At 41.8% G+C, this 68422-nt stretch overlaps 1 protein-coding gene across 1 annotated transcript; it reads right to left on the bottom strand.

Annotated features, from left to right (window-relative positions):
* Positions 1-16235: 16235 nt before the first annotated feature.
* Positions 16236-56915, bottom strand: CMYA5 (cardiomyopathy associated 5). The gene is made up of 12 exons (XM_045021440.1): positions 53658-56915; positions 49419-49514; positions 48500-48733; positions 46243-46265; positions 42357-42478; positions 36400-36549; positions 34281-34427; positions 29110-29257; positions 23391-23524; positions 21829-21928; positions 17858-18034; positions 16236-16488 (listed from the first exon to the last, which is right to left on the bottom strand). Exons 1-12 carry the CDS (start codon positions 56913-56915, stop codon positions 16236-16238), a joined length of 4842 nt encoding a protein of 1613 aa, XP_044877375.1.
* Positions 56916-68422: the final 11507 nt, after the last annotated feature.

Below are 68422 nucleotides of genomic sequence, written 5' to 3' on the forward strand. Positions count from 1 at the left end.
CCTTTGATCAAATTTTTGGTAGCCATGCCCATTTGGCCTATGCATCCTAATGCTCCACACCAAAGCTATATGGGGCTGCACAGGTGAACTGTGCTCAGTTCCTTGTCCATCGCAAAGATCTACAAGGGAGACTCCAAAGCAGAGGAGCAGAACAACAGGTAGTGGCGCATGCATTGGGACACACATCTTGAAGAACTCCAGTTACTGCACAAGGTCAGTAACCTCTCCTTCTTTGAGTAGTATCTATGTGAGTGCTCCACTTCAGGTGACTCCCAAGCAATACCCCAGTGACCAGAAGCCCAGGGGGAGCCAGCTGAGGTCACTTAATTAGGGTTATCTGCAAATAATGGGTCAGACAATCCCCAAAGATGGTGGATATTTCAATACTTAGATTTACCAAGCCAGCACTAAACAGCTTCTGTTATACCTTACTAGTTACTCAGAAGTCCAAAACACAGTTCCCTTTAAGTAAGCCAGCCTCAGGCCTCCACCCAGATACCGAAGTCAAGAATGATGAAGATAAGTGAAAATCTTCTTCATCATATAAAAGAAAAGGTTCTACAAATCCCAAAGGATCAGACACATTACCTCCAAGGTTAATATTCCAGATCTTAACCAAATACACTTTTACAGCCAATTCTTATTAACTAAACTAAAATTTATTAAAAAAGATAAGAGAGAGAGAGTATGGTTAAAAGATCAATATACATACTGACATAAGTTCAATTCTTGAGGTTTAGATTCATAGCAGAGATGGTGAGCTTTGTAGTTGCAAAGAGTTCTTTTAGAATTTAGTCCATAGGTTATAGTCCAATGTCCAATATCATATTCAGGGTGTACCAGCTTAACTGAGATCTTATCTTAAGCTTTGATACCTGATCGGAATCTCCCACCTACTTAATGGGGCTTAAACATCCTGAAGGATAAATGACTCAAATTCAACCCTTAAAGACATATAGAGAGATATTGTCAAATTCCCCTGATGAAGCTTAAGCAGATCTGAAATGACAGGATCAGGAGCCAAGAATCTTTTATAGAATTTCAAGCCTTCTTTGACAAGTCGGAGTCCCTTGGCTTACAATAGTTAATCAGGGCGACTTTGAAGTAGGTCCATCACTGGTACTTAGCTACACAAATTAACATAAGGCAATTGTCTATTTTTTGCCATTTGCAGATAATCAGCTATGCATTTCAAAGAGAGATGAATACAGCAATATCCTGTGTTTACAGTTCATTTAAATGCTAGGATGTTCTTTTGATCTTTGAATTAACAGAATACAGCATAGACAGGGACCATTGATTACATTGTTGACCACTACCCATATATATGAAAATACACAAAAACAAACATTATCTCCCTATATGTCTTTAAGGGTTGAATTTGAGTCATTTATCCTTCAGGATGTTTAAGCCCCATTAAGTAGGTGGGAGATTCCGATCAGGTATCAAAGCATAATGATTAGAAAAAGAACCAGATGACCAATATGGCTGTCTGCAATTGGTATATCCTTAAGTAAGGCTATAGACATAGTTAATGTTCTTGTGCAATGTACTATCGCTCTCAAAGAGGGTTGAACATGAGGTCGGTCATAACAAATCTTTATATAACCAGAGATCCATTTTGATAACCTCTGTTTTGAAATTACTGAACCCTATTTCTATCTGCAATGGATACAAATAGCCCAGGAGATCTTCTAAACAGTTTGGTCCTACCTAGGTAGTAGGTTATTGCCTTTTGTACATCTAGAGTATGGAATACAGCTTGAGTGACTTTGATTAATATGAAATCCTGAGGATACCTTAGGTAAAAATCTTGGATGTTCCCATTGTGACACTGTCTCTCCGATGAATACTGTAAATGGGGGGCAGGGTCTGCCATTAAGTCCCCCAATTCTCCAACTCTTTGGGCATAAGTGAAGGCTGTCTTCAATAAAAAACACATAGTGATTCAAAAGAGTGTTTCATAAGACAATTAAGTTCTGGGTTAAAGTCCCTGCTTGGAGTATGATCTCTGATTTGTGGGCAGATATTGGGTAACCCTCTTAGGAATCTTGCTGTAGTTGGGTGAGCAACAAGTGAAAAATTTCCTATTGGTGTGTGAAAAGCTGTTATTGCTGCTAAGTGAACCCTAATGGAATTCATAGAAAGATCCAATGTTTTCAGTTCCAATAGGTAATCCAATACCCTGGAAAGAGAAGAATGAGTCGAAGAAATCTGATGACTATTACACCAAAAGATAATATTGTTTCCATTTCTGGAGGTAAGTATTTCTTGTAAATTCTTTTCTACTATTTAATCAAACGTGTTGTACCTCTGACGAACAGGATATTCACAAGAGCTATTGAGGTCCCACCATGCTTGGAGCCTTAGAATCTGCAGGTTGGAGTGAAGCATTGGATCAGCATCCTGGGTCTATAGGCAAGGACCAAGGTGAAACTTCCACAAAGGGCAAGAGGCCAGTCTGACCAAATAGGGATACTTCCAGACATGTCTTGGCCACATAGGTGCAATCAATATGACTCTGGCTTCATCTTGTTTGATCTTATTGAGAACCTTGAATAGTAATGGTATCAGTGGATACGCATAAAGAAATGCTTTCATCCATGAGCTGAGGAACACATTTCCTATTGCTCCACCTTTGGAGCAATACTTGATGCATTTTGTATTGGCTGCCATGGCAAGCAGGGAGCCCCCAGACTAAAAAGATCTTATGGGGACCCTGGAGTTCAGTTCCCATTCATAATTTAGAAAGACATGTCTTCTGAAGTCATCTTCCATGGTGTTCTGAATACCTGGGAGGTAAGAAGCTGAGATGACTATGTGTTGACTATGCACTAATTCCGGAGTTTTATCACTTTGGCACAGAAAGATGGGGAATGTTTACCTTTCTGAAAGTTGATATAATATATGCATGCCATGTTGTCTGTTATCATCATTACTGACTTCAATGTGATTAGTGGTAGAAAGCATTTTTGATGGCTCTCAGTTCCAAAAAATTGATGTAGAGAAAATCTTCTTGTAGTGACTATTTGCTCTGCACTTTGTGAGGTCCCAGATGTGGTCCCCAACCCAAAAGTGAAGCATTTGATCTTATCATTATAGTAGGGGGAATCTGCAAGAATGGAACACCTGTGCAGGTTTTGGTCAGGTCCTTCCACCAGTTGAATGAGTGTAGAACCCATTGGGGAACAGACAATAACCTGCCTCGTCTGCATTTGCTTGGTTTGTAAACCATTTGAAGCCATCCTTGTAGACCTTGGAGGTGTAATCTGGCATTCTGCACTACAAAGATGCAAGCTGACACACGTCCCAGCAGTTGAAGACAATCTCTTACTGTTACTTGAGGCCTTCTCTGTATCTCTGAGATGAAATTCACTAGTGTGAGAAATCTGCCGAACGATAGGTATGCTTTGCCTGTGTCTGCATCCAGGAAAGTGTCTGTGAAGTCTAGACACTATAGTGGAGTAAAAATGAACTTTTGGAGGTTTATTTGAAGGCCCCAGGCTGTGAAACAGGGAATACCTAATTTTTGTTGACATGAACAATTCCTGATATGATCTTCCCTGATCAAACTATCATCTAGATATGGAGAAATTATTGTCTTCCAACGACATAAGTGAGTGACAACTACTGCCAGAATCTTTGAAAATACCCTTCGTGCTGAAGATAGGCTGAAGGGAGTACCCTGTATTGGTACTCCTCATGGTTTATTAGAAAACAAAGAAACTTCTTGTGTGAAGGGCGAATAACAATGTGACAACATGCAAACCAATCTCCTACTTCTAACGAAGGAAATATTGCTGCAAGGGTCACCATCTTGAATTTTTGTTGCTTTACATATTTGTTTAGAGACCTGAGGTCTAAAATTGGCCTCCACCCTCCATTCTTTTTGGGTATCAGGAAGTAGTCTGAATAGAATCTGCTTTCCCTGTGTTGCACAGGAACTGGTTCTATTGCTCCTATACACAGAACAGAGGTCACTTCTTGCAATTGATTGTGAGAGGTGTTTCTGAAGAAGGATAGGAAAGAGGAATGGGTAGGTGGGAGAGATTTGAAATGGATAGTGTAACCAGGTGCTATGGCTTCCAAAACCCATTTGTCCAATGTTATATGCTCCCATGCATCCTGTGGGAGAGGCAGAATCTAAAAGGATGGAAGAGGGAGTAAGATTTTGCAGTCACAATAATTTGTCAATTGGATGCTTGAGACTCTCAACCAAGCCATCAAAACTGTCACTTGGAGGACAGGAATGGCTGACACAATGTAGCTGAAAGAGGTTTCTTTTTTGAGTGTGTCGGTCTCTTGGCTAGGGGTTCAGAGATTCTACGGAACGTTGAATATAGAACTGGGCATGCTCTTTCTGCCATCCGAGACCTATTAAAGCTCCTTTTATTTACAGGAGAATAAATCCTTAGGCTCTCAAGTCCTTTAAAATGTGGAGAGTTGTATCCACTAAGTGCACATAGAGCTTGCAACTGTCAAAGGGGAGGTCTTTGGCACACTCTGAACCTCTTGGAAAGCCCAAAAGCTGAACCAAGATACTCTTCCCATGACCACTGCTGTGGAGATAGACCATGCTGCAGTATCTTCTGCATCCAAGGAGGCCTGGAGCAATGTCTTTGCCAGGAGCTGACCTTGTATAATGGACTTAAACTGGTCCTGATGTTCTTCTAGTAGATGCTCAATAAAATAATTGACTTTATTATAATTTAAATAGTTGTATTTGGCCATGAATGCCTGGTGGTTTGCTATCCTGAACTGAAGTGTGGCTGAAGCATAAGATTTAACCAAAATACTGAGCCAGTTGTGGTCCTTAATGTAAGGGGTGGACTGAGTTATTTTGACTGTCTCATTCATTAATGGCCTCCACTACTAGGGAATTGGGAACTGGGTGAGAAAATAGAAACTCTGATTCCCTAGCTGGAACATATTACTTTTTATCTGCTCTCTTGCAGGTAGGTGGTGTCGTAGATGATGTTTGAGAAACCATCATAGCAGGTCCCATAAGAGCAGCTTACAAATCTTCATACACATTGAAGTGTGTAAAATAGCTAGGAGTTTCTAATGGGACTCCTGCAATTTCACTAAGGAAATCTGCAGCGTGTCAGCAATTCACTTCAGTTTCTGAAAGTGCCTGAATTCATCTGCCATAGAAGGTGGCGGAGGCATTACAGCTTCGTCAAGTGATGATAAGGAAATATTAGTAAGAGGTGTCACCTCCTTATAGGCCCTTGCCTCTTGCCCCTCAAAGGTCTTCTCAGGCATAAGTGATGGTAAAGGAGGTTGAAGCACATGGGCTCTTCTCTTTTCCCTTCAGCGTTGTAAGAACCTTGATGTAAATTGTTGGTGATAGCATGCCCACAGATCCCAGCAAGGCCACTGAGGGGGCCCAAATGGCATTGGTGGAGGAAGCCATCTGTGTTTCTGCCATGTGGATGCCATTTGAGGCCTGTAATACATCAGCATAGGAAGTAGAGTGCTGTGTCCTAGAATAGGTAGGGGAACCCTGCACCGAAATTTGAGTCTGAGGAGTCCTCTTCCACATTGTCTAAGTGGGGAGAAAGCTGTTCAGCTTGCAGAGTAGATGAAGGTGCATGTGATACTCTAGGTGATAGAGGAGTCAGTGACAGAGAGGCTTGACACTGACAAACCCACAGCACTTGTTAACAGAGGAAACTCCAGCTCAGGAGATATTATCATATCCTTAGGGCACCTAAACTCTTATGGTACCAACAGTATCAAAGATGAGGCTGAGTGGGTACCTGTGGAGGGTGGCTTCAGTACCGATGCAGCTGGTACTGAGCATGTGATATGGGATTCCCTCAGTAGTAGGTAGGTGAGTAGTCTTTGGTATTGATGATTTTCTTATCAGTCTGAATTGTTGTTCAGGGATGGGCTTGGTCTTTTCAGCCCTGTCTCTGCCACTCTGGGTATGGGTATCCAAACTTGGTACTGAGTCTGCCTTAGATGACTGATTCCTCTTCATCTTTGTGGTACCGGCCTCACTCAGAGCCTGTGTAGAACTCCCCTTGGGAGCTGAGCTCTTGTGAGACAGTGACTGAGCGCTTCTTGGAGATTGATTTTTACCTCCTACTGCTTAGAGGCAGATATACATGAGGACTTTAGTATCATAGATGTAGTCTGTGCTGCAGTACTGCCTACCTGTCTACTGCTCTCCAGTGACCAAGACATCCATGTAGATGCAGCACTTGTTGTCCTGGGAGCTCTATGTACAGGGGGGTCCTCCACTCTTGGGGCTGAAGCTGGACATGAAGCTTGCGCCATCATTAGGAGTTTAAACTTATTTTCTCTATTCTTTTGGGATCTACCCTTGAAGGAAGGGCACATCTTGCACTTACTGGAGATATGAGTATCACCCAGGCAGTGGACGTGGTGGGTGTGTCCACCACTTATCAGAATAGCCTGACAACAGGAGAGGCACCTCTCGATTCCTGGGACACCCGGCATTCCCAAGCAAAACTGATGAAAATTTAACCCCTAGGAAGGGAAATCTCGTATTTAACTAGCTCTATGAATAAATGAGGGGAGGGTGTTTTGTTTTTTAAGAAAAAAAGAAAACAAACAAAGAGAACAATTGTTTCAACAACTATAACACTGTAAGGTAAGTAGCTATAAGGTAGCTATCTGAGAAAAAGCTAAATAGCTAAACAGGCACACAGTAGACTCTGTTTGGGGCCAAAGGCAGTTGTGAAGGAATTTAGGGCGGTTTGCCTGTGCAGCCCCATGAGTGGGGGCACTGCTACCAAAAATCTCTGATCAATGGGGCAGAGCAAAGGTGCACCTGAAGTGGAGCACCCGTGGGATACTACTCAAAGAAAAGCATGGCTCTAGACTCGTTTTGTTTTGCAGTGTTACAGATTCCTAAGATTTGTAACATTTCCTTTTCAAATGAATACGTATGTGATCTAGTTAGTTCAGATTACGTCTAAGATCACCATACATGTTTGTTTGTTTTTAAAAAGACACCAAGAGTCAAGTTAAAATAATACAGCTCATTTCCCCTAACCTACAGTGTCTTCTCAATGATCAGTTAGAGATTTTTGAACAAGGAAAACTGAAAGACGTTTTCTCTGAATATGTTTAATGAAATAACCACTTCCAACAACATTTCTTCAACAGCAACCTGGGTAAAATACAGCATATTACAATAGAAAGCATATGAATTTTCATATTTAATGCTTTGCTTAAAAAAGTTAGCACACTTTACAAAAATAATCTTTATTTCTACAAAGAAGAATTTAAATACAGCATGCGTCTCAGGCGTTCTCCTATATTTCTCTCTTGCAATGTCAAACACCTAGCTGAAGTGTTGGTAAAATCGCTGCTTCCATCTCTCTTGTTTCCCAGAACCTGGGTTTACAACATTAGAAAGTAGGTTACAGCCAATTTAAATAGGCTGTTACACGTAAAATTCTCCCCCTTGATCTGCACGCTTGCTCTCTGATCCACCATACAGTTCCATATGGCATATTATGCACTTGTAATATTCAATAAAGATTGCAGTACAATTTTTAAAATGCCTTCATTTGGTTTACAACTCTCCAATGTCCATATGCTTTTGTCCTCCTAGCTAACTTCCCTTTCCACATCTTTAGTGGTCCTTATGTTTTTTAACCTGCCTCCTTATCAGCATCTCATTAAAGCACACATCTGTGGCTTTACATTATCCCACTACACTAAAACCATTAATTCTCTCTATTACCTCTGCACTGCAGATAAGAGAACATCAATGCAGTTTAGAGAGGGGGAATTTTGGCCACACAATATGCATCAGCTTTAAAACATAGAGATCCAGGTATTTCTACTCCAGAGTCGTGACAGATAGACTTCATTCTAAAAGGTTCATTACTATCCACAAGGTATGTAGTGTCACAGATTCCACAGTACTGTCTACACAAAATGAAAATTCTAGATGTGTTAGTTTTAAAAATCTGAAATGCAGATAATTCAATCACTTTAATATCTCTATATTTTAAAAGAAGCTTAACTGTCAGCCCTTAGCTCAGTTGCTAAGAGATGAGCTCACTACTATTTTAAACTCCAGAAGATCAAACCAACCTGCTTAACTCAATATCAATACTGTATTTGTTAACAGAGAGTTGCACTAATTAATTCTAGCTTTCTTTGAAAAACAGCTGACTTTAAAGAGAAGTGCTTATAACCACTCAGGGTTTTAGCATCTTCCTTATTTGGCCATTAATGGAGATCTTTAAAAAAAGCAGCAAAAATGCCGTAAACTAGCAATGAAGAATCACCGTCCAGCTTGTTACGCATGCACAAGGGAAGCAAAAGTGTGACACTAAATGGGCCAAATCCTCTCATACACTGTAATGAAATTACCTCCTGGAGTAAGACAAGAGGGGTTTGGCCCTTTTCTTCTTTTTGGTGATTTGCTTGTGCACTCTCATCTCCAGGAAGCGCAGCTCAGACTCTCATGCAGTCATTTGTAAATAAACATATGGGGCCCAGTCTTGCAGTCCTGAGTCCTGAAACTTCAATGGGAGTTTTATAAAAATACGTTCTGCAGGCACAGACCCACAGCTATGACCAGGGGCGGCTCTAGTAATTTCGCCGCCCCAAGCACTGGCGGTCGCCGGTCCCGCGGCTCCAGTGGACCTCCTGCAGATGTGCCTGCGGAGGGTCCGCTGGCCCCACGGCTCGGGTGGAGCATCCGAAGGCACGCCTGCGGGAGGTCCACCGGAGCCGCCTGCCGCCCTCCCGGTAACATGCAGAGCGCCCCCCACGGCATGCCACCCCAAGCACGCGCTTGGCGCTCTGGGGTCTGGAGCCGGCCCTGGCTATGACAGACACTTCCTTTTCCCCAGAGATGCCCCTGACTTACGCCTCAAAGGTGCTCTGATACTATGATGAGGGGAGCTATAAAACATCTGTGTAACATCTTGTGCTCCTACATAAAATGTGCTATTAGCTGAATCAAGGAAAAATCTTTGACTGACTGTTTTTAAAGCAAGAGATGGAAATGTGAATGGAAAGAAAATCTCACCTTTTTAAAGATAAAATAATCAACATTTATTTATTAAACACTGGCAGTATGATAAATCTAGAAAGTATCCATGTAAATAGTAACTTTATATATGGCATTTAATTAATAGTAGAGATAAGAAAATATATATGTATAAGAAATAACTGTATGATGATTCCTTAATATTCTGTAATCAGAACATAACAGACAACTGTGTGTGTTATGGGAGTTGCATGTAAACTATTTTTTCCTCTGGTTTTAGTCTACATAATAATATTTGTATAATTTCAGTGGGGCTTGTTGGGTTTATGAGTGTGAATTTTGATAGGTCTAGTTGAGGAAACATAAGGAAAACAGGCAGATAACTAGTACATGGTTACAGATAACCTTAGTTAATTTTATCTGAAGATGCAGTTCTGCTCTGAAAAGTTTCTCTGTGAAAATGGGTGTGTGGGATGACATATTTATCATGTCCCATGATCCAAGTCTGCTAAGCACCTCTCAGGAGGATTTTAGCACCTCACAGGACTGGAATATGTAATATGTACTTGACTTACAAGCAGAAAGATGATTCTTCTCATAGTCAGCCCTGCAAACTCAGGGTACGTCTTCACTACCCGCCATATCGGCTGGTAGCAATTGATTTCTCGGAGTTCGATATATCGCGTCTCATCTAGACGCGATATATCGAACTCCGAACACGCTCCCATCGACTCCGGAACTCCATCACCGCGAATGGCGGTGGCAGAGTCGACGGGGGAGCCGCGGACGTCGATCCCGCACCGTGAGGACAGGTAAGTAATTCGAACTAAGGTACTTCGACTTCAGCTACGCTATTCGCGTATACGCTATTGCGTACTTAGATCGAACCCTCCCCCCCCCAGTGTAGACCAGGCCTCAGATTAGGCTCTGAAAGTCATACTGGGTTCACTCCTCCTTGTGCCTTATCACCTGAAATAAAGATTCTGCAAGGCATATTATGCCCCTAGTTACATCTGTGCAATCCCCTGGTCTTGTGGATTGGAATTTAGCTACCACATCTGTTGATGCATAATACGTAATAGACTCCAGTTATTAACATCACTCATCATTAACAACATTGATTCTGCAGGGTTAGCCACAATAAACCAAAAATAAGTGAACATGTATTTTTGTCAGTAAAATGAGCAGATGTATCTCTGAATACACTCAGGCAACATACATGCTGTTTAAGAAGGTGCCATTTATACACAGTCATTTTTCAGAGTAGAACAATACTTTAAACTATACATGTTTCACCTGATGACTTAACTATAATAGGGACAATTCTTCCGTTTGGGGGGAATCTCTGCTCCATTCCCCACATGTTGTGCCTCATGAGGAACTGCAATGAGATGTGGTCCGTGACCAGAGAACGCTACCCTCTGGTATGCAGGACATAAGCAAAAATATCTCTGTTACAATGAACTTTGAAACTCATTTGCACAACACACTGTTGAAGGCAGAATAGGGCCTTTACTTTTCCTGGCAGGTCAGGTAAATAATCTGATAGGATCTAGCTTCTTGATAGTTAATTATGAATTCCTTGCTTGTTAAATATGAATGACTTTATGCAAATTAGTGATTCTATAACATGTATTGCTATTTTCAAAATCCAAATTAACCCTCAACCTATCTGAAGTCCCAGTTTGTGAATGATTTTGGAAGAGGGAAATTCCAAATGAATCTAACTTCACTTTAGTCTTTATATGCTATTAAAAAAAACAACCCAACCCTACAGTGGCAATAAGAATGTGTAGCTCACTCATAAACCAAAGAAAACATCACAATAATGGGGATTTAGCACCTACATGTCATAAATTAGGCTTGATGATTGATACCATAATCAAATTCCATAATCCATAACTGCATCTGACGAAGTGGGTATTCACCCACGAAAGCTTATGCTCCAGTACGTCTGTTAGTCTATAAGATCCCACAGGACCCTTTGTCGCGTTTTACAGATCCAGACTAACACGGCTACCCCTCTGATACATAATCCATAGTGAATTTTTTTTCTTTCTTCCATTACATATTTCGAAAATAAAGTCTCTCTAGACCATCTTTAGTACAAAGAAATTTAAACGTAAGTGATGTTTCCCTTCAAAAAAAAGTACTGATTGCAACAGAAGAGGAAATTATTACTCATAGACACCCCCACCCCCATATGCTCTGCAGTGCACTCATAAAAGCAAGTTCTATTTGATATATACTATTACAAGCTGACATTGAAATGAAGCATTTAGGTTTTTTTCTGGAATAGAAAGGCCTAAGTGAGATTTGCGGATCAATACTATCTATACTAGTGAGAGTCCCATTCAGCACTTGTTTTTGACAATAGAAATTAATGATCATCTCTTATAGTCAGCAGGGCCGGCTCCAGACCCCAGCGCGACAAGCACGCGCGTGGGGCGGCAGCTGTCCTCAGGGGCGGCAGATTGGGCCGGCGGACCTGCTGCAGTCACGCCTGCGGGAGGTCCACCGGAGCCCCAGGACGACCAGACCTGCCGCAGGCATGACTGCGGAGGGGGCGCTCCTCCTGCGGCTCCAGTGGACCTGCCGCAGGCATGACTGCGGACGGTTCGCTGGTCGCGTGGCTCGGCTGGACCTCCCGCAGGCATGCCTGCGGCAGCTCAACCAGAGCCGCCGGATCAGCCAACCGTCCGCAGCTGCGGGAGGTCCAGCCGAGCCGCGCGACTAGCGGACCCTCACCAGTCAAGCCAGCGGAAGGTCTGCTGCTCCCGGGGCTCCGGGGCGTCTCCCGCGCATGACTGCTTGGGGCGGCCGAATATGTAGAGCCGGCCCTGATAGTCAGGCATATATTCTTACCTCCAAGCACAAGGATTTTTGGACCTAATCCAAGCCCAGTGAAGCTAAGGGGACTCTTTCCAGTGCATTCAGTGGGCTTTGGCTCAGGCTAAATATTAATTAATGCTAATAACAGCTGCAAGTGCAAATCCCCATGCCTCAAGATAAAAACACACCTCAGGGTATTTCGACCATCCTTAGTTTCTTACTGTTGCATTGTCTTGACTCTGAAGTGCACCTGTGCAATGATAAGCATGGAATGATGAACAGACTGTGTACACATATTGCATAAACTCATTAGCATTTGGAAAAATGTCTCAGCCACTACCAGCTGAGCTAGCAGCCTATGCATAAAAAAATAATTCACACAGCTATAATGCATCATTAAACAAAAACATCGTCAAGAACATTAGCAATATATTTACTTGGATCTTGTTTTTGTATAGGTAGCTATTAATCACAGTAGCCAGAAAAATGGGTGTAACAAGCCCCAACATCTTGATTCAATACACTGCATAGCGAAAAGCAAGAGTGACTATATTTTATATTCGAACTTACACCAGAAGCACATTCTGGTAAATAAATTCTAGGAGCTCATCTCTGCCCTGTAGTCACAAAAGCAAATACAAAAAGCACCGTAACTGCATCTCTAGGTTCTTAAGGGCAGCAGAGTTTACACTGCGTACTGCTGTGTTTTGGCAGATCATATTGTGGGATTTCAACATCTGTACTTCTTGTAAATTTGATAAAACTCTAACCAATATGTATGCTTACAAGTCTTGGGTAATGCATTTTATTTACCATGTGCTTTGTTCTGGTTGTCCAAGCTAGGATGAGCTTCCAAGCTTTGTTCATTCAATATTAATTAATGTGGACTAGATTAGTAATTGAGACTAGCATTATGCAAGAAATAAACACTGACAGCACAAAAAACAAAAGTATCCAACATCAGAGGGGACATCAAATATATATAACTTGCTCCCCATTTCTTATAGACAGTTCCTGACAGCTGCAAACAAAAATGTATATAACCCAAGAACTAATTGTTTTTAATCAACATGCTTTTCACCGTTTAAATATATTTATCCTTTTCCTACCAGTATTCAGTGTTCTATTGCATTCTCTCACACATGGTATTTTGAAAAAGGTCGATTAAATAGACATTGTCCACATATTTTAGTAATCTGTACTGCATTATTCTTGAATTATTGGTTAAATTAAGATTATCCACATACTTCACAGAAAACATATAGACTGTTTGAGAAATCCTGGCCACACTGAAGCCTATGGGAATTTTGCCATTCATGACAATTAAATTGAGATTTCATCATGTATGTGGATGAGTAGAACCCTTACTTAAATTTATAAATCCAGAGGGCTAAATTCTGCTATCATGCATATGGATTTAACTGAAACAGACTCTAGCCCAAAATCTACCAGGGAGAATCACAGCTTCATATGATGTGTTGCATGCTGGATTTTGCATTTGTTTCGCTAATTTGCTTTGAAGAGGTGTAAAGTCACAGGTGGGCAGACAGCTCTATATTTATTTTGTATCCGACCAGTTCATCTGTTTTAGATATTTCCAGAGTTATTTGGAATATATTACTAATGAAAAATGCTCCAGATCTTCTGTTTTCAGACAGAAATATGCAAATAACAAAAGCGTAGAGATATACCGGTATACTGCTTAGGATCAACCCATAACCATCGCTTCTTACGTTTGACAGGTCTAGCTTTTGCAGTAGGCAAATGGCAAAATCCTCGTCAAATCTAAATTTTGGACACAGCTTACTTGTAAGTCCTGTAAACACATTCCACTTTTTGGTGCTATGCATCCAAGGTCAAAACTGAAGCTTAAAAATGTAAATATAAAAATACTGTTCCCTCTCATTTAGCTAAATGGCCTGGGGGACATCTGAACATTTTGGATAACCAAGTGTTCAGCTAAATGAAAGTGCTATTTTGAATACAGGACTACATGGGGGGACACATTGGATTTGGATAACTAGGATTTTTGGATAAAGAGAATATGGATAACTGGAATTGTACAGTACATCTGGGAAGCCTATCAGGTAGTCCTTCAAAACAGACAGAGATCCTGTATTTGTATAATTGGAACCATTTTGAAAAAGCCTTTGATCTAGAAGGACTATTATAATGCTACCTGCACAACAATGAATGGTTATAAACAAGACTTTGTTTTGTCATTTGTAAATATTGCCTGAAAGATTCTAGTTTGTCACAAAAAGTGTTTTTGGTTTTCTTTGCCATTCTTGCTCTCCTTAACCCTGATTTGTCCACCCTGCAATACATCATGGCATTGCTGATGAGTGAAGCTAACCTTGGCTCGCGGGACACAGCTGCCCTGCAAGGATGCAGCGATGACAAGTAGTAGAGGACATTGCAGATAAAATAACTGGAAAACTGGGATTTGCAGATTTAGTTTCATTTTCATAAATATTTTCTGAATTTAGCTATTAAAAGCTCAACCTTGTATTATTTCTGCACTCAAATCTCCAGCGAAATCATTGGTTTTCTGGGCACTCTAGGAATGCACACAGCCTACACCTCTGACCTAGCCTCTCACCCTCTCCCCTTCTATTCTATTTTTCTGCTTTCCACCTCCCCCAGCCCCTTCAGCTCTGATAATATCACCACCTTCAGTGCCCCCTTTGTGTTACTTTTCCACACCGTCCCCTGCACACACATGGAACACTCTCCCGTCTCCCAAGCCAACAAGCCAGCTGAATCCCTCTCTCGATTCAAAGGACTCCTTAGCATGCACTCCTTCCAGGATGCTCCCAGTGAGCCAGGAATAATTTTAAAAGCAAAAAAGCACTTTTAATTGACTCATCAAGATGTGCACAGGCTTAAACTAAATGACTGTGTGATCTTGTCATTCACACCTTGTCCGTCCCTGGGTATCTGTAACACCTGTCACTGCACCAAAATCAGAGCATAAACCCTATGGGACATGGAGCATGTCTTACTATTGCTTTGTGACGCCTCTAGTACACTTTTAGGTGCTGCTAAAATAAAACATAAATAAAATAGACTGCAGATTGGACACCAACTGTGATCTTGACAAGCAGAAATCTAAATTGTAATTAATTAAAAAACTATTTTCAACAGCAACTCCTCTCAGACATGTGAAACCCCACTTACTTCAGAGGGTACCGGGGATTAACTGAAATGAGAAGTGAGCCCAGTGGGGAACCACAAGGATGGGCAGCATGCATCACATTGCCTGCCATCTCTTAAGGTCAATACACACCAGGGGTTCACAGGGCTTCATTGGCACCACCACCAATGAATCTGGCCAGGAGAAGAAGGGCCCATAGCGCTGATTTGTAAAGTGCTTTGAAATACAGTTCTAACTAACACTGGCCAGGGTTAATACCAGAATATAGCTCTGCCGGCAAATGTTTAATCACATTCCGATGCCATCTTTGTCTTCTTATCTAGCAATTTCTAGCGAGCCCATCACAATAGCCCCCAAGCATTGCAGCTTTCTAACTAGGGTCCAATGCTAGTGTAGACAAAGCTCAAATGGGACAAAAAGACAGAGTAGAGCAGAGGCAAGGAGATCATCTACGGGGAGTTCTATAAGTGTGAAACTGGGTAAGGTAAGATCAAAGGCAACAGCAGTTATGTCACGGATGAAAAAGGGACAATTCACAGGAAGGCTGATAATTTTACTCCAAAGTCACAGGCTATAGGACCCTATCTATCCTTTAAGCCATCCAGGCAGTAATTTTAGGACCAGAAACGCAGGCAACACTTTGGACTCCAAAATTGCACATGCATATTTTTGCTGAACATCTATTCACATTACAAGTGGCATTTGTGCACACAAATCAGATAACTGTGACTGTCTCAACAATGCAGATGGGAAATGTTGAGTCTATGGATTCAAAATGTGTGTGAGCAATGTTGGAGGCTAGTTTGGGGCTGGCTTGAAAATGTTGCTCCTTTGATCTTATTTTCTCTGCCCATTTATTTTTGTAGAAATGCAGATTTCTAAAGCTCAAAGAGAGAAGCACTTATCTCATATACAAGATCATCATCAAACGTAAAAAAATTCAGCTAATATTGTAATTGTTTTCTATCGTAGTAAAGACTGCAGTTCCTGTTCATGAATTTATCCCCGTCCCAATGCTCGGTTCTAATATACACCTTTTCCCTTTAGAGAATAACTCAATATATACCACAAGATACATACTAAGTGGGAGGGAGTCTATTATCCTCTCCATGCACAGAGTGCTATGTGTATAATTACAATTAGTGTTGATGTGTGGGAGAATGGTGTGGGTAACATTTGCTAAGAGAAAAATAGATACCTTCTCCCCACCCCCCGAAAAATTATAACGGTTTGTCTTCCGGATAGTTTGAAAGCAAGAGATTAGCTGTGTTTCACAAACTCTGGCAGCTCCATTCCTGTGTGCAGGTTAAGTACGCCAGCTTTCTCCAGAACAAAGGCAGGGTGAGCAGCATTAGTAAATCTGTGCCTGATGGTGAACAGAGCTAGTCCTCTCTCTGCATTGAAGAATGAAAGTCTCCCAACATTATAATCCAGCAGAATGCCGACCCTGGCTGGCTGCTCCGTCATGTAAACATCACTCATTACACCATGGTGGAAGAATTTATAAATGAAACTGTGGAGAATGGGAAATAGAAACAAAATGAGAATCCATGATGCCATTAATCAGAAATAAACTACCACCATTTATTTCCCAGCCATTAACAAATTGCTGCCTCTCGTACACTTTGCACAATGCAGTTCACACACTAAAGGAGATCTCCGAGAAGTATGAAACTTACTACATGTCTAAGCTGACGTTATTTCATAATACTACCTTCTACACTCTGAACTCTTACACTAGCCCCTCAGCATTTCAAAGAACTCTCTTTCAGGAGAAAGACACCCATTTTGATCTTCTTCATCAATGCCACTTTCGTTCTTTTCCGGCCTCTGGGCCCAGTTATGGCATCATGGGGCTTTGAGGATGCTCAGAGCCTCACAAGATCAGGCCCTACTTATCTCAAATGCTGCATTTAGTTGATTGTTGCTAATATGCTCAGATTTAGGATTAAATAAAAAATGTACTCCCCAAAGGTTGGCACTTTACTTGAACCTGTAATATACTCATGTCCTATAAATAGGGCTACAATTTTGGCTTGGAAATTTTTAGTAAATTTCATGCCAAAAGTGCAGGGGGAAAATAGATAAGTAACAGAAAGGAGAACAAGCTTACCCTGCTCTCACCCCACAGCAGCGGTTCTGTCCCACAGGGCTGGGCCCAGCTCCCCTTGCAACCTGGCACATGGGGTCGTACCACCACTTGGGTTTGGCCCATCCACGGCTTTGCAGATAGAGGCAGAGGGGCAGATGGGCCAAACCTGAGTGGTGTTGAACCCTGTGAGCCAAGCCACACCACCACTCGGGCCTAATGAAATGTCTTTATATAGCCATTTCCAAGATTGCACTGACTCCATTCATGTTCAGGATTTCTGTAACCACAGTGATCTCCATGACAAATCATAGCCCTACCTATACAGCCCTAAGTGACCTGGGACTGTCCCTTTCCCCATGCCACAGCTGCAGCCGACAGGGGCACTCAAGCTGGATCCCCCTCATTATAAAAGAGCGGAAGGACTGGCAGGGTGTGCTTTGTGTGATCTCCAGGACTCTGGAACCTGCTCCGTGCTCCAGAAGTGACCTTCTGCACATGCTCCAAAAGCCCTTTTTGATAGGGTTTTGCAAGCGGGTTGAAGGTATGTCCCCAGAACCCTGTACATGATCCACTGGCTGGTTGTGCCTGATAAATGTTTGTTTTTTAATGCTGCCAGATGTGCTAAGCTGCTGTCAGACTAAGGGTCAAGTACTTTTATAGGTATATTTTTATCTTTTATAGGTATATTTTTAATTATGACTTAAATCTGAAGAAATAAAAATAAACAAAGCTGTCTTCCACCATGTGTAAAAATGTAACTTTGCAAGTACCTAGACTCACTCAGCTTTACCTTGTTTGTGTAGAACAATAACATATGCACCAAGAAGTATCATCCTGCCCCAGGATGCTGCCTTCTAGTGTAGAGTTATAGCAGATTCCAATCCGGTAGCCTTTGCAGCCAGTGACGGTGATTTCCCAGTAATGCAGACCACGAGCTGGCAGCAGCTCACCCAGGACAGATGGAATTCTACGAACGAAGAGAATACAGCAAAGCCAGTATTTCAGCATAGCGACTGCATAATGTTCTTTCCATCGCTTATAGTCACATCATGTGGCTGCATCTTATATTGCATAGATAGTAACTTCATCCTCCTAACTGAAGCTTTTCAATGTAAAAAGCTTAGTTACTTTTAGCAAAAATCCTCTCTGATTCTACCTGCACATTATGGTAAACGTGCCATGAGAATTTAAAACTATTAAACATTATAGAAAGCCATATGATGTCCAGTAAAAGACACACAAGGACGTAGAATAACATTTTCAAAAGTGCCTGGCTAATTTAGAAGTCTCATGCTCAAAAGAGACTTAGGCATTATGGGCTGGTCTACACTAAAAAGTTTTGCCACTTTATTATAGGAGTACAGTTAGATTGAAAAAAAAACCCTAGTATGTATATGGTTATGTTGGTATAAAAGTGCTTGTACCAATGTAGATTACTGAGGTTCAGGAAGCCAAACAAGCTATATCTGTATGAACATCTTCTATGCAGGTATAACTGCATCCACACTAGGGTTTATACCAGTATAACAAACAGATCACATCCCTAACTGACATAGTTAGGCTGGTTTAACTTTTCTAGTGCAGACCAGCCCTCAGAAGTCCCTTTTGAAAATGAGATTTAGGCTCTTAAGTGACTTAGGGGAAGTTTACACTTAAAACACTGCATCGGTGCAGTGGTGTCGCTGAAGCACTTTAACGGAGATGCTGTAAGTCAACAGGAGAGAGCTATAAAGAGAGAATAGTGAATACTCCTTAGGAAAGGAAAGTAAGATGACTAGCCATTTTTAACTACGGTCAATATGGCAATAAAATCACAAATCAGTTCTTCTTGGGGCAATTTTCAAGAGCCAGAGAACTGAGCATGAGCCAAGACAAGGGCAGAGCCAGTCACTCCAGTACGTAGCTTATTCTCTGAATTCTTATCTCACAAAAACATGGTACTGGGCAATATAACAAAATTCAGTGCTGATAAGTGCAAAGCGATGCACATTGGAAAGCATAATCCCAACTATCATATAAAATGATGGGGTCTAAATTAGCTGTTACCACTCCAGAAAAAGATCTGGGAGTCACTGTGGATAGTTCTCTGAAAACATCCACTCAATGTGCAACGGCAGTCAAAAAACTAACAAAGTTAGAAACAATTAGGAAAGGGATAGACAATAAGACAGAAAATATCAGAATGCCATGGTACAGCCACATCTGGAATACTGCTGGCAGGTCTGCACTTCCCATCTCAAAATAGATATATTAGAATTGGAAAAAAGTACAGAGAAGGGCAACAAAAATTATTAGGGATATGGAACAGCTTCCATACAAGAAGAAATTGAAATGACTGGGACAGGACAGTTTAGAAAAGAGACAATTGAAGAGGGATACGATAGAGGTCTATAAAATCATGAACAGTGCAGAAAAAATGAATATGAAGGTGTTATTTACCCCTTCACATAAGACAAGAATCAGGGGCCGTCCAATGAAATTAATAGGCTGCAGGTTTAAAGCTAACATAAGGGAATACTTCTTCACACAACACACTTTTGAAGGCCAAAAGTATAACTAGATTCAAAAAAGAACTAGATAAGTTCATGTAGGATAGGTCCATCAATGGCTATTAGCCAAGATGGTCAGGGATGCAACCCCATGCACTGGGTGTCCCCCTAAGCTTCTGACTGCCAGAAGCTGGGACTGGATCACTCACTAATTGCCTTGTTCTGTTCATTCCCTCTGAAGCATCTGGCACTGGCCACTGTCAGAAGGCAGGGCACTGGTCTGAGCCAGTATGGCCATTTTTATGTTTTTATCAGTTTAATTTTCAGTGGACGTTTCTCAGTACAGCTTTAAGCTCTTTACAACAATAAAAAAGGTATCAGACTAACAGACATTATTATGTTGTATTTTCTCTTCCATCTGGCCTCAGTTTTATTAAGGTAATTGGATAAGCCAGATTGATGGTGTCTTCATTTGAGGATGCAATGTTTTGTTACCCTTCTCTTCCTCTCTTAATATTAAAAGTTAGAATATAATATTTTTAAAGTGTCTATTTTGATAGTATTCTGTATCCCACTCTCCCAACCTTCCAATATTGGAGGGGAGTGTTTTAATATTTGAGCTGTAATGGACAGGCACTACACACATCTAATTTACTGATGTGAGCCAGCTACGTTGCACAGCTCCAGGACCACGGACTGTCACGCATAAATTAGAACAGCTTTCAGGATGCCTTAGCTTACACCAGAGACCACACTGGGATATGAGAGCATAAATGTGGTTGTTTATGCCAGTTGAACTACATAATCTGGCCCATTTCATCATCTGTATTGACAGTGCCTAGCATATTGTTTTTGGTACCAGACTGCAAATAATTTAATGAATAATACAATAACAAATCACAACATCAGTGCTATTTTTTCTGAAACATTCCCTTGATACCTCTGTTTTAAAAAAACCAAGGTGTTTTCTAAAGTTCCATAATAATTTATTATAGGGTTGGTTTTTCTTTAAATCAACTGTCATAAGCAAATATCATATGAGATAGGTCAGTGTTTCTCAAACTAGGGTCGCCGCTTGTGTGGGGAAAGCCCTTGGTGAGCTGGGTCGGTTTGTTTACCTGCCCCGTCTGCAGGTCCGGTTGATCGCAGCTCCCACTGGCTGCAGTTTTCTGCTCCAGGCCAATGGGAGCTGCTGGAAGCGGCACGGGCCGAGGGACTTACTGGCCGCCGCTTCCAGCGGCCCCCATTGGCCTGCAGCGGTGAACCGCGGCCAGTGGGAGCCGCGATCGGCCGGACCTGCAGACACGGCAGGTAAACAAACCGGCCCAGCCCACCAGCAGCTTTCCCTACACAAGCGGCGACCCCAGTTTGAGAAACACTGAGATAGGTGCCGTTTTATAAATCCAAATAATGAAATAAATTGGTGAGACCACAAAACAAGTATCATTTTAGGTTTGTGGCTGTCATTGTTTTCACTTCACAGCAGTGCTAAAATTGAAGCCCTATCTCATTCAGTTTCTAGAAAAGCAGGGCTTGTCTACACTTACCGGGGGATCAACGCATGGTGATCGATGCATCAGCGGTCAATTTAGTGGGTCTAGTGAAGACCAACAGAGCTGCTAAATTAACCGCAGATCACTCTCCTGTCGACTCCTGTACTCCACGAGAAGCACAAGGGGAGTCAATGGGAGAGCATCTCCCGTCGACATAGCGTAGTGTGGACCCCAGGGTAAGTAGATCTAAGTATGCCAACTTCAGCTACGTTATTCACATAGCTGAAGTTTTGTAACTTAGATTGATCTCTCCCTTAGTGTAGAAAAGGCCTCACTCTCTTATGCAGGATGAGGCAGATTCTTGCTTTCATTGAAGAGGGGTTCTTTTCCCTCCTAAAGCAGTTCAATTGTTTTTCTCCTCCACCCTATATAATCATCTACAGCTGTGTAAAGTGGGTGTAAAATGTTGCCATTTGATTAAGCATTTGGCATCCACCTGGTGCAGGGGTAGATTACACAAGGTACAAGGCAATGAAGCTTGACCAAACATAGGTTTTGCACCGATTTAAATAAATCAGTAGAAAAATAACTTAGTTAAACTGGTGCAGCCTCCCAGTGTAAACTGAGTTATACCATAACAGGGTGTTGCACCAATTTCACTAAATGTTTTTTCTACCATTTGAGTTACATTGGTGCAAAAACTGGGTGTAGATAAGCCTGAAGAGTCAGGCCCCATATCGAGACATCAGAACTTCAATGCTCAGGATTCCGATACTTACCCAGTGAATTTAGTTCTCTCAGGAAGGCATATCACAGTTCCATCGGACGACACTTGCAAAGCAGGATGAGCTGTGTCACTCATCACATGAAATCTAGTTCCTGTTATTATTCATGACAAAGAAACACACACCAATTCAGGGATGACTACAGTACTAATTTGAAATGAATCATAAAATACCAAACAATACAACATTTACTGTTTTCTAAACAAGACACAGCAGCAAGGATGAGTTTCTCTTAGAGAAGGGCAGAGCCCGAACAGTGCACTCTTAAGTGCAACTATTCTTCTCTTGAAATTCAGATCTGGATCTGAACGTGGCAGCTTGGATCCATCTTATTTTCACAAAAGGAGGAGGTGGTGTATGCAAGTGGTAAGCCTTAAATCAGGGCGACACCTGTATCAGCAGTGTTTTCCCTGCTTCACCCTCCCACACATAAAATAATTATACAGCAAGAGCAGCGGTGGCTACCAGCTTTGACAGCCAATTTTATTTATGTAGCATTTTCTAGCATAACTATGAAAGTTTCACAAAGGGGAACCCAGTAGCTTTGAACTTTAATAACTTTCTACACTAATCTATCGTGATCCAGTTCCCCACTAGACTAGCACAATCATAAATACAGTCTCACTACATAGACCTCCAGGTGAATCTGCCATAGGCAATCTCACACACAACAATAAAAATAAGACAACTACAGATATCCTGGAAAATTGTAGGACTTCTTTACGTAGGGTTTGCTGCTGTCATTGTTCTCCGCATTTCTTTACTAATTTTATTGCCACAGTCTGTTCTGCGTCCATCAAAATCTTTTTTATTAGTAATGGGTAATGTTATGCCAAAGAAGGCAAAGACTCCCAAGTGCTTAGGGTAGTTCAAAAACTCTTTGGGCAACACAGAGATCCCTGGTATTAAAAAAAGTTTTGAAGTCAATGAATTATTTTTCAAAACACAGTTCTTGAAGTTTGAGCCTGCCGAAATGTATCTTCTCCTAAAACACTGGACTAAGTTGTTTTTGTTTTGTTTTGTTTTAAATCCACTTACAAACTTTTAGTTGTGTTTCAGATCATTCTGTATAATTTTGAATAGAACCTTTTATTAGGAAATGTCTTGCCAAGGTAAAAAAAAAATAAAAAAAAAAATCCCCAAACATATCCAGGTAAGGCCCACAAGGGGCTGAAATGCAAAGATGAGTTTCTGTCAACTGTTGAATTTACTAGGGTTGCATAGGTCTAATGAGGGCAGAACTTGGTATTGTTTTAGGAGTTTTACATTCACAGGGAGTTGTACAAAACTCCAGTACCTGAAGAACACTGGACAGTTTCCAATAGTCCTGATTCCACTTACACCAGCTTTACACTGGCATAACTCTATTAAATTCAGCTGAGTTATTCCCAATTTACACTAAAGGTCAGTCAAATCACAAGCAGGCCCAGTATGTCACAATGAACTGGTTACTTTTGGAGACTAAATTTCAGCATTAAATTCTGGGGCAATTATGCCTCCTTTGAGTGTCCTGCCACTCGACTCCATTGTTTTGATGTCAGAAAATGCAGATCTACCTTTCGTTGAGATGAGGGCGGCTTCACTCTGTTCACTTGTCCCAGATGAGTTGGCAGCTCTCACATAGAAGAAATAATTCACATTGGGCTGCAGATTAACTTGCAGTTCAGGCTTTTTTATTCCAGCAAAAGATCTAGAAAAAAATCAACAATTTTTACAATTGAAAATGCATACTAAAACTTTCATGAACAAATTAAAATGATCTCTTATACAAACAGCTAAGCCATTTTAGCTACGTGATACTGTACTTGGATATTACAGTGATGGACACTGTAGGAAAACCTGAGGTTGTATGGAAGCGTAGACAGACAGATCTTTTCTTCAGATTACAGATGGATTTTGCTGTTTTACCTATGACATTTTCCCTTGCTTTACTGGCTTTAAAATGACTTGAGTCTCTACTGCCTTGCACTTTATATAATTATTTATACCTATGTAAACCAGGTATAAAATTCAACTAATCTGATTTAGTAGCATTTTACACACACTTTGTCCTCAGATTGCACAGATGGAAGTGAGTAAACAAAGTGCAAGGCAGTGGAGAATCAGGACCCCTAATTTTCATTGATCTTCCCAGTAAAACATACATGTTGCCAGATGAACGAGTTTAACAAATAGAACCTGCAATAAATACAGCTGCATATGAGAACACATGGCTGGTATGACCAGGCTACTTAAATACAGATTTCAACTGTGTGTGGAAGATACCACTTTCTGAATATACATGGGAACCACACATATCTTATTGTGGGCTCTTATCTCACACATCATTCAACAAAAAAGACCTGACGTCCCCTCCCTAACTTTGCAGTGCACTTTAACTGGCTAGCTTTGCAAGATACAGCAGTAGAAGAACTGCCTTGGCACAGTTCATAAAGAGCAGGATTATTTGATTAATCCTGCCCTTTATGATTCCTCAAAAGCTCCTGCCTTCACATCCTCGACAGTCGGTGCCATTACACACTTCAGGAAAACTGAGAGAATCAGCACTCACTCGATCTACTTCACAGACACTTTGAAGTGACCTTGAAGGCAGCTGGGTTGTCTAGAAAAATATGAACTTTACTTTTTATTCTGATGGAAACATATGGGCTGAATTTAACGTTTTCTCACTTTCTGGGTCCATATTTTCAGAGTCCCATAGAATGCACATACACCATTGCATGCACAAAACCTGTATCTGAGTGCCCATGTAGCAGTTATCTGCACAGATTAGGTACCTTTGTCCACAAATACCAGCCTATACATACCATACAGTTACCCAGTTTTCAAGTGTAAGTAAAGGTTATTGTCTACATTGTGCATGCACATGTGCACATTTTGGGGCAAATTCTGCCCCCTTCTGCATGTCTGTTCCTTCACAATGGAACCACATGGTTCTGTTGTACAAGGAGGAGCTAGGTGTGGAGAACCCTACCTCTGAACAAGACCCGTGTGCCAGCTTATGGAAGGTGGGAGGAGAGAGAGTTGAGGATCAACCACAGCACGGAACCTCCTTCTCTCTACTTGCTGTGTCACGTCTAGATAAATAAAAGGCTCTGCAACTTTTCTGAAACATGGGGAAGAGGATTCCTCCCACCCTGGCTCCCACTGTGCATCTCCCCAGCACCCAGTCTGACTATTTAGACCAACTGCTAGGTGTCTGAATATTGGACAGATGAAAATGGTTCCTCCAGGGGAAATGATGAAAACTCCCTCACTTGGGACACTGAAAATGAGACCAGAATGGTCTCACTACTACAATTACTGCTCCTGCGCTGACAGGGGGATGGAACTAGATTAGCCAATGAGTCTTTACCATCTCTAATTTCTATGATCCCACAGTATGTCAGACAGGCAAATGCAGTTTGCTATGCAGGGCCGCCCAGAGGATTCCGGGGGCCGAAGTGCCCCGAAGACCGCGCCGAATTACCGCCGAAGCGGGACCCGCCGCCGAAGTGCAGCCCGGTCTTCGGCGGTAATACAGCGGTGGGGGGCCCCCACCGCGGGTCTTTGGGGCACTTCGGCGGCGGGTCCCGGAACGGAAGGGCCCCCCGCCGCCGAATTACCGCCCAAGACCGAGCTGAACTTCGGCGGCGGGTCCCGCTCCGTCTTCGGCGGTAATTCGCCAGCGGGGGGTCCTTCCGCCCCGGAGCAGAAGGACCCCCCGCCGGCGAAGACCGGGAGCGAAGAAGCTCCTGCGCCCGGCCCCGCAAGAGTTTTCCGGGCCCCCCGGAGCGAGTGAGGGACCCCGCTCCAGGGCCCCCGAAAAACTCTCGTGGGGGCCCCTGTGGGGCTCGGGGCCTGGGGCAAATTTCCCCTCTTGCCCCCCCCCCTCTGGGCGGCCCTGTTGCTACGTAAGTCCATTATTATTAATTTATCTAAACTGTTTTTCTGCAGATGTCCCACTAGAGAGCAGTACAAACTGAAGAATGATCAGTGCTCTTTCACTAGGATTTTCACATGCACATCTGAGCCTTGTTTATCAGTATGAGCAAAATCTCACTGTCATTACACGTTTTTCATGAAGGCAAAACTCCCTTTAACTTCAAAGGGAGTTTTGTGTCCATAAAGATTACAGGATTGCACTCTATGTGCAATTTATTTCATTTCTCCATTGTATGCGTTTTACAGTGCCTTTTGTCATGAAAAAAATCATTATGTCCTTCAAAGATGTTTCCAATCTGAGTGAACTTCAAAGAGAGGGGGGCATTAAGATCATCAGGACTAAGACAAACCTTGTTATAGAAATAAGCATGCAAATCCCAAAAGAGATGCAGTAAGTGCAGAATCAGGTAACCCAAAGTTGATGAAGATTGACAGACTGTATCACTATCAAGTAAGTGATAAAGACCCTGATTCAACAAGGTACTTAAGCATGTGCCTTTCTTTAAGCAGGTGAATAATCATATTGGTGGATTATCCCAGAAAGGCTTTGTGGGAGAAGTGTGACTAGAGGAGGGATGACTAAAGAGAGGGTGGTCTCATAGAGGAGAAAGACTGGTCTGAGTATAGGAGCAACATGGAAAAAGGCATGATGAGAGTACAAGAAGAATACTTTGGAGGCAGGCTAAAATAGAATAAAAGGAGCAAGGAAGGAGAGACAGCCAAGACTCAGGCAGGAATGGAGTTTTGCAAAGCTTTGAAATAAGTTGTCCACACTTATTTAAACTAAGAAGATAGCCTGGGACACTCTATAATGTCCTGATACTCCAACAGTTTTTGCAGGTGAAATCATTTTTCATAGTTCTCCATTAAAAGCTCTGACACAGAAGCAGAACACGCTGAAAAGGAGCCATTTTGCTCAAATAGTTAAAAGAATGCGAAAAATCGAGCTACAAGGAGATGTATAGAAAACTGCTTGTCCTAATGAATGGACAAAAATCTCTCAAGCACAGTGATTTCCTCTGCACAATGCCTTTCTGTTTTCCCCATGAGATGCCACAAAAGTCACTGCTCTACCATGAAAACAGGAGCTGTCCTTTCCCTCCCCGGCCCCCATTGCAGAATAATTATATCATAACATTTGAGATGGCTTCTTAGACTAACCAAAGGCTATACAACATGTCCATCTGAGTAGAGAGGGCAGCAAGCTGCAACATTCACATCCTGAGTCAGAGCCAAACTTTCTCATAGCGCAGGGGCGTTCAGATCTGCAGTTTGTGTTCAGAGTAGGATCAGCCATCAAGTTCAGACTGGGATGTCCTCCAAGTCTGAGGATATTTGAATTCCGGCTTTGGGCCCATCTCAATATGAGAGCGCAATATTTCACCTACAGCTCAGATTTAATAGCAGCACAAAGTTGTCTGGACGCAGAACGGACCTATCAGTAAAATAGTGATCAGGTTTGCCAGTAAGGTACTGTGCCTAGTAACCTATTTTAGCTAGCTTTCAGCTTCCTAAGAATACGAGCCCATCAATTTTATCTGAGATTAAGTCTTAAAAAAATATCCCTGCTGGTGCCAACTAATGAAAGAGGATAAGCCAACAAGATTGAACATTCATTTGGAACACTCAGTTAATTTCAGCCAGCTCCAGACTCACAACAAGCTGAGTCCCAAACAAGAAATGTCTTTGAATGCCTTGCCTTTTGGTCTGGCTGCTGGGGGAAGGGATGAGGTGGAAAACTGAGCCAATGAGCCCCCCCCACCCCCCTGAGCCATAGGCAATCACTTTTGTTGGTTATGCTTTAGGTCAGCCCTCTAGTCAGTAATACAACCTTTAGAGGGAAAAAGGCATTATTACTGCCTGGTTTATGTGAGTATAAGGCAAGTATGTGGGAAGGGAATCAGCATTGTTAACATCCTGATGGTGCTATGGGAAAAGCCTGCTCCGTTTCCAAGTCCCTGTGATAAACTGTGATGCTAGATCTCCCTTAATCTAGCATAAACCATTGAACCCTGTAATTTCTGTCATAGACGGAAGGGAAATCAATCTAACAAAATATGCTGAGTGTTCGGTTATATACTTGCTGTTTAAAATATGCATCACATTTTACAGACAATTGGAAATGTAAAAAGATAATTGTATTGTCAGGGCATGACATAACCTCTTGGAAAAGGGCCGGGTTTTCTTTAGGTTTCATACTATTGCTACAAAACCTTTGACAAAAAATACAGGGCATTAAAAAGCGATAAAGAGTCCTGTGGCACCTTGTAGACTAATAGAAGTATTGGAGCATGAGCTTTCGTGGGTGAATACCCACTTCGTCAGACATGTCTGATGAAGTGGGAATTCACCCACAAAAGCTTATGCTCCAATACTTCTGTTAGTCTACAAGATGCCACAGGACTCTCTGGTGCTTTTTACAGATCCAGACTAACACGGCTACCCCTCTGATACAGGGCATTAAAAGTAAAGGAACACAAGACACTTGATTTTTTTTAATTTTCTCTCTTGCTCCCGTTTAGAATGAGAAATCTAAGTCTCAAAGACAGTCTCCAAATTTCAGGTACACCTCTACCCTGATATAACGTGACCTGATATAACACAAATTCGGATATAACACGGTAAAGCTGCACTCTGGGGGGGCGGGACTGTGCACTCTGGCAGATCAAAGAAAGTTTGATATAACGCGGTTTCACCCATAACACAGTAAGATTCTTTAGCTCCCGAGGACAGCGTTATATCGGGGTAGAGGTATATTATATTTAACAGGAACATTTTTTCACTTATAGCAGGAAGCAGTTACATTTTTCTTCACATTTAAATTGGTGAACAAGATTGTATCACTTGACTGATGTGGCTCAATGCTCTAGTGATGAATCCCCCACAACAGATTTTCAGGTCCCTTAAATCTTTTTTTTTTTTTTTAAGCAAACATACAGACTTCCCAGCCCCTGCCCTTTTCTGTGCAACACAAGTGCACTGGTTCTGCTGGGAAGGAGCCGGGGGAGGGGAGGCCTCCATAGCTGAAGAGGAAGAGGTAGAATTTGTCCCTTAATCTCTTTTATTTCCCAATTGAGGACTAGCTCAATGGAAGTTTTTCCTGAGTAAAGACTGCATAAGGACTTCAGGTTTGGGTCTGAAGTAAATGGGTTCATTAGCTTAGCAGAATAAAATAATGATATTTCTAGTTTCCTCCAATCTAATATCAGCATCTGGCCCAGAAGCTGATTTCTTCTTTATTCTGTTTGTCCTGAATTACATAATCTCTTATATAATAATCCATGATCTGGAAAGTGCTCCTTAACTTCTATTTAATCTCATCTATCCACATTTCAAACCTTAGGAACTGACCTGAGACCCTCTCCTTCCGGAGAGTACTGTCTGCAGTACTCCAGTGTGAAAGACTCTGTTGCTTCTGAGCTGGCTGTGCTCCATCGGATGATGGCAGTGTCCCAACACACAGTACAGTCTTCTGCCTTTAGTAAGGGGGTAGAGGGTGCTGTGAAAACAATGATGTGTTAGCTGTACTATGAAGAATGCTACAGCAACTGCAATATATATGCTAGGCAGATTGAAATGAAATGACAACTACAAAATGTATATGTCACCAATCCTAAAAAAACAAACTAAATTAGCGTAGAAAGATCATTTTTCCTCAGATGGAAATAATGTGCGCGGAAACAACTGTAAACACCACTACAATAATGTTCTCCCATCCCCTGTTATTTTGGGGGGGGGGAGGAGCATGCTAATCAGGAAAAACACTTTACTTTACCCATCTCATTACCCCCCCAAAAAAGTGCCCTATGCTTTGGAGCTGAAGGTCTCAAGTTCAATCCCTCCAGAAAGAACCCATGAGAAATCATTACGTAAATTCATGCAGTTCAGAGTTTCCTTAACAAGTTAATTTAGATCAGGGGTTCTCAAACTGGGGGTCAGGACCCCTCAGGGTGTCACAAGGTTATTACATGGGGGGGTCGCGAGCTGTCAGCCTCCACCCTCAAACCCCACTTTGCCTCCAGCATTTATAATGGTGTTAAATATAAATTAAAAACACTTTTTTACATGGGGGGGGGTGGTTTGCACACAGATCCTTGCTATGTGAAAGGGGTCACCAGTAAAAAAGTTTGAGAACCACTGATTTAGATGATCTCAAACACTTTTTTCACTCATTTATGTGGTGCTTTAAGGAATAGACCCATGAAGCAGCATAGGGTCTGGTTATACCTAGATTACCACAGCTCTGTCTTCAGCAGCCCTTGCATCAACTGTATAACAAAAATTAATATGATGCAGAAGAACTGAGTAGTAGCAAAGGGCTAACTTTGCTGCTTTAATTGTGTCCCGTGTATTGTTGCAATGCAGCTACCAAAATTTAATACTACACTTCTCTTCCCTATGGTCTAAACTCAAAGACTACAAACCCTATTGCACATATAGAAAAATGTACATGAAGGAGGACATGGATTGCAAGTGATTAAAGGAATATTGTGTGAAATAATGTATTGAATTAGCCTATCAGATTCAAGGTCTTATTTTCTAGGCTGAAAGTGATTTTGTTTACTCACTCAGTTTCTCTCTGCAAACTTTTCTCCACCACGTGAAGTACTGGCATCATGTGAGCCTACCAAGATCTGAATTTAACACTTCTGGGATAATATTAATATCGGTCCCTAAAATAATATAACTGAGATTTCTGTTCTATTATAATAAACAGATATATTTACAGTGAAAACAAGGCTAAGTGCTGTGGTGTTAAGCAATGTGGTGATCCTGAGCTGAATCTTGCAAGCTGATGTGAACTATTTCTTTGGGAACAGCAGGCAATACTAGTAATATTGCACAAATGGATATAAACTGGCCATCAGGAAGTTTAGACTTGAAATTAGATGAAGATTTCTAACCATCAGAGGAGTGAAGTTCTGGAACAGCCTGCCAAGGGGAGCAGTGGAGGCAAAAGACATATCTGGCTTCAAGACTAAGCTTGATAAGTTTATGGAAGGGATGGTATGATGGGATAGCCTAATTTTGGCAATTAATTGATCTTTGACTATTAGCAGTAAATATGGCCAATGGCCTGTGATGGGATGTTAGATGGGGTGGGATCTGAGTTACTACAGAGAAGTCTTTCCTGGGTGTCTGGCTGGCGAGTCTTGCCCATATGCTCAGGGTTTAGCTGATCACCATATTTGAGGTCAGGAAGGAATTTTCCTTCAGGACAGATTGACAGAGACCCTGGGGTTTTTTTGCCTTCCTCTGCAGCACGGGGCATGGGTCACTTGCTGGAGGATTCTCTGCACCTTGAAGTCTTTAAGCCACAAGTTGAGGACTTCAATAACTCAGACATAGGTCAGGGGTTTGATACAGGAGTGGGTGGATGAGACTGTGTGGCCTGCGTTGTGCAGGAGGTCAGACTAGAAGATCATAATGGCCCCTTCTGACCTTAAAGTCTATGAGATAAGGGGCTGGACATTTCAGGGAATTATCAGAGGACTCGGGGGTTGGAGAGCACCTATCACTAACTTGTAAAGTGGGGGCAGGGAGCTGGGGGGGCTGGAAAGTAGTGTTTGTGATGCCAGAGGCTTGTGGAGCCACAGCAGGCACAGACAAGACTGCTTCATTCTAAGGGCAGGTGGTGGTACCCTGGGAAGCGTCATGCCAAAACAAGAAGTCAGTGGGCCTGATCCTTAGCTGTTGTAACTCTGTGTGGCTCCATTAATGTCAATGGAGCCATGCTACCTTATACCAGCTGATGGTCTGTTCCACGTACTGGCCCACAATAGACCAGGTTTGGTGACCCTCAGGATGTTATAAGGCTCAGCCTGTTTTCCACAGCTTTCAAGGAGGAATTGTCACTCTGAAACCTAAAATGTCTGTAGAGTTAGTGTGAAGTGATGCAAGCAGGTACAAGCAGAATTGAGAGCTCTTTTTATTCTGAATATCATAAGGCTGAATCATGCAGTCTGTTACTATCCAATTTTTAAGTTCTCGGCCATTTTGTCTTTTTTACTCCCATGACTTTATGAATTAAACTGTGCAACAGTGTGATGCTGGCAGACCAGGTGCCAGCTCAAACTAAGCCCATAGGCCTCAACTGAAGACTGACCAATATATAGCTGGGAATCAGTCTGGCTCACCCGTGTGTTAGTATTGTTAAAATAGGTATTACGGTTATAAAAATGTGTTTCATGTTTAGACTTTGTGAAACGCTTGTAGGAAGTTGCATGCATTCATCTCATTTATAACATCTGAACCCTGTTATGAGGTTATATTAAGGGTTTGCATTGTAATCCTCTGTAATTGTATAAATCAAACAAGAATGAAACATTAATTAATGTAAAATGCTGGCTTCCTACAGAAGGTGTTAGGTCCTGCCCATCAAGAAGGCCCATTGTAACCAAATGAGACACTGTGAAACATCAAAGAACAAAGACTTTGTTAATAGTATTCCTCCCTCACCCTCATGAAGAGGAGGCAAATGTGTGAACTCATCCCATCATCTTGGGGGAGAAGGCAATAAAAATCCCTAACACAAAGAAACTCTCTATGCTGTTTGAATTCTGAAGGTCAAAGATTTCTAAGCGTAAGCAAGGGATCCGCAGCTGCTTAGTCTGGGTTAGCCCTAGGCTATAACTCATTTGTGTGTGTATGTTTATCTGCTTTAATACTGGGAATAACTCTCTTTGCTTTTTCGTAGTTTATACATCTTTAGTTAGTTTATTGTAGGTGTAAGATCTAAAGTGCAATTGTCCTAGGGTAAGTGACTGGTCCTTTGGGTCTGGGAGTAACCTGAATGTTGTTGTGATTTTTGGTGTAAGGGACCATCTATCGTAAATGCAAACTTGCCTAAGTGGCAAGACAGACTGGAATCATTTGCAGACCCATACAAAATTGTGAATGGACCCCTTTGGAAATCTTAGACATAGTCTGTGGACCCCCCAAGGGTCTGCGGACCATAGGTTGAAAACCACTGATTTAAAGGATCTGAATATTCCAACCTTGTGACCTAGCAGTCGTTCCCTGAACTGATATGCTGGAGAACTAGTTTCTATTGTCTGTGATAATTTTGCTGTCCCTAGGTGTTTGAGAGGGCAGGGTGATATAGTATCTTCCACTATACAACATTACCACTAGCCCATTACAGAATGTAGCATCAATGGACTCCAGAAGGAGTTCTCTTCAGGTGGATGGGCAGTGATCAAAAGATGGAAGCAGAGTGAATAGTTCATATAAAAAAAATCATCCAGCTTCCAAAAGGGACAGGCATAAATAAAACAATATCAAACAAATAACAGTCCAAAGAGTTAGTCTTTTAAAAAACTTTAGATTTTGTGAAAAGTATGTTGACTTTCCAGCTGGAACAACTAGTTTGCACTTTAGCCTGATGCCAAAAATAACATTTAGCTGCCAGAAGCCAGATTCAGAGAGGTTAGAGATCAGGGCAGGACAAAACTCTGGTGGAACATTTTTTGTGAAAATTCATGTGAATTATTTGGCCATTTAAATGTAAAGGATTTTGTACCCCCAAAACTGCGGGTTTTCACAAAATTTGGGAAGTCTGAACTTTCTTTCCAGTTATTTTTTGCAAAAATCTTTGGTAAAAAATATGCACTATGACTTAACATGCTCCAGGATGAGAAGGAGGAGGACCCAAAAACTTTGTGGCCCAGTGGATTAAGTACAGGGCTCAAAGCCACAGCTTCCACCAAGCGATCTCAATAATACTTGGTGCTTTATAAACATTATTTCATTATAAAGCATGTAAATATCATTATCCGTGTTTTACCAATAGGGAAATTGAATAATCCTCCTCATCCTGCAGAGCTTAAATGATCTGACAAAAGTCATCCAGCAAAGTAAGTGTCAGAACATGGATTAGAACACAGGACTCCTAAACCTATGCCTAATCTGCTAGATCATGGTGCCCCCAAAGCAAGTCACAAACTCTGAGCCTCAGTTTCCTAATCTGTCAAATGAAGCTAATACATAATACTTATCTAATTACTTGCCATTATTATAATTTATTATTCGTATCATGATAGTGCCTAGAATCCCCAGCCAAATTCAGGGCCTCTGTGTGCTAGGTGCTGTACATACACATAATAAGAGACCCCCCGAAAGAGGTTACAATTTAAATAGACAAGACAGAAAAAAGGTGGAGAAAAGTAAGTATCAATATCATCCCCATTTTATAGATGAGAAACCGAGGCACAGAGCGACTGAGCAACTTTCCCAAAGTCACACAGTGAATGTGTGACAGAGTCAGAAATTGAACTAATATCATTCCATTCCAATGCCTCAAGTACACGTCACAATTGGGGACATTTTAAATTCTGTGTTTTCTCAAATTTCACGTGTGGTAAATACATTGCTGTCATTTTACAGGTAGGGAAACTATGTGATTTGCCTATTATCTAGTGGATGGAATCAGTGAAACACTTCTCTACATTTCTAATAGCATTGTCTAGTTAATACTGTCTCAGGAACTGAGATCTAATATTTAAATGCCAAAATATACCTACCAGTTCTGAAAGTGGATTTGCGACTCGGTAAGCTACATCCTGTATAGTTCACAGCCATGACCCACACACCATAATAGCGATCTGGCTCCAGGTCTTCCAGAATGCAGTAACTCTCTTTCACTGTAACTCTGTATTCTTCCACCAAGGCTAGTACAAGCACACACATACAGGTCATTAGAGAAATGCACACCTGTTAGAAACAATTTGTATGGTTTAGGGTCTCTTATATTGACCAAACAGGAATCGGTCATATTGGGGCTTATATAGAATAGGCATAACACTTGCCAAAAAATATGGTCAAGAAGGAACTAAATGAGTTCTGCAGAGTAAGGAGATAATGGGACGGTTTATTTGTGGTCATCAGCGGTGTTGGAACTAGGGATGCAGCAGCACCCCCTGGCTTGAAGAGGTTTCCATCATATACAGGGCTTGCAGTTTTGTTCAATGGCTTTCAGCACCCACACTGTACAAATTGTTCAAGCGCCACTGGTGGGCACCATCAAATTTAATTGCCAGTTGGCTTTTTATTGCACACTGCATTTGTGGAGATAGGTCAGCACCCCCTTGGCTAATTAACATGGAGGTCTTCTAGCACTTAAATTGCTTTAACACTTTACCATTCACTCTCAAATAAAATGGCAGAAAAGCAAAGTTAAGATACAAAAGGATTACTACAGGCAAATGTGCTAAGTTCTTCTTGCAAGGCATTCAGTAGAGATGGTTGAGAAACAGAGGTGTGTTTTTCTGTAGGAAATTTAGAGAAAAATGACTTTGTTTGCTTTCCCCAGAAAATTTAGACTTTTTGGCAATTTATCACAAACCAAAATATTTCCAGTTAAAATGGTGCTGCAGTGCCTCACAGGAGTTGTAGTATGGCTGCTCTCTGGGTGGAAAACATCTCCTTCTCCCCTCTGAGTAAAGGAGTGCATCATAGGAATCCCTGTCTGTGGTGCATCCTGGGAGATACAGTCCAACCAGAGAGCCTGGCCTATAAAGGAGAATGTAAGTATAAAACACTCAGATTAAAATTCCCATGAGGCACTGTGGCACTATTTTGAAAAGAAAAATCTTAGCATTCAGCCAAAATTGAAAACTTTTTCATTGGGGGCATTTGTTTTTTCAATTATATATTGAAATTTTCTCCTGAAAGTAAAGACAAGATGGGTGAGGTAATATCTTTTACTGGACCTTCTGTTGGAGAGACAGAGGGAGAGAGAGAGAGAAGCTTTCGAGCTACACAGAACTCTTCTTCTGAAGAAGAAAAGCTTGTGTGTGTGTGTGTGTGTGTGTGTCTCTCTCTCTCTCTCCCCCTCTCTCTCCAACAGAAGTTGAGCCAATAAAATATATTACCTCACCCATCTTGTCTCTCTAATATCCTGGGACCAACATGGCTACAACACTGCTCCTGAAAGCAGACATTTTATTTGGAAGATTTTGTTTAATTGGAAACCCAATTTTCCACTGAAAAAAAGTTCTGATTAACTCTTAGATCAGCCCTAGTGCTGAGTGCCCTCAACTCCCATTGAAGTCAAATGGATATCAGAGCACTCAATGCTTTGAGGGACTGGACCCCAAATTTTTCATAATATGTCAGCTGTAAACAGTTGTGAATCTTGGCTTCATTTCTGTCTTGTGTAACTTACTCTCTCAGAAAGGAATTTAATTCGCTGCACATCTTACAAAAAATGTTTAAGCAACATTCAAATACTTTAAATATTTCTTACTAGTCTATTTTTTTACTGTACAAACTTCTTTATTGCACCTCAAATTCACATATTTAAAAAGTAAAATATTTTTGTGCCATTTTGAAAAATCTGCACCTGTGTGTTGAAATGTTGCATTTTTGCTGAGTTTTTCCTGCTTTGTTACCACCGAACACATTTTTCCAACTTGGGAGCATAAATCCAGACCCCTAAATCCATAATCAGGCACCTGATTTTCAGAGGTGGAGATCTGTATCTGCAGCATTATCTGTCCTTAGTACTGTTAATATTAACTCTTCAGGATCAGTCTTCCCCTTTATATAGCAATAGTCACATTTTTAAGGATCATTTTAGATATAATTTTATTTGAGATGCTGAACTAATGCTGGTGAGATGCAGGTTCAAAAGTCACATACCACTTTGAACTTTGTTCGGTTGAGGCTCCTCCATGCAATACACCTGGAAGCAATCAATGATGTCTCCTTCACTCACAGTCCAATAGATTGCAATTGATGTGCTTGTAGCAGAGTTTGGTTCCTGGGATAGCAATTTTGGCGTCTGTGGAACTGGAAGATAGACTTTGGTAGTTATTTATACTGCTTATATTGAACCACATCAACTCCAGCTATGCATGTCATGAGGCAACCAGATGGTTTATTTTCCTTTAACTATGAATACTTGAGATGACAGCCAGTTAAGGAGTCATTAAAATAAAAAATAGGGGGACTATTTCAAATGACTGAATAAGGACAACAAGCTTCCTTTCAACTAGCTACAAGCATCCTCTTCAGGGAATGGTAAAGTGGGACCTTCCCCACCAACCCAGAGTCCGGTCAGCCTTAGGAGTGCCCGGGTCACTAACTTGCTTTCTCCCAATCTAGATATCAATAGATACAGGCTGCCTCTGTTTGCCCTTGGTGACATGGGAACCCGTGTTCCACCACTGAGTCCAGTGATACCTTTAAAACTTAAAGCTATCAGGTATGTACTGCAATGTAGTAAAATGTCATGGGCATCATCCCTTCCCCTGCCCTTTCCCCATGAGATCTATTAACCTTAATAGAAGAGAGTGAGTCCACGTGCTCAGGCATCTACTACTTTGTAGTGCACTCTGAGGCATAAATTCTGCTGAAGCCTCAAAGTGCCTCTTATAATTTAAGCTGTCAGATCAGAAAGCCCAGCAGGAGGGTTACTATTGTGGATTGCACTGTATTAGAGAGGGAAGCAGGCTGCCTCTTGGGAGAGCCTATTTGTGTGGAACTGGCCTTGCCCTGAACAGAGAGATTATAACAGGACAGCACCTGCTGAACAGGAGGCCAACCAAAAAGACAAGAGAAACATTTGTTCATAGGAAATACTACACTAGAGCTAGTTAGTGGGAAGTGGAAACCTACTGAAGAAGGGAGCCAGGTTTCAGAGGCAGGAGTGGATGTACGCCACTGCCAGCCAAGGGCAGAAATAGTTGATAAGATTCCTTGGAATCTAGGAAAAGTACCTGCCATACCATGAAGAGATTGTACAGTCTGTCAATTCTAGAGGGAGAGGTGACAGCTGAGCAATAGGTCTTTAAAAGAAAGGATGTGAACTATGGGAGAGGCCATTGCTCCCAGAGAGGAACAGACTCTGCTTGGACACGATGCTAAGTGGGCTCTGCCCTCCAGGGCTCAGAACTTAACAGCATGGAGAGAAAGAGACTCTTTGGAGTCTCACTATTGTTGAACTGTTCCCTGGATGTCCAGGGGTGTTGTAGTAAGATGAGGCTCTGAAACATAAACCCTTATCAGAGGCCCGGTAGGAGGCCTAAGGCCTGAACTAAAGTAATGGTCAAGACTTTGCTAACATAACACAAAGTTAAGCTGTGAGCCAGAGGCAGGCCCTGCTCACAGAAGCTGGCAAGGAAAGGGCTGATGCTGCAAAAAGAGACATACCTAAAAGGTACTGGACACCAGATATCAGAACATTCGCATATTTATACACTCCACACAGATAACAAGGAACAAGCTGATCCATCCCAATGACAGGGCCAAAAGGGTAATATGATGGATAGAGTTATTTTGTTCGAACCAACATGTACAAGGTGAGAGGCAGCACCTTACTACGTAGAGGGGTTGTCCCTTGCTTTGTAGAGGGGTTGAACCTCAATACGTCAGGAGTGATGTGTAACTTATTTGTACCTGTGTATAAGAATGCATCCCTGGGGCGGTGTCTTTGACCAGCCTAGGGGACAGTGGAGAGTCCCGCCACTGACTGAGCTGAGTCCATTGCCAGGGGGCACATATTTGTAGTATGTCCTGTAGAGTAGAGTCTAGAGGGAACTATTACTGTGCTTCGTTTGACAATAAACCTGGCCCAGGTGCCTTCGTACCTTACTAGAGTCTGTGGTCATTGGGGGTTCTCTTGGGGTCTGCTGTGCCAGCGATCTGCAGAGCTGGGGCAGCACACAGAGGGAACACACGCACACAGCCAATTAATATCAACATTGAACAGAACAGAGCACCACACCGGGAGCGTCTGATGACAGATGTTTTGTGGGGAGATAATCCTTTCAGGGGGCAGACATAGAACTCTGCTTGAGCTCTGCAAGGCTGCCATACTTTGATTTTGAACCCTATATCATCTGACACCTTGTGACCTGATTGGGGATGCCACAAAGTCCTCACAAACCTCAGATAAGCACCCAAAAGTTTGACTGCTGATCCAAATGGAACCAGCCCTCATGAGATGGTTATTTTTCAGGATTATGAGTCAATGGAAGACAAAACCATATCTCACCATTAAATAGTCTGATTGCACAGAACAAAAATATACACTGTTTTTTCATTTACCCAGTAAATTTCCATGTTACATGGATTCTATAAAGATCTAAGCAGAAAGCTTTTGCTCTTTTCAGTTATCTTCCGACTAATGATGATGATCGCCTGTGGCATTAACAAAGTAGATGCTGATGCTAGCTGTTTTCCTGTGATTTATACCGAGAGCTACAGTAAGAATACATCTGCCTGTCATTGAAAAAATCATCCCTTTAGTTGCTAAAAGCAAACCAGATTTGGGTTTTTTTTTATTGCATCTAGAAGAGCCTGTCTTCTAATAGTGTCCAGTGGGGAAATGATTGTGGGTTTTCAGTAGAGTTGTATGGAAACCAGAATTCCTATTTAATGGGAAATGATGCAATTTTCAAATCTGTTTCTGTTCCAAAATTAGAATGAAAACAAAAAATTTCAAAATTTCCCAATGAAATTTTTTGAAAAATTGTTGTTTCAAGTCTATCAAAACATTTAGTTTGTATTAAATCAAAATATTTCATTTCAATATCAACTTTATTTTTTATAATATAGAATTAAATTTCAAATTGAAAAGTCATTTCAAAATAAAATATTGATATATTCCCCTCAGAAAATGTTGAAATGGAATGTACTGACATTATCAAAATGCTTCATGTCGAGGCTTTTTTCCTGAAATAAAATGTAATCAAAACTGACAAGTTTCCAGGGAAAGTTTCTATGTTAATGAAATGGCATTTTCTGATGGAAAAATAATCCATCAAAAAAATTTCTACCAACTCTAGTTTTTAGTGACAAGCTGTCGCATAGATCATTTCATCCCTGGTTCTACCACCTCTGCTCACAGTAAAACCAAGACGACCCAAACAGATAGCATTCCATAGAGGGGTTTTCACAAGGTCAGTATAATGGGGAGAATGGTCAGTTTCCCCCTCCTTTCATAGTATCCCTGGCAGAAAGTGGCAATCAGTGGAAGTGCTGGAGTCAAACAGTAACCTGGTTTAAACAGCAGGAGCTGGTGGCAGGTTTTTATCAGTGACATGTCCTTGACCTTGGAATTTGTTCCCTCCTTTTCTTCCTGACAGATTTGATTACATTCTGGGTATGCTGCAAGGTTTATCTATGGTCCCAGGCCTTTATTGAGAGAGTGGATTAAGTGAAGAGACGAATGGGTGAAGGAGAAAGTTACTGGGTGGGAAGCTCTTGGGGAGAATTTTCTGATTGGGTGAAAAGACTCTGAAAAAAATCTGTTTTTGCTATTTTATCAACCATACAGCACAGAGAGAGAGAGAGAGAGAGAGAGAGAGTGAGCGTGTGTGTGTGTGTGTGCGCGCACACGCGTGTGCAGGGGATGAGAGGACTTCAAAGATCAAGATCTGAGGAAATTTCATTTCCGTGTCAGTGCACTGACAAAGAAGTGGAAGAAGTATGGTCCAGTTGTTCTGGCACCTGGGACTGGGAAGAGCCTGGTTCAATTCCCTGTTCTGTCACAGGCTTCCTGTCTGACATTGGGCAAGTCACTTAGCCTCTCTGTGGCTCAGTTCCCCAACTGTAAAATGAATATAATAGCACTTCCCTACCTCTCAGAGGTGTTGAGATTAGAGCTGGATGAATATATTTTTCTGCTAGTTGGCTGAAAAAACATCAGAGAAAAAAATTAGCTTTGGATTAACCTGAAACAAAAATGTTCTGGTGATTTGAAAAACTCGAAAATATTTGGGTTTGTTTTCAACTGAAAGAATTTGGTAAATTCAGCATAAATTTGCTAAATTTTCAGTCGACCCGAATGTGTATATTTTGGCAAACACTCTACTTGCGAAGATAAATAGATAAAGACTGTGAGGCACAGTCACAGATGGTATAGTAATGGGCTTCATATAAGTACTTTAAATAGATAGAATAGAGGTGAGCAATGCAAAAGTCACAGAAGAGACAGCACAAAAAGGAGGATTAGATAGGAAGAGAAAGAGGCTAGACTGCATAGGGAGCTAAGGGAGAGAGAGCATTAAAAGGTATGGAGGAAAAGAAAAAAGAGGAAGAGATGATATCTTCTGTTTATATCACAGGTTTAGTTTCAAGGGAATGTAGAGAGACAGTGCAGAAGAGCAAGGGAAAAGACTATATGGAGGAAAAAGGGAAGGAGAGAAATATAGGAGGGGGCTAGCTGGGTTATTGGGAACTGGAAATGGGAGCTAGAGCCCCTCACTCCTAGTTTGTCAGTGCAAATTCAGCCCTGGTTGGATGTGCTGTTTGGTTTTGATTGGACACAGTGGTTAAAGCAGATCTCAGCAACTTTAGGAAACTAACTGGTTTTTAATCCAAGTGTTTGTGGAAAGCAAACACAAAACAAAGGCAAAGCAAATCTGTTCCATCTGTTACCTCCTTGCCATTAGCTGGCAGTCAGAGTGGGAAGGTGGGACTTGCCTGCTGGATTGGAAGGGTCAGTTTATAAACTGAATAATAGCATCAAAGGAAATTTGCTCTAAATCCTTAATAAAAACTGCTAGAGATTTCCTAGTAAGTTACTTTTTTTTAAAGCTACAATGGCATGGGGCTGGGTTGGGTTAGGGCGCCAGCACTCAGACCATCGCTTGAATACAGAATTGCCTTGATACATCTAAATACATTTAATGTTCTTATTTCTTGAAACAACATTTAAAAATATGTTTTGAAAAGATGAAGAGAATGGTTGGCAGGGTGCTGACAGGAGGGAAGCTGAGTAGGTGGCTTGCTACAAAGAACTATGCTGATTCTGAGCTGTTAGTTCTCAGAAATCATACAACTGAAAAGAAAGCTAGTAATGGATGAAGCTGATACACCATGGCCAGTAGACAAACATGGCTTGTTTATTCTCTTAACTTCCATGACTGCTGGTCAGATCTGGATGATCTTCATAGGTAAAATTCACACACACATATGGCACAAAGCGCAACTAAACAGGCTTTAGTTTAAACTAAACAGGCTTGTGAACTAAGCATGGGCTGGGGAGATGGAATACACCCCATTACCCTCCATAGTCACTGCCCTTGCCTACAGAGTAGGCTGGGTCCAGCTACTGTAGCCACTGCTCCTTCATATCCATATGTGGATAAGTTTTCCAACCACTAGATCCACATAAATACACATCCAGTAGCCTCCTTTTTCAGTCCACTCCCAACTTTTCTCTCCACTCCAGAGGCCTGCTTCCCCAGCAAGGAGGTGGTTCAGAAGCACACCCTGAATGGCTGCCATATTTGTGACCCCACACATGGGCACCATGGGGCTTACTTAGCATGGAGAGTGTTACACAGGATTTATGCCAATATGAGATTTTCACTTTGGAATGGACAGGTATTGTAAAGGGTGATTAGAATTTAGAATAAACAAGACATTTTAGTGTTTTCTCCTGCGCTACCTTTTCCCCTGCCCAGCAATAAACCAAGCACTTGTGCACAATTAGACTTCATTTCAAATTCAGCTCTGATTGCTAATTACACAGGCTCACAACTCTAAACTTTTTTTTTTTCAAAGCACATTCTAATTTTACTTTTCTATAAATTCCAGGGCTTTGCGAAAATGTTTATTTTTCACAGGATGCACCCATAGATTCTTACCAGCGACACATTTTAAGGTATTCTGGTCACTTCTCACTGAAGCGTCTGCATAATGGTCAAAAAGTGAAAATGCACTGGGCATTTTTTCTAATGAGAGAGATTTATCCATTGCAGAAAGTAACCTATTGGGAAGAAAATATATATCCAAATAAATCCCTGTAGTATTACATAGCTTCCAAAGCTCAAAGATGAACAACATGTGACATGCACTGCTCAAAATATTTCCCATGGATTTAAGAGCAACAAGCAAAGAGAAGAGAACTTCCTAACCTTGGACGTTAACTAGGGGGTACAATGTTTAAAATTAGTTCAAGGATATCTTAGCAGTAAAGATGAACCCAATCTAACGACACAAATCTGTACACTCATGAACTGTGGGAAAGTTTAGATATGAAGTTCACAGTAAGGCCCTCAAAAATATGGGGTTTAAACTTATTGACATTGTCCCTTTGTATATTTAAAGGCTACAGAAAATTACATCTATCTACAGGAAGTTGACTTCAGAGACATAATGTAAAGCAGCTGGTTATGAGGAGAAAAAAGGAAAAAGGAAAATGGATTGGACTCAATTAGCCCTTATTTGCTTGGTTCATTATGAAAAACAGCAACATATTTAAACTTTGAGGCAAAAGCAGCTCCAAGGAAATGAAATAATTCTTTCTACAAAGCAGTCGAGCAACCCCATTTGTTTTTACACTGAAGTTGTTAGTTGTTCACAGTTTTAACAGGATATATGTAATAAAAAATAAATTTTCTTGAGAAAGACGTGCAGCATTATATAAACCCTTTTCTTCACGTTTTTTAGTAAATCAGATACAATCAATTAAAATAATCTAGTTCATGCACAAAACAAACTAATTTTAATACGTAAGCTAATGCTAGTAAATAACATGCAATAAAAATCCTTGAAAATTATTTTTGCATAGCCTACTTTTCAATATTCTACAATATAAAAGTAATTGGACAGATTGCCACATGCTGGTATACAATTTTAATGTAGTGGGTGTCCCACAGGGGTCTGTACTGGGACAAGTCCTATTCAACATATTCATAAATGATCTGGAAAAAGGGGTAAACAGCAAAGTGGCAAAATTTGCAGAGGATACAAACCTACTCAAGACAGTTAAGTCCTAGGCTGCCTGCGAAGAGCTACAAAAGGATCTCTCAAAACTGGGTCACTGGGCAACAAAATGGCAGATAAAATTCAATGTTGATAAATGGAAAGTAATGCACATTGGAAAACATAATCCCAACTATATATATAAAATGATGAGGTCTAAATTAATTGTTACCACTCAAGAAAGAGATCTTGGAGTCATTGTGGATAGTTCTCTGAAAACATCCACTCAATATGCAGCCGCAGTCAAAAAAGCAAAGGCCAAGACTATAACAGGGTTCAAAAAAGAATTAGATAAGTTCATCGATGGCTATCAGCCAGGATGGGCAGGGATGGTGTCCATACCCTGTTTTTGCCAGAAGCTGGGAATAAATGACAGGGAATGGATCACTTGATGACACTTGTTCATTCCCTCTGGGGCACCTGGCATTGGCCACTGTCGGAAGACAGGATACTGGGAAAGATGGACCTTTGGTCTGACCCAGTATGGCCGTTCTTATGCCACATGATTTCATAGCACAAATCCCATGAATAATGAGAAATGTAAAAGGATGTTTGAGCATCACTTAAAAAAATAACCCTTTACTTACATATAGAAATTTCCAATTTGATATTTCTTATAAAAAAACTTACTATTTTACAGTATGTCCCTGAATTGGCCACATACGATTTACCTATGCCCCAATCCAGCTGAACACTTTAAGCATATGCATACCTTTAAGCACATGACTATGTACCATTGACTTCAGTACTGATAAATCATATGGGGCGCATATCGGAACATAACTCCCATTTAAGTCAATAAGTGAAATCCTGGCCCCACTTCAAGAGGAGTTTTGCCATTGACTTCAGTGGGGCCAGGATTTCACTCAATAACACTGTTGTGCACAAAAGGGCTGCGGGTTCAGGCTTTATGAATAATAAGAGATAACTTGTGCAGATTTTAGCAGATGGCAAATGATTTTAAGATTAAATTCTCTCTCATCAGGATGAGTCCCACTAAACGGAACCCTCAGTGGCAAATCAGATAGGGAATAAGGGTTTGATTATGGGTTTGGGGTAGGGTGACCAGACGTCCCGATTTTATCGGGACTGTCCCGATATTTGCTTGTTTGTCCCCCGTCCCGACCAATGTTAGGTCGGGACACTGGACAAACAAGCAAAGGCTCCGGAGCCTGGAAGGGCTCGCGCCCTTCCCCGCCCCGACTCTGCCTCCTCCTTCCCCAATTGGCTCCCTCCCCAAATCCCCGCCCCCATCTCCGCCCCATTGGCTCCCTCCCCAAATCCCCGCTTCTTGCCAAGCACGCCATGCCCAGGAGACGCAGGGGAACGTGGGGCCGGGGTGAGTGTGAGTCCGGCCTGGCCCCGAGCAGGCAGGACTCGGGCGCGGTGCCTGGATGGAGAGTAGGGGGTGGCCTGCGGGGCCAGTCGGTGGCTGTTCTCCCCACTTGGGCAGCGGGACACGGGAGCAACCGCTGCTGCAGCTCCCACTGCCGCGGGGGGAGGAAGCGGCCAAGCACGTGGCACCCAGGCCTGCTGCGGGGACCCAGCAGCACGCACACTGCGCCCCGCCACTGGCCAGTCGCGTCTGGGCTGGCTGCCCAAGTGGTGCAATCCTGTGGCGGAGGCATCGGCAGCCCAGCCCCGTTCGTTCCCCTGTGGGACCCGAGCAGGATGGGGGGGCTGGGGCCTGCTGCCCCCACTCCAGGGCCGCCCGTGGGATTGCACCAGCTGGGCAGCCAGCCCAGACGCAACTGGCCAGGGGCTGGGCGCGCGGTGTGCGTGCTGGGTCCCCGCAGCAGGCCCGGGCTCGGGGGGTTCATGGGCACCAGAGCCGCAGCCGCCAAGTTTGGCCAGCGGCCGCTTCCTCCCCCCGCGGATGTGGGAGCTGCAGCAGCGGCTGCTCTCAAGTCCCGCTGCCCAGGTGGGGAGAACAGCCGCCGCCGCCTGGCCCCGCAGGCCACTCCCTACTCTCCCTACAGGTACCGCGCCCAAGTCCTGCCTGCTTGGGGCCAGCCCGGACTCTCACTCACCCCGGCCCGGAGCTCCCCTGAGTCTCCCGGGCCTCCCTCCAGCGCTTGTGGAGGGAGAAAGAATCGGGGGTGGGGAATTTTTTTTTTTTTTTTGCTCTGCTGCCATTTTTTCCCCCATTGCCTCCCGCGTCCCGATATTTGACCTGGATGATCTGGTCACCCTAGTTTGGGGGTTTTGTTGGTGTGTGTGTTTGGGGAGGGGGGAGGATACAAACACAGATGAAATAGCAGTCAAATTCAAACTTCACTAGAGTTGCAACCATTTATACTAGCTCTGAATTTATCCCAGCAGTTCCACCCATATAAGTGACATGTTGGATGATTTTCATTAAGATTTCATCTCATATGGAAATTACACCAGTAAAATATGAACACTTCAAAACAGGGTATTTAAGGCAGAAATCTAAGCATCATCAGAATGCTCTTATATAATTACAAGCAGCAGCTATTTAAGAATGGCTATGCAGAATATTCCAAGTGATCTGACATTTAAAAAAAAGCTATATTTATTATTATTTAAATTATGAATTATAAAACACATGCAAAACCCTTCAAAAGCTGTCAGCTACAGTAACAAGTGTAAGATTTCTTCACAGACTATTATTTGTGGTGTTTTTAAAAGCAGATATTTATACTGGAAGCATGCTTTCAATAAAGCTAGAAAGTATTAAATTAAATAGCCAAACATGCTACTCCTAATATTCACTACAATGCACCTAAACCACATTTCATATACCTTTTATTCATTTCTTTAGATAACTAATAGAGAAAGGGGAAAAGAATGTATTAACAATAAAAAACAGAAGTCAACATAATATTAAAGCAAATAATTTCAAGACCGAGTCTGCTCTTGTCTGTTGATGTAAATAAGCACCACTTCATGAACTTCACTGGAAATTTTCCCATACGCACCAGCAGAGAATTTAGGTCTCCAAGTATTTTCCCCTCTTTAAGGCCATGAATGAATCAGCATGGTACCTAAGCACCTGCCTAGCTTTAAGCATGATTAGTCAGTTTTCATTACTCCTGCTTCACTTGAAGCAGAAGGCTTAATTACTTTGCTGAAACAAGTTGTAAGTTACGTTTACAGGAGGAGATATAATTTCTACATTAAAACATTAGGGTCCAAATTCCAAGACCAAAATTGCCTCCACATTGCTGACCCTTAGAAGCTCCATGACCTTTACACCAGTTGAGCTGGGAATACTCCCATGTCATGGGGATCTTCAGCTGTCTCTTTAGCAGCACAAAGAGGACACAGAACTGATCAGGATTAACCCTCCATTCCTTATAGAAAGGGCCAGAGGAGCTCAGCATTGCCAGCCTCAAGAGATCAAAAATCAGAAGTTAAAGACCCCCAAAATTAGGAGATTGGCCCCCCAAATCGTGCCTTTTTTTAAATAAAAAAAGACTATTTTGTGGGGGCTTTTTAGCCTTTTTGTCTCACTTACATGTCTGCCCATCCCCTGCCCAGCAATTAATTCTGCCCCATCCAGCCCCCAACCCCATCAGCTTAGCCCCCAGCCCTCACCAGTTCAGCCCCTCCAAGTTCACTCCCTCCAAGCTCCCAAGCCCTCAGCTTTCCCCCCCACCTCAGTTCAGCCTCCCCAACCCCCATCCCTACAGTCCTACTCCACAGCTACATCTCTGCTCCTTCTAAGCTGAGGGCGACTGCAGTGGGTCCCTTATCTCCCTTCCAGGCCAGGGAGAAGCACTTGGGGCTGTTCATAGGAGGAGGGAATGAAGTGACCCTGAGCTGCTGCACTCATTGGGCATGTCTACACAGCAAAGAAAAACCCGCAGCTGGCCTGTGCCAGCCAGCTCAGGCTCATGGGGCTCGGGCTGCAGGGCTATTTCATTGCTGTGTAGACTTCTGGACTTGGGCTGGAGCCCAAATACTGGAGCCCTCCTGCCCTGCAGGATCCTAGAGCCTGGTTTGCAGTTCAAGTCCAGAAGTCTATACAGCCATGAAACAGCCCCGCAGCCCGAGTCAGCTGGCATGGGCCAGTCATGGGTTTTTCTTTGCCATGTAGATTTACCCTTAAGCTCCCTCCCCGCCTGCTATGAGAATGGCTTCAGGATGTTGTGGGGAGGGGAGGAGAGGGCTCTGCCTGTAGCAGATGACTGGTGATTCTGCCTTGGGGGCAGACAAGTGAGGCCAGCAACTAATCAGGGAGCGCCAATTCACTAGAGGGCTGGAGCCTCTTGCATTATTGAGAGACTGGGTCCAGCCCCAGCCAAAATCATGTAAGTTGCAGAAAAGCCATGAGAGTTGGCAATACTGGGATCTTTAACAACCACACATAGGTTAGGGACCCATTTTTACATCTGACATGAGACATGGCATATCTAGTGGCACATGCCCCCAGATATTGTGATGGGCATTGAGTCAGTACTGACACAGAGGGGGAAGTGCTACTCACCGAGTCACTGACAATTCTTGCAGCAACTGTGCATTCCTATGGGCATAGATTTTGGCCAGTGATTCCTGCATCTAACCCACAAACCATTTAGAGACTGTAAGTAATGGAGAATTTACCACAACTCTCAGTAATCTGTTCCAATGGTTAGTTATCCTGACTGTTAAAAATGTGGGTCTTTTTTTCCCGGTTTGGACTCTTCCGACTTCAGTTACCATTTCCTTCCAATTTCTTGTTACACCATCCTTTGATATAATTAAGAATCCTTTCATAACAGAAATCTTCTCTCTGCTTCTTATAGCTTGTGACTGAGTCATTTCCTAACCTGCTCTTCAATAAGCTAAATAGACTGAGTTCCTTTAGTGTCTCACTGTGAGGCACTTTTCCACATGACAGATCATTCTTTGACCTCTTTTCTGAACCTTCACATGACCCAGCAGTTCCAGACTGGTGTATCTGAGGTTTCAGAATTAATTTACCTCAGAAGACAAAGTAGGTCTGAGGATATTATATCAAATGCCATATGTGACTAATATCATTAAGGTTTCTGTTATGAATGTAATTCATACTTACATTTAGGGAAACAACATCATCAAGTTCTTCAGTTTCCATTACAGTTCTCTCTAAGGTTTCCTTCGCCTCAACAATACTTTGCTGAAAGTTAATCATCTGGTCATACAAGTATTCCATTTTCATCTTCTTCACCTCCTCAAAGTTCTGGGACATCTCATCATACTGGGCTATCACTGTCTTAACCATCTCTTCATTTTGGTCTTCTAAAACCTGCTCATTTTTTTTACTATTTTCCTGGAAAATAAAACATGAAAATCTGAGAAGTAAAACTACATCAGTGAATGAATGTACCTAAAACGCTCTAAATTATGTAAACACCAACTACTAGTCTGGCGGCCTTTGGCATCTTTACAAAAAGATGTATGTAATTATCTAAGCAAGTTCACGTATAAGAAATATTATTAGGTAAATACTTTAAAAACAATGGCCAACATTTTCAAACTTGAGTGCCTAAAGTTAAGGTTTCTGTAGTTAGGCACTTAAATAAGAAGCCTTATTTTCAAAGCAGCTGAACTTCCAAATTTCCTATTGAAATCAACATAGGCTACAAGTATTAAGCACCTCTGGGCATCAGACCACTCAGTTAGATGCCTGAACATTAATTTAGGTGCCTAACTTTAGGTATTCAACATTTGAAAGTGTTGATCCATGTAAAAGTTTAAAAATTAAACGAAACAGATTGAAAGTGCTATCACAATAGCCCACATAGTGTTCACTGTGCAGCAGCTCTGTATAGTAAAGCAACTATATATTATTCTCAGTTAATCACTCATAGTAAGGAAACTTTGTTTAAGGACTAGTGAAACAGACAATTCCTGTGAAAATGATAACATGAAACTACAAAACAGTATAAAATATCCTTAAAAGACTGCCAATATTGAAGGAGGAAAGAAAACAGTAGTATAGATATTAGACTTACCTCAACAGAATTAAACAGGGATTCTATTTCACTAACCAACTCCTCAAACTTCACTGACCTTTGCTGTAACTCTCCTAGAAATTCGTCTAACTGATCCTGAAATAAAAAAGTGGCAGCAATTTTCTAAATATGATGCTTGGGAAATACTGCTTTATAAAGCTTTCACAAAAAATATATATGTAATGTTTCACCTCTAGATATTATTGGAACAATTGTTAAAATTAATTTCATAGCTTCAACATGACTAGAAAGGCAAACACAGGAATAGTCGTTGGAAAAGGTACAATACCAACTTCAAAGAAGAAATAACAATTGATCCTTCAAAGTGCTTATATGAGGTGTTTCACACCCTCAATTCTCACTGGCTGTGCAGGAATTTGAGGGCACTCAGCACTGCACAGGAATGCTCCAGAGACTGCAGGATCAGGCCCACAATGAGAAAAGAACACAAGTAATTGTTACGGGCTAGCCTATGCAATCAAGTATCTAGGGAACTAAACATAAATATAGATGTTCCTGAGGTTCACTTTTAAATATCTTAAATAAATATACACAATTTAAACTATATATGTATTGTTGTGCACTGAAGGTCTGAACTTGCATTCCATTTGCATTCCAAAACTCTCATCAAAGTCACTGGTTGTTTTAGGTGTGCAAGCAATACGGAATAAGGCTCTAGGAACAATAAAGACAACATTGACCAAGTATTATAATAATAATAGAGCTGTCTCTCTATGCAGCAGTCCTTCTTGACCTTCCTTGAGAGAGTTGGCCATCTGCTCATATGCAATTTATATTTCATAAGTGCACTTGGTTTTAATCAATTTGTATACTTCTGAATGGAAGGTTAGAGGAAGATTGGTAGCAGCTTCCTACAGTTTGGCAAACTTCCACATCCAAAACGTGTTTGAAAAAATACCACGTGACCTCTGAATTATAAATATCATATTCTATTGTAAAATTTAATGTTAAATTGATAAATATTTAGGATTGATCACTTTGAAATCCCAATGTGAAATTTTGTTTGTGAAGATAATGGCTCTGTCAGTTTTTATAGGTTAACAGCTCATTTCACTTAACATGAATTTCTGCTCTAATGCCAAAAGCTGAGAAGGTGAGCATTGTGTTGTCTTCTTATTTCCTTAGCAATTATATCTGTGTGAGTAGCAAGAACTACACATAGACAATCTAAGAGTAACATGAGCTTTGGCTGGTAGAAATCATGTGAAGTCAGACATGTGTTGTGGCCAGATTTAATTACTAACTGTATCTCCAAGTTCCACAGCCAGGGAATTACATCAGGGGACATATCCATCTCTGGAATAACTCCACTGACTTCAGTGCAACTACACCAGGGAAGACTTCAGACCTGTGACTTTATTAGTGACATTTTGGCAGCTGATCATAATTCACAGCCAAAGCAGGAACTGCCATAGATAAAAAGTGATAAAATGTGGTACATGCACAGACCAGAGAAAAAGAAAAATTAACAGTTGCAAAATTTTATAAATATTTATATTTGAGGGCAGTATTTCATCATCTTATAATAATTTTTATTCTTACTTTTGAATTAGCGTTATAATATACTTGTGCAATAGAACACATGCCAGAGATCCACTTTCAGGCCAAATTCAAGGGTGAAATGTATACATTTAATGTTAGTAAATCATCCTGGTTTTAACAGTCAGTAAGAGAGTGAAAGTAACTTACATGTAAAGAGGCCAGAATGAGATGAAAAAAGGTGCAAGTTAAAGGTGAAATCAACAGGGAATTTTGCTTAAAAACTGATGCACATGGCTCAGAATTTTTAATAAATTTCCAATTGCAAAATGGTTATTACTGGTGACTGTGCACAATCCAGAAAACACAGCATGACTTTTGGATGCTGGATTCAGATTGCACAGCTGGTAACTAGAAAAGGAATACCTTTTGACTGGTAAACTGAGCAATTTTGATATGGAATAAATGAGAAGATAAACATTAGACCTCATAATGCCATTTTTTACAGTCACTTTTCAGATCCGAACTTCAATTAAACATAGACAAGTTTCTAGAGAAGTGAAAAGTGTTTTCACAAGTATTTATATTGTAGGAGTATTTGGATGCATTCATTATACATAGTATATTAATTAATGTATACCTATCATAATACTAAATTGTAACACTGGCAAGAATAGGCTTGCTAGAATTATGGATGAGGGAATTTTAATTTCATACCCTTATTTTTTAGTTTGTTTCAACCTTTTATATTGGATAGATCTGACAATTGCTATGATAGAGGCTGGACGCAAATTTTTTAAAACATCAACAGTGGTGTACATTTAGGCTCCATATCAGACACTTCTCGCCGCCCTCCCCTCCCCCACCCCGAAGACAATAAGAGCTTGTCTGCACTACCACTACAACCAAATGAAGGAACTGATTAAAAAACATGAGTCTAATGTGTAGTGAAAGGTAAGATTTTAACCATGTTTTGTAATCAGGCTAAAGCCTTTGTCTGACCTTTGTACTTAAACTGGACTGCTAACAATCTTGTGACAATGTCAGTGCAAGCATACAGAGGTTACTCTACAATGTCAAAGTGAAATGAACCAGTGTTACTAAAGTTATGCCTCTCTGCATGCCAAAAAAAGCCACCTATATTAAGGATGACGCTATAACTAGGAAAGCTTATTAAGACCTGGTATGTAAACAAGATCACACCAAAAAAAAATGAATAGATCAAAATCGCCAGTTTGGCAAGTTCATGACTGCAAGGCCACCTTAATTACAATATATTCTTCCTTCTAGTTCCATATTCTAAAAGAGACCTTGTATTGCCCTGTTCTAACTAACCTGATAGTCATCTTGGTACCAGTATTTGCTGGCCCAGCTCTCCTGCAGATTTTTAGGAATTTTTTGCATTCTTTATTTTATAGATCTTGTAATATGTGTGCTTGCTACACAAATTAAATGAACCATGGTGGCCTGCAATGCTGTTAAATCAAACCCATTTAAATATTTTCTATTTCCATCTTCTCATGGGAGAGATTCTCTGCAACAGCCCCAAATTCAGCCAAAATAAACATTTGCATCTTACTTTGCAACATTTTAAAAAAGTCACCAAACTTTGGCTGTCTTCCAAAGGCCCTTCACCAAGAACTTCCTGCTACCCACCCCAGGTATGTAGCCCTGGTGACCTATGACAAAAGCTTGCCAGCCAAATGGACCTTCCACAGTGGAGCATCAGACCATTCTGGTTCTAACAGATGAATAACTCACACCTTCCACTGGATTGGGAGCCAGTGCTGCTCATGGAGCACAAGGGCGATGTGTTCATGTTGGCCCAACCCAAGAGGTGAGCACTGCATGTATGTTCAGCACTAGGCTGAAGCTTCTGAATGATGCTGCAAGTGTACCTGAAGGTAGCAGTGCCCAAACTTTTTACTAAGGCAATCCACCCACAACATTGTATCTTTTTTTGCAACCCACACAGGGTCCACATTGGGGGAGGAAGGGGCAGAATCATAATCCAGCATCCTCCTCTGCTACCACCTTCTCTTCCTTGTCCTGTGAAGGGGCCACTGACTATCCTCAGCATCCTTCCACCCTCCACCCCAGCACCACAACCCTAATCCTGACCCAAGGCAGAAGAGAGGCCGGGGGTGGGCAGGAGGGGAAAGGATACCAACCCCACTTCATACCCAACAATGGCTGCTCCTGTTCTGCAGGGCTGGGCCCAGCTCCCCACTCTGTGACCCTCACATGACCAGGGTCACAGCACCTCTCAAGGTTTGGCCTCAGAGGGTAGGGAGCCAGTCCCAGTCCCATGGGACAGGAGCTGCTGCAGTGAGGTAAATGTGGGGTGTGCTTACTCTCCAACTCCCCCTCCTCCCCAGGGCCTCACTCCACACTGGGCCCATGACCCATCTACAACCTTTCCATGACCTATTCCATGACCCACCATTTAGGAAACACTGGTATAAAGAAAGTGCATTGTAATAATCCAGCCCAAGGTTGACTAAAGCATTGACAACTATGGCAAAAGGAAAAGTTCTTGTCAATAGATAGTATATATAGAAACTGAAAACCAAAATACTTGCATTCTTTCTGCTGAATCTGGAGCAGTCTCCAACTAATAATTTACAATCCCAAATTTGGGCTAAGGTTAAAGATGAAAGATTCATATTTTAAACTACATAGTCAATCAAGTAATCATTTATCAATTTTAATTATGAAAATGTTAACATAAATGCTTACCTTCATATCCATTACAGCAGTGTCCAGTGTTGTCACATCATGGCCTTCATGCTCCCCAAAAAGCTTGTCAATAGCAGAAATTGGGCACCTGCACTGGCAGCAATAAGTATCAACATGGGCCTTCTTAATTTCTTTTTGTTGACTCTCACTTTCAGATATGTCGAGTGATGATTTTTCAGAATTCATCACCACAAAGCCTGAATCCTCATGTTCAATGGGTGTCTCTTGCTCTGCCTCATTTACAGATTCATAACTATAGCTAATCTGGTCAAACGATTCCCTGTCTTCAAACAATAAATCTTCATGTGCCAATTCAGAGGATATTTCATCTTGCAAAAGTTCTTCTTGGGTAATCACTTCATAATCCATCGACTCAGCAAGATGTTCATCAGTCTCCAAGCACTGCTCCTCTCTTGTTGAATCTGATGGAAGGTTATCGAAATCACGTCTAAAAGGCTGTATGTTTAAATCACCTGATGCCTTATCAAACTTTACTCCAGGTTCTGGAAGGCCAGTCTTAACTACTTCTAGGTTATGCTTTGCTATATTGTTGGCAATCTTTTCTCTGACTCTTTTTTCATTTGTCTGCTCATCTGTATCAAATAGATATTTTTCTCCATTGTTCACACTTTCAAAACGATCATGGTCTAAATCATATGCCTCTTTTGTCAAGGGTTGAAGGTGATTATTTAAATATGAAATTAATTGCTCTGGTTGCTGAGGAGTATGAACATATTGATTGCTTTCACTTTCATCAACAGGTGTTCTTCCATGAGGCACGTAATTATCCATTTTATTAACTATTGCTATTTCATGTTCTTCTTTCCGCTCATCTGTTCGAGGAGTTACTGTCTTTGATTTATCTTGCACAGATGCTTCTTTTTGATTAGCAATTACCTCAGAATCTAGTACTTGACTGGACTCTTCATGACTCATTTGCTCTGACAATTCCTCGTGTGTTACTGCAGGTGTATTTTCTTCCTCTTGTTGACTAGTGGGATCATTTCTTGCATCTGAAATATTAAGCGTGCTTCCAAAAGGAACTGCCTGAGTTGGTTGACAAATTGTTACTTTAATATAAGTAATAAACGGGATTGTCTCTCCCACCACAATTTCTCCTTCAGACAAGACCTGGGTTTTGGTGGATTCTTCAGATAAAATATGAACAGATTGCTGCTCCTTTTCAATTACCTCATAAAAATCCTTATGTTTGTCTCCTGAAACCCCCAGTTGGCCTGACAGGTCTTTATTAATAGACTGAGCTTTTGAAACTTGATCTTTCTGAGACCCAGCTGCGTTGCAAGGAATATCATCTTTAAGAATGTATTTTTCAAAATATATTCCAGTTTCATCATCTGTGTCAGAATTTCTAGGAAAAGATGCATCAGAATTCCCACTCTCTTCATCAGAAGGAGGCTCATTTTCACCTTTTGCGTTTTCTCCCACGGCTTCTGCATAGAGGTCCTTGTATAAAAATGCCAGTGCAGGTGGCTCCTCTAGAAGTTCTGGGTTAATTGCGCTGACTGATGTGGGAAACAACATAGACCGTTCTAACACTCCTTCTTCTGTATCAAATAAGGGTGTGCCTGCTAACTTCTGTTCATCTTCTATATTTATCACTTTTTTACTACAGTCAATTGATTTTTGCATAGTCAAAAATTTCTGAGCATCTGCATGAGACTGCATCTTGCTTTCTTGTTCTATCATTCCATAAAAGGCTTCATCTAAGTCATTATCTAGTAAAGTAAATTCATCTTCCGAAGTATTAACATCAGAATTTCCAGTTGAAGAGATGGTTTCTTCTGTAGGTTTCTTAGGGTTTGCCATTACAGCATCAAAGGGAGATAGCCCCTGAACAGATAGTTCAGTGGGAGATTTGTCATCAATCAAAGTATACTTTTCAAAATAATCCATCTCAATGGTACTCTCATTAGGATTCAAAACTTCGCCACTTTTATTTTCTGACAGAGTGGAAATTTCCTCCTCTGTTTCTACAATTTCCTGAGCATCTACTTCAACAAGTTCTTTTTGTTCCATATCTTTAACTCCAGTGTCATCTGCCACTGAGTTTTCTGAAATTTCTGTAACTGTTCCATATGCTGACGCTTCATGGTCACCACAATCAGACAGTTTTGTTTTAATGAGGGTATTTGTTTCTAAGTATTCTAGTTTATCTGGCATGTGTTTGCTTTCTTCTTCATCCACTGAAGAAATGAGTGGGACAGCATGAATGTTCAATATCTCATAACCTTCTGAAATGATATTAAACATATCTTTTTGTTCATCAGGTTCTGGAGTATATTTGGATTCTTCTGCAGAGTGCACATGTTCTGTTAATTTCTCTTCTCTCGGTAGATAATGTTCAGGCTCTTTTGACCCTGCTTCTACATTTGAAAAATGCTGTATTTCTTCTGCTGTTGAAAGGTCTCCAATGCTAGTTACTGTTACATTATTTACATTTTTATCTGAGACTGGATTACCTGGTAGTGAGGAGTATAAATTATGTGTGTGGGTTTCATTAATAGGCTCTGATAGAAGATTACGGGAAGCTTCATTTGAAACAAAATCAGATACCATTGTCATGTCTGATTTATTCTCATTAGTACTTTGGGCTGTACGTGCTGTCTGAAGTCTACCTGGAAATTGTTTTGATTCAAAGTATTCAGCTTCATTTGGAAAAGACTGAATTTCTTGCTTGTCTGCTTTGTTATTATTTATAGGATCAGCTGAGCCAGTTTTTGACTCTTCTGACAACAAAGCAGTTTCCTCAAAAGCATAGGCTTGAATTTCTAGATTCTCTGTTTCATTAAAAGGCCTAACTACGGTGGTTTTTAACTGTGTTGATGGGAAACTGTCTACTTCAGCTGAATAAGACTGATTTTCTTGCATCACGGTTTCATCAATAAAGTCTGATGAAACAGCCATTGATTGTTCAGATGACGTATATTCTGCATCAGGCAAAGAAGAATCAATATCATGCTTCTCTTCTTTATTAATAGAACCAGCTGAAAAGTTCAACACTTCTGAAACCAAGTCTGGCACTTCATGTGCATCAAGTTGTATTTCTTGCTTATCACTTTCAGCAATGAAGATGGGAGAAGGAGCTGTTAACTGTGCTGACAACAAGTATTCTGTCCCCAGTGAATAAGCTTGAAGTTCTTGCCCATCTCTGCCATTAGTATGCATTAGTGGCATAGTGACTAACTGTTCAGACATCAAGTTTTCTATTTTAGGTGAATGTAGCTGAATTTCTCGCATCTCTGCTTCATCAGTGTCATATGATGAAACTAAAGAGTGACACTTTGATTTTGCAGGCTTGGGTCTATATGGCTGAATGTCTTGCTTTTCTTCATCATCAATAGAATGTGACAAAACTAAATGTTTAGGCACAGATTGTGCAGTTACAGGTGAAGAAGATTGAATTTCTTGGGGAATTACTTCATCAACTGAATAATATGAAAGTGAATGTTCAGGCTCCAGTCCTGCAGGTACATGTGAATAACACTGACTCTCTCGGATTTCTGTATCTCCAATAGGATATGATAAAATTAAATGACCAGATTCCAATTGTGGAGTTCTGAGTGAATAATGCTCAATTTCTTCACTCCCTGTTTCAGATAAAACTAGCTGTTCAGACTCGAATTGTGCAGGTACAAGTAAATATGGCTGAATTTCTTCATTCTCTGCTTCTTCAATGGAATGTGATAAAATTTGATGTTCACACTCCAATTGTGCAGCTTGTTTCTCTGCTTCATCAATGGAATATGACAAATCTGAAAGCTCAGACTCCAGTTCTGCAGTTACTTGTGAATAATATTGACTTTCTTGTGTTTCTGTTTCATCAACAGGATATGATAAATCTACATTTTCAAACTCCAGTTGTTCAACTGCAGGTGAATAAGACTCTTGCTCTTCTGCTTCTTCAATGGAATAGAATAGATCTGAATGTTCAGACTCTGACTGAGCAGTTATGGGAGTGTTTGGTTGGATATCTTGCTGGTCTGAATGTTCAGACTCCAATTGCTCCGTCTCTTGTTTCTCTGTTTCACAAGTAGAATATGATATATCTGGTTGTTCAGATTCCAGTTGTGCAGTTACAGGCGAATAAGGATGAATTTCTTGCTTTTCTGCTTCCTCGATGGAATATGATAAATCTGGATGTTCACATTCGGATTGTGCAGTTACAGGTGGATAAGGTTTAATATCATGCTTTTTTATTTCAGATAAAACTGAATGTTCAGGCTCCAACTGTGTAGTCACAGGTGAATAAAACTGAATTTCTTGCTTCTCTGTTTCCTCACCAGTATGTGATGAACTAGAATGTTCAGAGACAGATTCTGTAGATATAGACACATAAGGTTGAGTTGCTTGCCCCTCTGGTTGATTAATACGATCTGTTGAAATGGTCTTTGTGGCCAAAAATGAATTAGGCTGAATTTCCTGGTTCTCTCCTTCATCAATAAGAGATGGTGTAATGGACAGTGGCTGTTCTGAGATTACATTTGTAGTCTCAGAAGGAAAGGGCTGTATTTCTTCTCTCTCTGCTATATCCATAAGATCTGATGGCTCAGATATTGACCATTCTGATATTGATGTTATGGGCATGGGTGAACTTGTGTGGATTTCCTGCTTCCCTTCTTCCTCAGGAAGGTATGATGAAAAAGACAGTGACTGTTCTGATGTCTCATGTACAGTCTCAGCTGGAGAAGGCTGTGTCTCTTTTCTCTCTTCTTTATCAAGAGGAACTGTTACACCCGCGTTTGAAAAACTGCTAGATTCAATATTCATTTTGACATGTTTTATATTATGAAGTGAACCATCATCCCTATCAGTGCAATTCTTTTCAAGATGCACCAAAGAAGGTGAGGAAAGGCTTTGATTTAAGAATCCTTTGTGCTGTTGTTTCTGCTTCCTTTTTATATCTGATGGCACAGCTGGATCTTTAGTACCCTTCTTTTGGAAAAATTTTGGTGTTTCTTCTTCTGAAATTGAACTGAACTTCTGGATTTTAGCTCTTACAGCCCCATTAAGGGCTGGCCTTCCTTTTTTCAGTTTATTTTCTTTACCCATGGACTTTGAGGCAATTGAAGCATGTGACACTGGTTCCCCTGTAATGTCTAGCAAATCCTCTTTATCTTTTGAAGTTTCTGCATCCATAGCTTGTGCTTCCAGCTGAGCAGCATTTAACTTAGCATCCTGCACTTTTGTGGGAGCATCTCTTAATTCTTGCATCTGCATTCTGGACAAGTCACTTTTTTTGCTGCCCTGGCCTCCCTTCAAGTCTGATGTCCTATCTGATGATTTACACATCCTTTTCCGGACAGTCTTACCTTCATCCATGAGAAAGATAACTTTCCCTGGGGGAGAATCTACAGATGAACTTTCAACACTACAAAGATCAGAAGTAGCACTTGCTTCTGAGGCCCAAGGAGTGGAACATCTGCTTGAGCTGGTTTCCCATGTTATTTCACTATCTTCACTTTGAACTGTTACCACAGAAAAGGAAGGCTCGGACATGATGCATTGTAGCTTGGGTTTCACATCTTCATTCTGGATAATCTCCTTTAAACTACAATAATAAATAAATAAAAGTATGGTAGGATCATTTATTATAAAAAATCAATTACAGTAAAATCAAACATACCTAAATCTGAAAAATGGTTTTCCTTAAGTACTGTAACAAATATAGGCATAAATAATGTAACATTTTGTCTGACAAATATACTGTTGGCATTGATAACATCATATGTTGTAAGACTGTATAAAAACACTAAGGACTTCAAATTTTATCTCACTTATGCTAGTGTGAGGTCAGAGTCTGGCTTTAAAACTTAAAGGAAGCTTAATGTTCTGCAAAAATCTAAGCATGAAATAAATCAGCAATATCACTAAAGATCTAAGGCCTGATTCTCCAATGCCTGATACCTTGTGGAATCATTTAAACCTGTACTATGTTGGTGTAAATGCTGACACACTGATTTGGTAGCATTTTGCACCTAATTTGCACAGATGTAAATGACTAATTCAAAGTACAAGGCAGTGGAGATTCAGGCCCATAGTTTATTACTACATCTTAGTTCTCTTCATCTTCCAACTTAATGAACTTTAATTTATTAATTTAGGTCAATTCTGTGTATAAAGGTGTTACAAATAATAAAAATATTCCTCTATAATCATGGGTTTATCTGAGTAAGTCCTCCAACATACCAATAAATGGTTAACCATGATTTTAAAAAGAAACTTTTAAAATATTTATGGTACATAAAATTCCAATAGCTATCATTTCTATCAGTGATTTAAGTATATTGTTTCAGGAAAAACCTACAGAACCATTTACCCCTCCAGCTTTATAAACTACAGCAGCAAAAAAGGTTAAAACGATTAAATAATTAAGGATGAAGTCACAAACTTATTTCAGTAAAGAAATTTGAATAGTAATATGCAGAAAATAGAAAAGACTACCAGCAAATGTTCAACCCTCTACATTTCTTCAGTACCCAATACCTTAAAAACTTCCATCGAGTAAAGCAAACCACAGATACGGCAGATGTCCTCCATTAGCCACCTTGCTATGGAAAAGGCCTTAAGAAGCCTGTAACCTACCTAGCAACTGTCTGAAGGAAAACTGCCAGTGTCACCAGCCCCATCTGATTGAGTACAAAGAAGAGCTCGGAAGAAGAGCTCCGTGTAGCTCAAAAGCTTGTCTCTCTCACCAACAGAAGTTGGTCCAATAAAAGATAACACATGCACTGAAGCAACTATGAACTCTCAAAGCCTACTTCATGATGAGGCAAACTTGCAGCTGAAACATCCTAGTTTCACTGAATAGAGGGAGATAGTCATGCTTTGAACTACCTTTATCTGGCTAATATAATGTAATTACACAGATAGGAATAAAGAGCTAACCTGTGATATAGGAGACTCCAGGATCAGAGCCAAGTGGAACTCATTGTCTTAGTGGACACAAGAAGGAGGCTGAGCAGCGCTGAGTTTGTTTACAGATGGCAAGTAGAGATTAGAGAAAAAGGATAAACTACAACCACATTGACTTAAAAATCACTCTCCAACATATGGGGGGGAGTGAGGGATAGCTCAGTGGTTTGAGCATTGGCTTGCTAAACCTAGGGTTGTGAGTTCAATCCTTGAGGGGGCCACTTAGGGATCTGGGGCAAAAATTGGTCCTGCTAGTGAAGGCAGGAGGCTGGACTTGATGACCTTTCAAGGTCCCTTCCAGTTCGAGGAGATTGGTATATGGTAGAAGACAGACATGTTAAAGCACAAAGAGAAAAGAAAACCCATCAAAGGAGTACAATGGTCTACAGCAGGGGTCAGCAACCTTTCAGACATGGTGTGCCAAGTCTTCATTTATTCACTCTAATTTAAGGTTTCACGTGCCAGTAATACATTTTAACATTTTTAGAAGGTCTCTTTCTATAAGTCTGTAATATATAACTAAACTATTGTTGTATGTAAAGTAAATAAGGTTTTTAAAATGTTTGAGAAGCTTCATTTAAAATTAAATTAAAATGCAGAGCCCCCCAGACCAGTGGCCAGGACCCAGGCAGCATGAGTGCCACTGAAAATCAGCTCGCGTGCCTACCCCTGGTCTACAGAAAACCTTAAACTCCAAAAACTAGAAGCATACAGCCCCCACTCCCCTTGTTCAAAAGTACCCAGCAAAAGCAGCTGTGTCTCATGCCTGTCACCAAATAGAGCACATTCCAGGCAGAACTGACCGAAGCATGACAATTCTGTTTCACAGCAACTTTTGCGGTTTTGAAATTTGTTTTCAATACACATTGGAAAGGAAAACACTTTCAAACATTCGTGAAAATGGAAGAGCTTGTTTTATAAATGTCACTGATTTATTTACATAAAGGTGTGTAAATGAAGTTGGGGGGTGGAGACACTCATTGGCTAAACGGGGGAAGAAGAGGGGATTGTTGCAGTAAGAGGAGGGGAGTGGGTGGAGAAAGAGCAAATCTGCCTGGGAGGAAGATGGAAATGGGAGAGAAGAGTGAATGTTAGAAGGAAATGGAGATGAGAGTGAGGCTGGGAAGTTGAATGACCACAAACAATGGCTACACAATGAGCAAAACAAGTATTCAGAGCCCCAGGGTGCAGAGCTGCTGCTACCTTTGTGGAGAGGCAGAGTGGAGTTCACTGGGCCTGATCCCCTAGGGGGTGGGGTGACGTGTGAGTGAGAGTGTGAGTGAGATAGATGGGAAGCTGGAAGCCTCTGCCTTCCTCCCTGAACCATCAGGTGCAGTTAGTATGGGTCTTTGGGGAATGAGCCCAGCGAGGGATTTCCATAGGACACTTCCTGTGAGCTCCTCCTGGCTGCTGCTGACAGTGCCGGCTTTAGTGCGGGACCCAATTCGAACATTTTCAGCGGGGCCCTGGCAGGGATGACTAAAAAAAAAAAAAAAAGTAAAAAAAAAAGCATTTCATTTCTTAGCAACCGGTTCCCTATAAGAAGTTCTTATTTAAGGGATGTGCCACAGTATGCATTTTTTGTACCAATAGGGTTATCTGAGGGCTTGGCTACACTTACAAATTTGCAGCGCTGCAGCAGGGTGTGAAAACACACCCTCTCCAGCGCTGCAAATTGCAGCGCTGCAAAGCGTCAGTGTGGTCAAAGCCCCAGCGCGGCTCCCAGCGCTATCCATTATTCCCCACAGGGAGGTGGAGTACGGACAGCGCTGGGAGAGCTTTCTCCCAGCGCTGGCGCTTTGACTACACTTAGCGCTTCAAAGCGCTGCTGCGGCAGCGCTTTGAAGTGTAAGTGTAGCCAAAGCCATACATCCGTATTTTCCTCCCGGATGGCGATTTAAGAACCAAAAAGCCTGACATGTCCAGGAAAATACAGATGTATGTTAAACCAACCTGAAGTTCTTTTTTAAAAAGATGGGCCTGAACTAGAAATGAGCTCCATTTTACATGTGTGGGTCCCCACCACTCCCTGGGGGTGTGCTAGGGTGACCAGATGTCCCATTTTATAGGGATAGTCCTGATTTTTGGGTCTTTTTCTTATATAGGATCCTATTACCCCCCACCCCCATCCCGATTTTTCACACTTGCTGTCTGGTCACCCTAGGATGTGCATGTGTGTGGGTCCCAGCTGCTCCCTGCCCCTCTCATTGAAGCAGGTGTGCAGGATTACTGCCCTGGGAACTGCAGGGCAGCAGTGGACATGGGGCTGGCTGGAGGCAGGGCAGGGGCTGACTGGAGATAGGGTCTGGCTGCAGGCAGGGCAAGGGGTGCAGGGCTGGCTGGAGACAGGGTGTGTGTGGGGTGGGCTGGCTAGCTTCAGGCAGGGCCAGAGGGGGGTGCAGCAGGGGTTGGCAGGGCTGGAGACAGAGGAGTGCAGGACTGGCTGGCTTCAGGCAGGGGGGTGCAGCAGGGGTTGGCTGGAGACAGGGCAGGGGGTGCGGGGCTGGTGCAGGCAGGGCAGGGGGTGTGGCAGGGGCTAGATGGAGATGAGCTGGCTGCAGGCAGGGGGTGCAGGGCTGGCTGGACACAGGGCAGGGGGTGCGGGGCTGGCTGGAGACAGGGGCTGGTGCAGGGCTGGAGGCAGGACAAGGGATGAGGGGCTGGCTGCAGACAGGGGCTGGTGCGGGCAGGATGGGGGTGTAGGGCTGGTGCGGGCAGGGCAGGGCGCGTGGCAGGGGCTGGCTGGAGACAGGGGCTGGCTGCGGGCCGGGCAGGGGGTGCGGGGCTGGCTGCAGGCAGGGGCTGGCTGTGGGCAGGGCAGGGGGTGCAGGAGGGGCTGGCTGCAGGCAGGAGCTGATGCAGGCAGGGCAGGGGGTGCAGGAGGGGCTGGCTGCAGGAAGGGGGGGCTGGCTGCAGGAAGGGGGTGCAGGTGAAGGAGGTGCAGCCCACCCTGTATGGTGAGTGCCCCCTCCTCCACCAGGGTAGCAGCAGCAGCAGCCCGGGGTTTGGGGGCTATTTAAAGGGCCCAGGTCGCCCCTGCTTCTACCGCCGCGGCCCTTTAAATAGCCACGGGAGCCCTGGGGAAGCGGTGGGGCTCCGGGGGCTATTTAAAGGACCGGGGTGGCAGAGTCAGCTGGAGCCTGCCCCCTCTACCCCAGGGCTTGGAGAGCTATTTAAAGGGCCCGGGGCTTCCCTGCTTCTACCGCAACGGCCCTTTAAATAGCCGAGGGAGCCCTGGGGAAGCAGTGGGGCTCCAGTGGCTATTTAAAGGGCCGGGGCGGTAGAAGCAGGGGAGCCCTGGACTTTTTAAATAGCCCCTAGAGCCCCACAGCCCTAACCCAGGGCTCCAGCAGTGGGGCTATGGTGGCAATTTAAAGGGCCTGGGGCTCCAGCCCCTCCTGCGAGCCCCAGGCCCTTTAAATTGCCCCCTGGGGAAGCCAGGCCACCCCAGTACAGCACACCAGATCTTGCCAGTACGCCGTACTGGGGCTTGGGCGCGGGGCCCAATTCAGGGGAATTGGTTGAATTGGCCTAAAGCCAGCCCTGGCTGGTGATTTTGTTCCCCATTTAGTAAGGAAAAGGGGAGACCAAGGGGCCTGACTTGCCGCCACTGCTCTCACCAGTGCTGGCTATTTTGAGGAAGGAGCCCCCAGATGTCAGAGTATTTCCATAGCCCACACCTGAAAGCTCTTCCTCCCTCATGGAGAGCAGCAGCCATGGAAGGAAAGGAGGCCATGGGCCTTGTGCCCTGAACAGGTCCCTCTGGGTTTGAAAAAATGGTAAAGATCCTCAGAGCTGCACATGACCCAAATACCATGGGTGAGAGAAGGCAGTGTTGGCACCAGCCCAATTCAGATTAGCCAGGAGACAGGAAAAGGAAACTGCAGCAGGAATCCTGGCATTGCTGTTCAGGACAACACGTCAGGCCGATCCAATGTACTGTGGTGATTTCGTTATCAGGGAGCATCTTACTGCTGTTTTTGCTATTTTACACTTGCAGTGAGCGGTAACAGAGGTATCACCAGTTTGTTCATTTTGAGCCCTTTTACTTAAAACCTCAACCCTAGTGGTGAATTTCCTGGACCCATACTACTTTGTGCCCACATTCTCGTGTGGTGTGGTAGGGTAACATCTTTACCCATCCAGTATACAGCCTACTGATTGCACGAGGCCTTTGTATACTCTACACCTTGTTTCTTTCTCCTCCCCTTACCTAGTCAGAAGGTGCTGACCTATTTGAGAGAGGCTAAAAAAATACTGAAACAAACAAAAGAAAATACACTCTCCAACTCCCATTTACTTTAGTAGGTGGGTCTAGAGCACCTATACTTACAAACTTAGTTACACCACTGTGACAGTCCCCTCTGGGCCCTGCCACATCCCACCCACTGGCTGCCAGGCAGCTCCTTCTCCATGCTGGCTAGCGGAACCTCTCACCTACTCAGACCAGTCCACTACTCAAGTTAGACTCCTCAATCCACTTCTCCAGCTTCCTTCAGGCTGAGGGCAGCCTCTGACCCTGCTATACCGCCTCTCACCATCTTCCTGGCTTTGTCTCCTTTTAATTGCAAGTAGGTTTGCCAACCCTCCAGGATTGTCCTAGAGAGTCTCCAGGAATTAAAGATTAATCTTGAATTCAAGATTATTTCATGTGATGAAACCAGGAATACGTCCAAACAAAATGGAGGGCATGATGTTGTTGTTTTAATGGCAATTCTCCAGAACCTTGTATTGGTCCCCCAGGTCACTTGCCGTCTGAGATTTTATCCTTAACAAAAATAATCAACTCCAAAAGGTACAGGAAATGGTTACAACAATATAATGTCTGCTTATCTTTTGTTTTCTGAGTATTTGAGGCTGGGAGTCTGAAGTCCTTTTATCTATATGAGCCAGCTAATGGAAGGAGCCCAGAAACAGCAGTGCCTGGACAGCTAACTGATGTTCTTTTCCTGTGATTAAACTTTAATTCCACGTGTGTATCAGACTCCACAGGGAATTCTACAAATGAGGGTCTGGTAACTTGCATCATAATAGTTTGCTTGGTGTTTTTCTCAAAGATATGACACATCCTTTCCAAATACCATCACTGCTTTATAAGAAAATATTAGTTCTAAATGGCAATAGAAAAAATAGACGTTAGTCAAGAAGATAATTTCACAAGGTACAGTTCCAAAAACTAGAGCACACAGCTCAGGAGTTTATAAAAACAACTGGTTTATTCATGCCGACGAAGGACATGATGTCTTGCGCTGTCCTTATGACAGGGTTCTGACACTATTTGTTAATCTCATTGTTTCCAGAAATAACAAAAGAATAACTGCAGTACCTGGCTTTGATAAAATGGTGTGAAAAGTAAGGCACCATGACTTTGCTGGAGTTTTATGGAGACTGTTGCTATCAGAACTTTACAACAGATTTAAAAGGATAACTAGTTTCTGATAGAAACACTGCATTGTAGCACTGACCCTGATCCTGGAAACAACAACATGCATCACTTTACCCACTTGAGCAGCTTCACTGGCTTAATTAGGACTACTTAGTGCAAGTAAGGATTTTTTCATTGTAGGATCAGGCCCTTTACCTGTATGTTGCATGTTTTTATACATTCTCTCTAGAATTCTACTTTAGAACTTTAAAAATGTCCATTAAGCTTTATGCTTTGTCACATCATCTGTGCCAGTTTAAACAACCACCAGCTGCTGCTAGCTTTTGTTTTCATAGATCTTATTTAAATCCTTCTTCCTCTTGCATTGAACTATTTTCTCCCTACCAGATAATGCTAAGACTGACTCTGTATGGTAGCATGTCTACTATTGTGTTTCAAATGCAGCCCACCTGCTCTGTAAAGCTTTAGTCTAACTGGGGAAAAAACACCAGTTACAGTTACCTGCAAATCCTCACACATTCCATGCTGGATAATCATGCTTTAACACCACTGTCCATTACTGTTGTTACTGTGCCATCCTTGAATGCTACTTTACTAAGCACCTGCCTAACACACTTAGAATATCTTCAACGCTTTGGATCTCTTTTAGCTTATCCAAATGGTATATATTGTGTACACTACATTTTTTTACCTACACCACAAGCTAATTACTTTTTACCTTTGTTTCTAAAGTACCAGACACCCTCTCCTAAGATGGCCTAGTCTCCAATTGACTGTACAAAGAGCCCAGTAATGAAATAAACTAATTTTTAATCCTGTAAATTCTTTGTTGTATTTTCCTTTCTAAAAGGAATAACTCACAGTATTTTTAATATTTTAAAAAATATTAGCTCTTTTTAATAGATTCTGAAAGAGTGAAAAAACTGGTCACTCAAAATAACCTCTTCTCTTTGTTGGATACACAGGGTTTGTGTCAGGTTATTCACAAGCACTGCTACAGCTTTTTTTAAAACAGCATTGACAAACTTTATTTTTATTTATTCATTAACTTTGCACTTATCACAGCTGTAGAGAAGTACTTTCTATTTAAATATATGTTATTGTATCCTTAGGCTTTAGTTACTGACTCAATAATCCACTGGTGTCCCATTGCTCATTGAGATCTCACCTGTGTTATATACTAAATGACAAAAAGATTAAATGATCAGCCAGATCTCTCTTTCTAGCACAATATATGAAGCTTGTCAATTTTGGTTCTGGCAGAATGTCAGAGGAAGCAAGCTCCAGAGACAAGGGCTCTCAGCTAAGAGCATCCTGTATAAAGGAACTTCAACAAAAGTGCACTGGATGACCTCAACTGTTGTAATGGAATATGAAAAGAACTGACATAACACAATCCCAGGCTTTGTAGGGTTCTAAAAATGAGAGATTGTCTTCCTATGCTAAAGTTATTCTCTTTGAGCACTGCTGGGGGAGTCAGGAAACCTGAGTTCTGTTCCTGTTTCTAAACAGGCCTGCTGTTTGCCCTGGGGCAAGTCACTTGACTTCTCTATGCCCCAGATCATTATACAGTCCTCATCTTGCTTTGTAAAAGCACTGGGAAATCTGTGGATGAAAAACATTACATAGGTTCCTCTTATGTCCTATGGCAAAACTCCCCCCCGAGTTTTAATAGTGCAAGGGCAGTCTAGAGCTGAATAGGCAACCAGTCCTGCACGCAGCTCGCAAATGTTAAATTGCAGTTAATGGCAGAGTTGGCTGCAGAATCAGGCATGTACGGCCTTGCAGACAGATTTAACATATCTTGGACTTTTCTAAAAAAAGATTTTCAAAACATCAATAGCAAGTGTATCTTGAAACAGAGGCACCAAATTTCACTTGTAAACTCACAACCAAGTTACTGAGTGCAGAGTCACATCGTATGGGCTTGGCCTTTACATCCTTACTCATATTCCTGAGAGTTTTGCTTAACTAGTAATGACAGGGGAGGGCTTAAAGCTCCAAATCTTCATTTTATTTACATTTACAAAACTCTCTAACAGCTAAAAAAAGTTTAAAAATTTACACCAATAAACCATTTCTGAGCTAAAAGAACAGGAGTACTTGTGGCACCTTAGAGACTAACAAATTTATTTCAGCATAAGCTTTCGTGGGCTACAGCCCACTTCATCGGATGCATACACTGGAACATACAGCAAGAAGATATTTATACATACAGAGACCATGAAAAGGTGGAAGTAGCCATACCAACTGTAAGAGGCCAATCAATCGAGATGAGCTATCAGCAGCAGGAGGGAAAAAAACTTCTGAAGTGATAATCGAGATGACCCATAGGTGTGAGGATACTTAACATGGGGAAATAGATTCAATTAGTGTAATGGCCCAACCATTCCCAGTCTCTATTCAAACCTAAGTTAATTGTATCTAATTTGCATATTAATTCAAG

The sequence above is a fragment of the Mauremys mutica genome, chromosome 6 (genome assembly GCF_020497125.1).
Source record: "Mauremys mutica isolate MM-2020 ecotype Southern chromosome 6, ASM2049712v1, whole genome shotgun sequence".
NCBI classification, from domain to species: Eukaryota; Metazoa; Chordata; order Testudines; family Geoemydidae; genus Mauremys; species Mauremys mutica.

Coding starts and splice junctions, on each gene's coding strand:
- CMYA5 (XM_045021440.1), bottom strand. CDS start 56,915: ATGCGAGAAATTCAGCTACATTCACCTAAAATAGAAAACTTGATGTCT. Junction 34,428..36,399: donor ACCGAACAAAGTTCAAAGTG/GTATGTGACTTT, acceptor TGCTTGTACTAG/CCTTGGTGGAAGAATACAGA. Junction 21,929..23,390: donor CGCCCTCATCTCAACGAAAG/GTAGATCTGCAT, acceptor GAATAATAACAG/GAACTAGATTTCATGTGATG.